Raw genomic sequence first — 72,089 nt, 5'->3', positions numbered from 1 at the left:
GACAGGAACCATCAACAAACAAAACAAGGTCAGAGTTTGGGATAGTAACATTCTTGAGGTCAGTTCGAGGGGTTAACAACTGAGTTGGAACAGACAGGCAATCATGAGGCTCACCATCAGAGGTGATTGGCAGAAGTGAAGCAGGATTCAGAATTGAACAGCGACTTAAGGTCACATTTGCAGACGACAATAAAAGTTTCTTATATTTGGTAAGGTGGGAATTGAAAATGTGCTGAGTTTTGCCTTTAAGGAGAAGGGCCATCACAGCATGTGGAACTGCAAAGGTCAAAGAGTGTCCTAAAACTAGAGTATCTGCCTTTTCAACCAATAAGGCAGCGGCTGCAACTGAACGGAGACAAGGAGGAAGCCCAGCAGCCACGGGATCAAGGGCAGAACTGTAGTACGCGATTGGGCTATGCTTTTCACCATGCAACTGAGTGAGTACCCCTAAAGCGATTCCTTCCCATTCATGACAAAACAAGGTAAAGGGTTTCTTATAATTGGGGAGTCCAAGAGCAGGAGCAACAGCGAGGGCTTGCTTGAGGGCTACAAACACTTGTTCAGCCTCAGGAGTCTAAGGGAGTGGTTCTGGGGTAGAATCATGAGTGAATGCTTGCAAGAGTTTTGCAAAAGCGGCGTAACCTAGGATCCACTGCCTACAATAACCCGTTGCACCCAAGAATCCCCTCATCTGTTTCCTAGTCATGGGTTTGGGAATGTTGAGGATAGCTTCAACTCTACTGGGGGAAAGATGTCGTTTTTCTGCTGAGATATCATGTCCTAAATAATGTACCTTAGACTTACAGAATTGCAGTTTGGATTTTGAGGCCTTGTGGCCTTTATGAGCTAAAGCTGTGAGGAGTGTCAAAGTATCCCATTTGCAGGCCTCCGAAGTAGGTGAGGCTAATAATAAATTATCAACATACTGAATAAGGGTGGATCCCCCTTTGAACATGATGGGATCTAAATCCTTTTTCAGGATCTGAGAAAACAAGGTGGGGGAATCTGTATATCTCTGAGGGAGTCTTGTCCAGGTATATTGGAGTCCCTGATAGGTGAATGCAAACAGGTACTGACTATCCTCATGAATGGGGATGGAGAAGAAAGCAGAGCACATGTCCACTACTGTAAAACAGGTGACATCTGGAGGGATACAGGAAAGAATAGTGGCAGGGTTAGGGACCACGGGAAAAGTAGGTAGAACAGCAGCATTTACAGCTCGAAGGTCTTGCACAAAATGATAAGCATCCTTACCAGGTTTCTTAATGGTCAGGATAGGTGTGTTGCAAGGGGAGCGTGCTGGGACAATGATCCCTTGCTTAAGGAGTGAGGAAATGACAGGCTTGATCCCTTCCTCAGCTTCTTTTGAGATGGGGTACTGCGGGACACAAGGAAGTGGCTTGGCAGGGTTCAAGGTGATGCGCACTGGTTCAGCACTCAACATGTGTTCCACTTCATTTGCATGGGTGGACCACAGTTGTGGAGGTACTCGTGCTAACAGTTCCTCTTGCAACTAGGAAGTGTCAGGATCAGAGTACTCCTGAGTTAGCAAAGCCACAAGCTCGGTTTCCCTATGTTCCAGTACCTCAAGGTAAACACCATCCGGGCTACAATAAATCACGCATCTCAGTTTACACAACAAATCCTTTCCAATAAGGTTGACAGGTGCACAAGGGCTAAGAAGGAAGGCATGATCCTCAGACAGAGGGCCAATAGAAATGGAGACAGGTTCAAAAACAGGATGTGAGATAGGTTGTCCACCTATGCTGACTGCATTTATATTTTCAGGAGAATGAGGCAGGAAAGGGAATTCAGTGGCTTTTAGTGTGGAGCAAGAAGCTCCGGTATCAACAAGACAGGAAACAGGTTTACCAGAAATAAAACACTTAACAAACGGACCAGATTGGTTGGTAGCAAGCAAAGGAGCGATGATGTCACTGTCCCTCAGGCTGTCCTATTCAACACTGGGAAAATTGATAAGAGGAGGTGGAGGCAGGGACTGGGGTCTGGGTCTTTGGTCGGGGCGGTTGGGGCATTCCGATTTCCAATGTCCTTCTTGTTTTCAATAATGACATTGGTTCCCATAGGCTTGGTTTTGTGGGCCCAGGGATCTACCTCTTCCCCTAAATCCACCCGGTCCTCCCCTTCCCCGTCCACGTCCCCTTCCCCTACCTGGGCCCTGCAACTGAGAAATCTATAAAGTCATGAACTTGATCTCGGCATTATCTTTAGACTGTTCCATTTTGTTATGAAAATGGCTGGCTGCGGCAAGAACTTCAGTCAAATTTTTAGTTTCCCAGCTAATAATTACCATTTGAATTTTCTCAGCAATTTTAGGGTTAAGTCCCCGGACAAATGCTGCTACTATTGCTTGTTTAGCATTTCCGACAGGGTCATCTATTCCTGAATACTGTTCAAATGCCTGTTTGAGGCATTCCAAATAGTCACTGGGGTGTTCATTTTTGTTTTGTTTACAGGTATTTATTTTGGTCCAGTCTGCTTTCTATGGGCAAATTGTTAGAACTGCCTGAACCAAAGCATTTGTCTTGTCGATAAAGTCTTGACCAGTCCTTGGGTTTTGATCTGGCTAAGTACAGGAAGTGTATAGACGCAGCATAGTTTCTTTGGGCAAAATGGATCGCATGAGCTGATTCATGTCAGCCCATGTTGGATTATAACAATTTATAACAGTCTGCAATTCTTCCTGAAATTTTTCTGGGTCTTCCCTGATTTTGGGGAATTTTTGAGTTAAATTGTAGAGATCACCTGGAGTCCAGGGTGCATGCACGGTTACTATATTTTGTCCATTGGTGCCAATGCCTGGCATTTGTCTTAGGGGGAGAATTTGTACATCCCAGGATCTAAGATTAATAGGAGATCTTTCCGTGCCCATTCCCATTCTTCTAAGTACCCCTGTAGCGGGTTGTGACCCAGGGGTAAATTGCCACACTGGTGATGATTGAGTGGCAGGTATGGTGGATGAGTCTGAACTATTAAGCTTCGTGGATGAGTTTACCAAAGGAGCTTCAGCTAATGGGTCCCCAGCTTGGGCTGCAGGCTGTTGCTGAACCGGTTGTTGTTGATGTGGGAGTCCCAAGAGAGGAGGGTTTGAACAGAAATCAAGAATGTCCTCTGCTGGCTCCGGCGGTGGGGGCACCCTGGGCAACGCTGGATATATCGGAGCGGTGGCCGGTGTGTAATATGGGGGAGCAGCCAATTTCTCCCGGACAGCTTTTAACTGCTGTTTTAATTTCTCTTGTGAGCCTTTGAGACTTCTAGTTTGAGATTCTGTCCATCTTTTGGACATTTCATCATACCAATAAAAGAACGTGTCCCACTGGTTTTGTGATGTTTTGGGTCCATGGGACTCTAAAGCCCCTTTTAAGTGCACTATTTTATCCTGATCGAATGTTCTTTCCTGTGGAAATTGTTTTACGGGATCATTCCTAGTATACCAGTTCCACTTATCCAGGTACTTGCAAGCTTTTGGAGAATAATGTATGTACATATAGTACGCCGGAGTTCCCTTAGAGGGAACTGGAACTTGTCTTGACTGACCTGTCCCCATTTTCACACACATGGGTAGGACAAGGGAAAGATCTCAAGGTATGTCCATACTAGTCTGTGTCAGGCCCTGCGGCTTGTCCGCCAAGACTTAACGACAATCAGATTCAGCTTTGGCTCATTCCAGAGGCAGATTGGGTGGAGTAAACACAAAAGGAATCTTTTCACTTCTGTTTTGACAGAAGCTACTGCAACAAGGGGTTGGGGAAGACAAAACCAGTCTTATAAATCTGTAAAATCACACCACCTGAGTCTTTAACTGCTAGAGTCAGACTCCGTCACGGCAGACAGCCTGGATGGCTGACGGGTGCCCCTGGGATGAGTCTTCGGAGACTCTCAATCCCTTACAGATTCAGTTCATTTACACATGGGGGACATTCAGTCGGCCAGACCCCCTCCCACATCACCTCAGTTAACTAACTACGAGCCCAATGTGCTGTTGGATGGAGGTGATTTCAGACAGATTCTCCCTGAACAGAACGTACGTTACCAGACAGAATTATCAGACAGAAAATTTTAGCCAGCAATAAGGTTCTAAACTGACCTGTTTTGACAAGGTTCAAGTCCAGTTACCATGGCTAAGTTGGGAGCTTATGGCCAGTCCTCCTCCGAAACCCCAATAGAGATTTTGAATTAGGTCTCTTACCTCTTAAGTTTGGCACCCGGGGTTCGGCGGGGAACGGTCCGCTGTCCTCCTTCCTTAACACGTGTTCTGGATCCGAGTCACAACACCAAGAACTGTCGTGGAAAAACATGTGTAGACTTTAGGGTCAGGTCAGTAGAAGCTTTTATTCAGAACCACAGATGTGGGAGAGATCTCAGAGTGACATGAATTCACCAGCACTCCAGGGAGGTCTCTTCTTTCAAACAGAATCATGAAGTTTATATAAACTTTTGAACAGCTGTTACACAGGACATGATTGCAAAAATAAAATTCTCTGAGTAAGAAGTCAAAGACAACTAACAAGCACTCTGCTATCTCAGGAAGAACAGGCACATACTTCCCTGCTATCTCAAGGCCACGGTGAGTGAAGCAGTTGCAGGGGAATTACAAAGAACAAACATTTTCCTTTGTCTGCTCTAACATGCAGAGCCAGCAATTCCCCACTCAGCTGTCATGGTCATCTTATGGCTCATAGTTTAGCTTGATCAAAGTTTAAGGCATTCATTTTGTTTGATTCCACAGGTTACAAAGGCTATGAATGTAAGATCTCCATGAAATCAGGTACAGGTTTCCCTCGATTTATGCAGGTTCTTTATATGTGAATTCGCTCTTATGCGATGAGCATATTTAGGCCCATAATTCATTATATGTGAAGTAAATTCACTCTTATGCAATCAGCATAGATGCCCCCCCTGCCCAAGCAGGTAAGTCTGTGGGGGGAGGGGAAAGGGCTGTGGCCCCACTCACCCCAGCCCTGGCTGCAGCGGCCCCAGGAGCAGCCAGCACCAGCTGCCTGCAGCTGGTGGGCTGCACTGTGCTCCACCTGGGCTCACCCCAGCTCCTGGGCTGCTCCATGCTGTGGTTCAGGCAGCTGGTGTTGGCTGGTCCCAGGGCTGCTCCAGCATGGACTAGGATGAGTGCAGACAAGTGGAGCTGGGGGCAGCATGGGACATAGCACTCACCCCAGCCCCGGCAGCAGCCAACACCAGCTGCCTGCTCCAGGGTACAGTGTAGCCCAAGAGCAGAGGTGAGGTGGGACAGGTGGAGCATGGTGTAGCCCAGTGGCTTCAGGCAGCTGACATTGGCTGCTCCCAGGGCTGCTTCAGCTGGGGCTGGGGTGAGTGCCTCTCTATTCCCTCTGCTTTGCTGCCTTGTGCAGCCCAGGGACTGGCACCTCTCCCCCCACCCCTTCCCTAGTCCCAATCTCACTCCCTCCCTCACCACCAAGGGAACCTATCCCTATTGGTTACATTGTAAAGTGGGTTTGCTTTATGCAAATTCGATTTATACGCTGTTCTCCAGGAACACTTGTACAACATAAATCGAGGGAAACCTGTATGGGAACCAGTACTCAGCCCAGTTTCAAGACTATAATTTTACTGTATTAATTATAACTTAAATGAACACTCTTACTCCAAGAACCACCTTTTGATGGAGCAGTTGGTTCTTGATACCACATATTCCCTGCCTAATACTGACTCCATTCAACTCTATAATGAGGCAGTGAGCAGATGAAGGTGCTGTCGCCATAAATATTTAATCTTTTTTCCTTCTTCTGATTCAGTTCTTTTCAGCAGGTCAGGCTATCTCATGTGTCCATCAAGACCTGGAAAACATGGAAAAAGTCTAATGATAGAAAACCCATTTGGATTAGTTTAGATGCCATCACAGCTATTACTGTCTGCTTTACCCAGCTCTCCTCCCCAAGCAGATTTTTGGCCAGTGTAACCAGTGTGAATGGTGACATGGGAAAATATGCCTCTGTACAGCTCATTCTCCCTCCTCCCCCCCCCGGCTGTGAGAGATGCAGGCAGGCTCTGCAAAAAACAAACCAAAAAAGCAAAACCAAAACAAAACCCTCCCAAAGGATTAAGCCCCTGACCATAACAGTGATGGAAGCCCCTACATTGAAATGGTGGCTTTTTAATCATCGCAATTAAAAACCCACCACTTCAATTTAGGGGACTAATCCCCCATTATGTGTGCAAGAGACCTAAGGTGTCACCCTGCCTTACTTGCTGTTTAGACTCAGGGAAACAAGTGAGAAAGTTTCTGCCTGAGTACGACACCAGGATAAGCTATACTGAGCCATATTTTGCTTACTCTTCATGAACCAGAAAGTTTTAGCAAACTGCATGCACCAGTAAGCTCTTCTGCGAGTAGAATGAGCAGGAGATTCAGGGTCCTGGACTCTCAGGCTTTTTCTTCTATAACATCCATTTGTTAATTACATAAGCCACATCTTTCTACTGAAGACTTAGAAGTTTAAGAAATTATAAGCTTTGACAGTTTTGTTACTTCCATCTTACTGGAAATAGATGAAACAGAAATAATGCATTTTTTTTTCTTTAATTCTGTCTTTATTTGCCTCTTGATGAAATAAGAAACAGGTTTTTTTAAAAAGCAAGCCCAAGCCCATCAAGCAGTTTGACACCTCAGTGACCAGGTAATATATTAACTATTTAGACTAAGAAATTACAATCCTCCATCTTGGATTACATGAGGGGACCAATATTTTTGGTGAAACTGGTATCAAATACCCAGAGAAGTTCCAGCTGAGACCAAATCATTTTTAAAAATTAAGTACCAAGCTATATATAAGACAGGATTTGAAGTGAGATGTTATGAGATGAGCTCTGAAGCTAACAGTCTTTTCCTTTCCCATTATTTCTTTCAGCTTTTTGTTAATTTCTGTTGGGACAGCTCATGAGGCAAACTGAGCAAGTGAAGTAAGAATGATAGCTGTGTGGAAGAGAACTGGATAAGAAGATTTGTTAAGGACAAAAGTGAGTGATGGAGCAGGGAGATGAAAGAACGATATTGGAACTATACAGCAAGGAGAGAAATGAACAGTGTTACCTACTCATGATTTATTCTGTTATTGCTGTTCAGTTTCTGGGCACAGGAAGGGACCAGGGAATGGTGATTTATTGTTATAGACAAATATTTAATGAAGTGGAATTTAGTCAGTGGGTAGGAGCCATTAGGAGCAGAATGTTCAGGAAGGGGCAGTCAGGGGCGTCCATGGCAACCCCAGGGTGGCTCTGATATAGGGATTGTTGGGATTTGAGGACAGGTTCCAGGAAAAGGAATGGGACCCCTGGTGCATCAATTAATGTCTTGTGTTTGGGGGCATCTAGGCTCTGTGAAGCTAGAATTGGGGAATTAATGACTGAAGCCAGCACTGGGACCCAGCTGTGAGGCCATGCTGGAGGCTGCTTTCCAGATGAGAAGCAGAAGGTGGAGTTTTAGTGTAGGAGATAATTCTGCCTGTGACATGGTTGGGTGGGTGGATGTTCTCACTCATTAGATGTGCCCTCCTGGGGTTCTGAGATGGATCTGCACCTTTCTCAATGGTGGAACCAAGAAAGGCAGTACACTGCTGTCCTGAGCAAAGTTGACTTTCAAGCAAGGTTTAGGTCACTAGGTGAAGCAGTAGAAACCTGTCCCTTTCCTTGTCTTCCTCTCAGCACATCAGGTTATTTTCAAGTCTTTTATAACCTAGAAAGCAAAAGAAGCGTTAAGTAGGGATGTGTGAAATTTCACCAGCTGTTTCATTTCGACTTGTTTCAAGCTTGAAACAGCAAAATCGAAATGAAACGGAGAGCTTCAAAACAGCCTCAAAAGGAAATGAGGGCAGTCAAAACATTTTGAAAGTTTTTAAATATTTCAAGTTTTGAAGCTGAAGCTGGGATTACCTGCAGGGAAAGAGAAAGTAAGGAGAGGGAGGGGGAAGAGTGAGGAAGGAATGCTCTCATATTGACTGTGTAGCTGGCCAGTGACTGTGATCCTTCCCTGAGGTCCCTTCCAATCCCAGTGCTCTGGGGGAGGGATGGAACAACAGCATAAATGGCAGCATTGTTTGAACTGTCCTGCTTTCTGCCTTGGGGTTTGACAGTTACTGAGCTATCTTCCAGCAGCTCAGGAGTGTTAGACATCGAAGGCTACTACTAGCATTGATCTGAATGATTTCCTACTTGCTAGCCTGGCCTAGCAAGAGGGATTCCAGAATACCTTTTTCTTCTTCCAGATGCTTTTATTTTATTATTATATTCATTGATTTATTCTTTTCAATTTTATAATTATATTGGATAGAATATTACACTATAGAATTTAATTTATATAGGAAGGGAGATACATTTATATTTAATTTTTATACATTTATACCTTGCAGCATATACATACATTATAGAATTTATATAGAAAGGAAGATGCATTTATATTTTATTTCTATACAGTTATACCTTGTGGCATAGAAGACTACACACCTTAGAGAATATATATAGGAATGCAGATACATTTACCTTGCAGCATACACTACACACCTTAGAGAATTTATATAGGAACATGGATACATTTATCTTACAGTATACACTACACAGAGAGACAGAGTGAATGCCACCCTCCTCACTCCGTCTGTATCTATATACTTTTTTCAGTTTTAAAAAGCCAGTTAATGCTCCACTCTCAGAGCTGGAGGGGGCACTCTCTGAATCACCAGCCAGCAGGGGAAAAACATGTCCCTGCTGAACTCCCATGCCAGGATGAACTTGGAGGTATGGGCGAGGGCTATGGGGAAGGAGGAGACCCCAGGTCCTGGGCATGACCACTAAATCTGCACTCTGCCAGGATCAGGGAAGCCTTGTGGGACTGCTGGTGGTGTGGCAGCCCCAGAAAATGCCAGGACCGAGGATCCCCCTGGTGAAAGGCGGGTAGGAGGCACCATAACCTCCAGCTATCACACACATGCACATAGTCCCGACTGGGGAAAGCCAGACCTGTCATGTCTTTGACAGGTCTGAGGCTTGCTGGTTGCAGTGCAGTTGTGAGGTGCTTTAGGTGAACTCAGCTTAGCTGCCTGGGAATCCAGCTTTTGGGTTGAAAAACTCTTTGTCAGGTTGAGGAAGCACCTGCAGTTGGTCTCTGTGTATGATGTTCCTGGATGGAAGGAATAGTAAAGAAGCCAGAGGGTGGCATACAATGCAGGCAAGGAAGCCAGTCAGTGAAAATGGAAATGGAGGCATCAGGGGGTGAAGGACAGGCTGGGGTGGTGGGGGGAAGAGGGATGTAGCAGCACAGGTAAAAGTGGATAGGTACCTGCCAGACATCTGACTCTCCAGGTACCTCTCCACTTTTGCCTGTGCTGCTACATCCCCCTTCCCCCCACTACCCCAGCCCGTCCCTCACCCCCTGATGCCTCCTATCCCTTCCTTCCATCCATCCAGGAACAGCACAAACACAGACCTACTATGTGTGCTTCCGCAGCCTGACAAAGGGTTTTTCAACCTGAAAGTTTGCTAAGATATATTTTTGTCACTAACTATCCAGTTGGTCTGTTAAAACATACCAAATTAGATTGAGCCAAAGGAAAGGACCTTGTCTGCCAGTGCCATGTCCTTAGACCAACAACCCTAGCACCTGACCAGAAAGATGCAGGGCCCTGGGGACATCTAAGCCCCAGGGATGGGGGTGTCAGGGAGAGTTCTCTGGCAGCTGCTGGAGAAGAAGCTCCTGCAGGAAAGGAAGGAAAGGCTCTGATACACTTTGCCTGTGACAGTTTGGCTGCCTGAGATGTTCCTGGTGCTACTGTGCTGCTTACTAAGTTATTACCTGTTGTCATTTAAAGTGGTGGACCAGGCTGAGGCTGTAGGGGAAGAGGAGGCTTAATTGGGGCACACTACCATGTCATATAGAGGCCCCAGCACCAGTGAGGGCACACCTTAACACACACACACAGTCACACAGTGAGGGTGTGCCTTTAGACAAATGCTGGAGAAGAAGCTCCAGCAGGAGAGGAAAGAAAGGCTCTGATACAGTTTGGCTGCCTGAGAAGCTAATGCTACTGTGCTGCAGTGCTTACTTATTGTTATTTAAAGTGGTGGACTGGACTGAGGCTGTAGGGAAGGAGGAGACCTCATTGGGGCACACTACCGTGTTGTGTAGAGGCTCCAGTGCCAGTGAGGGCATGCCTTAACACACACACAGTGTCATCCATGTCACAAGTTTTGCTTGTTAACACCTTGGGGTACAGTTTCCCAGAAACCCCTACACCTATTTCCTTGAAACTTGGCACGCTTTGTGGCTTTATCAGGGCCTAACATCCCTGCAGTTTTCACCCCCCTGTGCCTTCATACTTACAAGTGATATGAGTTTTGCTTTCAAGAATTTGAGGTGCAGTTTCCCAGAACCCCTAAACCTGTCTCCTTGAAATGTGGTAGGCTTTATGGCCTCAGAAGGGGCTACCATCCCTGTGAGTTTCATCTGAATCAGGCAAGAATTGACAAAGTTATAGACAGTTTTGTGCTTCCCCATTATAGCCTATGGGCCAAACATCAAAACAGCGGTGAAACAGCTAAATGGATTTGACAAAATGAAATGGAATAGCGACTTTGAAAAGAAACAAAACTCAAAATGAAACACTGTTCTGTCAAAACAGAAGTTGAAATGGAACGGTGCTGTTTCGTACAGCCCTAGTGTTCAGTAGTATAAAATCTTTCTTGAGACATAGTGAAGTACAGTCTTGATTGATGATTACTGCCTACTCTTCCCAGATGCCCTACCATCTTAATGGATTTCACTCACCACCTCCCTAGTCTCCAGGGCTGGAATTCTGAAAACCTTAAACACAAGCTTCAGTGCCTGTGGTAGTTTCCATTAGGAAAGTGATTACATCAGAAGAGAGAACAAGTCAGTTCTGCAGCTTCTCTCTCCCACCAACCCTAGAAGAACACAGCCAGACAGCCTATCCACCACCATTTTAAAGGGGGCAGGTAGCACTCCCTGACTTCTATGGTTAATACTTTCTTCTTCTCCTTCTGTCTGTCTCTGCCTTTCCACTTGGGGTTTAGCAAGACCCAATGCTCAGCTGCCATCAGAGGCAGGGAACACAGGCCATTTGTATGTCTTCTTTGAACTTGTAAGGAGGCACTGCTGTGAAAACAAACCCTGGATCCTGTTTTATGTGCACCAAATGCCAAAACATGCAATGTGGTCACTATGCTAGAGCAGTACAGTGTGTGTGACAATGACCACATGCAAGAGCAAGGCTGGGTGTGCAGGAAACAATGGCTAAGTCACATTTTTTTGGCTGTAGCATGTGTGGGACTGGCATGTCGAGCTGTATTGTGGTGCTCTGTAGCATCATTACAGGCATGTCAATAATGACTCTCAATTGTAGATATTCAGGACTAAGCCTTCATCTGGTAGAAGTCAATGTAGCCCCTTGATTTCCTGCAGTGCTGTCCAGTTTCCAATCCAACTGTCCCCAACTGCTACATTTTAGTCATTAAGAGAAATAATCATTGAAAGATGAAGTGGTGCTTTTGAAAAGGTTGACGTAGCTTTGCTGTAGGCTGAACAATAATGTTGGTAGGAGGAAATGAGGAAAAATATGTGACTCCAGGAAAGAGCAAAATTATTTTTAAAAAATGAACAAGCTCAATGAAAAGGCCACATGAGGGCAGTATAACATAAGACTGAGAAGGAGCTTTCTATACCTGACAAAGAGGTTTTTTTTATGTATAATATTTGGGGATTAGCAGAAAAGAAGCAATTAGGGAAAGTGCTTCTGTGATTTTGTTTTGGGTGGCAATTGCAGCCAGCGGCAGATGCACAAACTCGGGTGCTGACTTGTTGACCTGACTGAATCTGAATTCCTTTACTTGCATTATCTGCTGGAATCCTGTTCTATAAAGTCTATCAGAAATGTTATGAGTTACAGTAAAATACTTTCCTAAATGGCTGTTTCACCTTTGGTTAATCTACTGGTCATGACTTGCCTACAATTAGCAAGAAAGATGCTGGTAGCATCATTAATTCTGATTGTTTCCTCTTCATGACAGACTGTCTTTTATAACCACACTCTTCTCCAACCCTCACTGCAGTTCCTCATAGGTGTTCCTTGTGGTTCATGCCATCTTCCTTTCAAACCACTAGTTTTTCTTCCTGAACCAGAAACCATTAGAGTGGAACAAGCTGGCTTGCAATAGTGTGAATCCCTGGTGAAAAGTCTGGTCCCTAACATGTGACACAGTCAGCAGTGTTCTTGTGAGAACAGCCACAGGCATACTCCCTACTTGCAGAATGACAGAGCTTGCGATTCTTTCAGGATTTGTATGCAATCTGCACACCCCAATGTCCTGTAAGATTAAATAACCCTAGACAAAGGCAGAGGTGATGTCATAAAGGCATGGGATGGAGGTACTGCAGCAGGCCTCAGAAGAACAGGCCTAAAAATAGCCCAGGTTTGGAGATATCACTTAGTTGACTTTGCCCAAATAGGGCTGTGATGATATACCATTGCATATTATGATGTCATCATAGCTGGGTTGGCCAGCAGAGGCTTTACTATTGTGCCCATTTGTCTGAATGTGGGAAATGGGGATAAGAGATAGGGTTTTATGGGAGGAACCTACTCTCCATGCAAGAAAATAAAAATAAAAAGGATGGAGGGGGAAGGAAGAGGATGAAAGAGGCCATGATGAAGGATAATTTAACAAGGAGAGATGATTGTGGTAAACGGAAGAGAGGAAAGATTGGGTAAGTGAGGGATTGATAAGGGAGGGGAAAGAATGAGAACAAACCCCGAGTAAGTGAGGAAGGGAGTGCAGAGAAAAGATGATGGAAGAGAAGAAAACTGGAACCTTAAAGAGAAAGAGAGGAGAGAAGAGGTATCTTGTCAGTGTTTTCACTTATAAGAGAGTGGCCTAATCTACTTACTGAGCTTTAAGAAATACAGCTGGTCGTACATGCGTATTACTAAGCAATGCCTGAATTCATCGTACTTGAAAAAGGGAGGATTTGCACTCACTTTTGCCATGCAAACAAGAAACAAATCTAAGACGATAAAAACCTTAATCTGTCTGTTTGTCTGTCTGTCCAGGACTCCATCTCTCTCCCCTCCCCCTCCCTGGCCCCCATCATATTTGACAGGCAATTGGTTAGTGAATCATATGTGCTTATTTTGCATCAATTTTCTTAGGCAGCAAGTGTCTGGCAAACATTGCTCGTTATTGCAGATCATGCTTCCCCAGGCATTAAGAGGTCTGCAAATTGTAGCTTATAGGATGGATTGATTCCACCTGTTTCATTCATAGGAGGTAAGAAATAAACATGCCCATTTCCAAAGCTCCAAGCGAAGTCAGTGGACCTGGTCATTCTCTCCAGTGGAAGAAACACAGTGGATCTGAAATTCAATGACAGCAATACTTAATCATTCCCGTTGCATTCAATAGGACACGATGCTTCTCAAAAGAAGAAGAAAAGTCCACAATACATGTACCCTGGAGGGGCAGGGGACAGTGTCTGAAGCTGAGAGGTTCTCGTTTCTCTTGCCTTACCATATCCAGAGGTTAGAGCACTACAAATTGTACTTGTCCAGGATGAATTGTTGTTGCTTTCTTATTGTAGGCCACCTTTTCAAGAAGGAATATGAGGAAAAGGTCCTTTTCTGTAAAGATTAGTTATGTTCCTTCTCAGACCAGGTCAGGGCAACAATGAGCAAAGCCAGGGGTGGCTCTGAGGGGGCTGCCTGGGTTTGAGACTTAGTAGCAGACCTGGGTGGCTGGGCACAGCTGGAATCTCAGTCATTGCCTGGGTTTCTGAGCTAGGTGGGCTTTGCCTTCTGCTCACTGATGTTATAATAGGAACATCAAGCAATGAAGCTGGAGCCAGGTGTCAGTCCAGATAATTCACACTAGAAACAGCTTCTCAATCAGTGAAGCTGGTGCTGGGGCTTCCCTGCAGGAGAAATAAATAACTTCTGAGTGGATGCATCTGCACAAGACTGTTACTGCAGCAATGAGCAGAAAATCAATACATCCATTCTTGATTATAAATATTTCCAATGACAGCAGATTCATGCCACCCTTAAACAGTTGGTCAACTTATTTCCTTATTAACTGTCATGATTGTGTTAAGGTATTGGGGCAGACCTTAGAGCAGCTGGCCTAAAAAGGAACCACGGCAGAAGATATCACTTAGTTTACTTTGCCCAAATAGGGCTATGGCGGTGATGACAAGGCATTCTCTATTATGGTGTCATCATACCTGGGTTGGCCAACAGAGGCTCAGTATTGTGTCCATTTGTTTGAAGGTGGGAAGTGGTGATAAGAGTTAGGGTTTTGTGGGAGGAACCTGGTCCCCATGCAAAAAAACAGGAGTCTGGGGAGGTTGGGGGATGGGGGAGGAGGAAGGAGGAGAATGAAGAGGTTGAAGGAGTCTGATGAAGGAGTACTTAACACAAAGAGATTAAGAGAGGATGGATTTGGATAATTGAGGGATGGGTAAGGGAGAGTCTCGAGATGTGGACGGAATGAGTGAGATTAAAAGTCTAGGAAAGTAAGGAAGGGAGGAAAGAGGATGGAAGAGAAGAGGAAAAGCAGGAAGTTGAAAGAGGAAGACAGGAGGTGGCAGAAAAAAGGTCAGAAAACAAGAAGAGATGAGAGGGGAGGATAGGAGATGGAGGTGGAAAGAGTGAAGAAAGACTTGTGCAGCAGAAATGAAGAAAATGAAGAAGGAAAGGAGGAGGAAGGCTGAGAGGAAAGAGAATGATCAGCCCAGGAGATGAGCAGAAGAGGTGAACTGTGGCACAGCTGTGGAAAAGGTGTGATGAGAGCAGGGGAAGGAAAGACAAGTGAGAGAATGGAAGAAAGAAGGTGAGGAGGAGTGGGAAAGGGGACTTCATGGGAAGCAAAAGGAGAATTGTGGAAGGAGGAGGGAGCAGCAAGGGAATGTAGCCAGTACCCAGGTAAGAATATGACTCTCCCTTGCAAGAGGAAGCAGGTCTTTATAAAAGAATGGGCAGAACTGGCAGCTGCTGAGAGGGACCATCACCTACTGCCATCTTCAGGGGATAATTTCTTCAGATTTGGTCTTTTAGCTTGTTGTGTGTCTCAAGAAAAAATAATGCTGGTACCATTCAGGAGGAAGGGAGTGGACCATAGCTATCAAGTAGCAAAATAAATAAGGAAAACAGATCTCCCATTAAATAAGATAAGAATTTGCCTAGCAGTGGTATAGAAACAAATGGATTATACTCCACTTTCAGTGAGAGAAGTGAATCTGTTGTACTTTTCATGAAAGGAGAGCTACCAGCAGTTTTTGGGGTTTTTTGTGGGGGAGGTTAATAGTTAGTCCAAAAGGTGGCATGGCAGAAGGTAGGCATCTTGTCATAAGGGCATGGCCTGTTCAATGTACTAGCCTTTCAGCCAATTCAGCTGGTGGTTCATGTGTCTCATGCCCAAATTCATCACACAGAAGGAATGAAGATTTCATACTCAGGACTATCAAACAAAGAGCAAACTATCTCATCAGATTTGCCTATTGTGTCTCTGTTTTCTTAGGCAATAAGCATCTGCCAAACATTGCTCACTATTCCTTCCCCAGATATAAGAAAACCTGTAAGCTAGTTCACAGGGTGAATGAATGGCCTCCTTTCCTTTTAAGAGTGCAGGGAAAAACAGTCTCATTTCCAAAGCTCCAAGGGCAGTCACTGGACCTGGTCATTTTCTCCAGTGGAAGAAATGCAGCTGATCTGCAATTTGGTTATTAGTATACTTAAATCATTACCATTGCTCACAATGTGATGGATCTCAACAGAGGAAACAAAGTCACTGCTCTGTCTCCATGAACATAATAATACATGTATTTATATATCAGACTAATCAGGAGGGCAGCTAATTAAAGCCGAGAAGTTCAAATTTCTCCTGCTATTCCCCGTCCAGAGATGAAAGGGCTACAAACTGTGCTTGTGCAGAATTAATTGTTATTGTTTTTTTAATTATAGGTCATCCTTTTCAAAGAGAAATATGAGATAATGATCCCTGTATCCAAAGGTTAAGAAGGCTTCTTCGTAAGCTTGTCGAAATAAATGAATGTGTTTATCGTTTCTAGGGCAGCTTTTGCACTGTGAACAGGAAAAAGCTACTGCTCTCAGATTTGGTCGTGTGCCCTTCTTATTACCCAGCTGTATAAATAAATACCTGTAATCATTACCTCCTGGTAAGCAGTATCATAAGTAACTTCATTGCACTCCTTAGAAAGACTCACTAGATATTATGCAGCTAATTTTATATTTGTGCTCCTCTAATAAAATGACAGGCAGATTCTCTTCTGTCTCTGGAATAAAACAGACATGCATGACTTTCTTCTGAATAATTCCTAGATCTTGGGTCATGCCTATCCTGGTCTATCCTACTGGATTCATGTCCATCCTTGTACAGGAAACTAAAAAAGAGACTGATTTGTATGGCATGCTCCCAGCAGATACAATCCTTGCTTTGGGATGAAGTCTGATCCCATATTGTCTGCAAGAGCCCTCTCTCTTCCTCCTTGCTTTGCCAAATTACTTACTTTTCTGGACAAGTATCATTCCATGTTTGACTTGGTTCCCAGATCCAGCCATCCATTGTAATCTTCTTCCTTTCAATAAGGAAAGCTGAATGTTTCTCATCTGTATTTACAAGTTTCTTCTGGAAAAGAAAAGAATCTCATCTTGCACCTACAATAAAGAAAGAACAACAATCATTTCTGCATAAACACAGAGAGTCCTACAGTGATTGCTGGAAACATTTGAACAGGTTAAAGCTACACTTTTCAGCTTTGGTCAGCTCTCTTCATAATTATTAGGATGTATAAATGCTGTGATTATTATCTCCATGCAAACAACCCAGTGAATTTGTTCCATCTGTTGATAAATCTCCCTTGATGTACCTTAATATTACTTCCAGTTTTGAGGCATTCCTATTATGGAAGCTACTTTCCCTCCACCTGGAAGTTGAATCAAAATCAATTCATTCTATTGACTTCTAATGAAAGCTTGGATTTCTCAACTCCCAAAACTGATCTGTTGCCATAGTGAATGACTTCTGAAAACAAAACACCCCTCACCCCCACAGCCCTCTAAAAACCTGAGATAGTGATTCTCCTCATTGTCTACCTTGTCCACATTGTCTGTTGCCTTGGGGCTCCATGGAGATACGGCAACGTTCCAGAGACTAATTGATTGGGTCTTGGCCCCATACCAGCAATATGCCACAGATACATAGATGATATAATTTATGCTAATGAATGGGATCAACACTTATACGCTCTTCAGTCAGTCTTCCAAGAATTAAGACTAGCTGGCCTGACTGCAAATCCAAGAAAATGAGCACTAGGGAAAGCTGAAGCCAAATACCTAAGCTTTATGGTAGGCCAGGGATGTATTCGTCCTCTGTCAGACAAAATAGAGGCTACTCGAGACTACTCACCACCCCAGATGAGAAAACAAATGCAAGCCTTCCTCAGATTGGGCAGTTACTACTGCTGTTTCATTCCCCGTTTCACAGCAGTAACGGCCCCGTTAACTGACCTATTAAAGGAAAGAGGTAATGGGCCCATATGTAGCAGAAAGCCCCTTTTTCCTCTTGCCTGCATTTGCTCTCCCCTCTTTAAATATGTTTTTCCTCTTCTACCTTTTCTTCCTTCCTCTTTCTTTCACTTTAAGATAAAGAATTGTGTTTTAAAATTTTTGTGTGTGCATTTTGTATCTCCCTGTGTATTTTGGTATTTTTATCTATTAGTGTGCCATGGCATTTGTAGCTTATATTTTATACTCCTCACCTTTCAACTATAAATGTGTTTAGTAACCATTTTAACAAGGGCAGGAGTCAAACTGCCACTTCCCTGTATCAGGCTGGCCCCTGAAAGAGTGAGTGAATCAGTGATTGAATGTGTAACACAGTAGCAGCAGACAGCAATTAACACCTAAGGAAACTGCAGATCAACCAACGGAAGAAATCAATAAAAGACAGTGTAGCAACTGGGACATCTCTAAACGTCACTGATCAAGGGCTAGAAGCCCTGGCTTGAGTTAATCAATGCCAGGGACCAACTTCTGGGCTGAATAACTCCAGATCAACTGCTCCCAGAGCCCTATTCAAAATTCATCAACAGACTCCCAAACCTGCACGTACATGCAGACAACCCCTGGGGCTGACAGATGCCATCCAGTAGCCACCCAGGGGGGAGGTCCCACGAGGGTCAACGACCCCTGGATTGGGCAAACCTGAAAACTGGGGAGTCACCAAAGTCTGCCAAGGACAGATAAAAAGCAGTGAAAAGTGACCTTCAGTGGCGCCCTCTCGATCTCCAACTTGACCAGCACATGACCTGCCCAGCCAGAAGGACCAGCTGGCGACCCCCTTCTGGAGGAAAACACCATGCTGAAAGAAGCCTTGACTGGCCATCAACGACAGACTCCAGCGCTTGTAGGATAGGTATACCTGACTCTTGCAGCTTGCTTCTGCGTGTGCGTGTGCACGGGGACCAGCCCCAAGGTTTATGATTTAACTTCATTACAGTGCTTCAAATCCACCTAATAAACCAGAATTTTAAGGAACCCGAGTTGGACATTTGTAGCCAACAGATATGCTGGGATGAGGACCGTTTGGAAGCTTTTTGGAAACAAGCTTTGTTCAAGGACCTGGTCCTTCAAACACCTGAATTCACATGTCCTTTCATCTTATAGACAGATGCCACCAATCATGCCGTGGGAGCTGTTAGCACAAGAGACAGAGGGTGTGGAATGCCCAATCACTAGACCACCTGGAGCAAAGGTATGCCACAAATGAGTGGGAGTGCCTGGCCATCAGATGGGGGCAGGGGGGTAGAATACTTCTGTTTCTATGTCCTGGGTCACACATTTACATTAATTACTGATCATGCCCCTTTGAAGTGGCTAAAGGCCACACAAACTGACAATGCATGGACCACACGGTGGGCCCTCCCTTTACAACCATTTCATTTTAATATTGAGTTTAGGCCCGGTCATGCCAATGTAGTGGTGGACTTCCTCTCCCACTGTTGTCCAAACAACGACTCTCCACTGATACCTCTCACCTGTCTAAGGTGAGTCGCCCGCTATTCACAACAACACAGAGGGACTAGAAAGCAAGTCACCTAGCAACGTCTTAAGTGGGAGGATGTGTGAAGAAAAATGGGCAATAAATAAAACACTCACCACAGGAAAAGAGTCCGAGAGGGAGAGAGAGAGAGAAGAGAACAGAACAGGAGGAGAGCAATGCTTCCAGAACAGCTTCTCTGTAAAGATACAACAACCCTGAGAGGGGAGGGGCATGGGAGGAATGGGCATTAGAAGATGTCACTGGGCAGAAAGCTCTGGAAGAGAGCAGGGATGAGAAGAAACCTCAAGGACCAGGCTCGAGTGGAGAGAAGAGCTTGAGTGGATCCAGTTAAGCTGGGAAATGCCAGTGAAGAAAAGCCTTAAAAGGTAATACTCAGCCACCAAGAGGAAGGCAGCTGAGGAACGCAGCTATCAGCTACATTACAGTGACAGTGGGTCTTGTTTTTTTTCATTTGGTCTTTGTTTTGAGCCAGTCAGGCTCTATAGAAGATGAGGGGTAAAAGAGACTGGGAGATGGCTATTCCTTAAAGAGACAGTGACACATTGTGAGTTCTCAGGAAGGGAGAACACACCTAGGGACCAGGGAACCTGAAAAAAAAAAAAAAAAAAGTGTAAAACACAGGGTGTTATAAACCGGAATGTTATATTAGCATTATTGCTGTTAAATTAAGATTATACCCAAGTTGAATTCTGTCTAAGTTAATATTAAGACTTACCTGATGTGGAGAAAAGTAACAACCGCCTTTCAAACAGTGAGTTGATTATAGATGTAAAAATAAATCTTGACAAATAAAGAAAATTGTTAATCTAAACAAAGTAAGACTGCGATTTTAATTGATGATATATAAGCCTTGGGTGTCGTGTAGAAGAGTTACAGTAAAATGGGTAACCCAAGAGGATCCTCACATAGGTTGCTGGAGTCCTACTGCAGTAGAAAACAAATAAGACCTCCCAACTAATAACACCATACAATAATCAAGACATGGCAGATGAAAGTCAGACTATTATCAGTAAATGGTAAGGATGGTAAATCCAAAAAAGATGACAAAGCCGATAGGGAAATACAGAACGCCCGGGCGAGGGACTAACAATAGAAGGATGGGGGTGAGGTTGGGAACGCACCTAGGTTACATGCGATACAAAGTTAGCCAACTAAGCCCGGGGGTAAGGGGAGAGGGGAGTGGGGAGGGGGAGGGAGGGGGGGGTTTCGCGACGCTGAGAGAGAAAGAGGATAGAAACACACATACCCGTGACAATGGTCCGCAACGGAGGAAGGAGTGGTCCGAGGATGAGGCGTCTCAGTCTAGATACAGTCTATCGCGGGGGTCCTCTTCGGGTGGCGCTGGGTCGTCGTCCGTCGTTGATGAGTCCTCTTGAAGCGAAGGTCCGTCTGTTGCGGAGGGGGGCGGTTCAGGCGGTCCCCTCCGGGTCCGGTCCGGCGGCTGTTCTCCTGCTGGGGTCCGTGTACTGGCGGTGGCCCGTGATGTGTTCCACGTAGATGTCGCGGGACCACCGGATGGTGTCGGACACCATGAGGCAGCGCATCAGCTTGGCGTAGCGGCGGGAGACGCGGCAGGCGCGCAGGACGCTCTCGTTACTGGGGTCCCAGGCTCCGAGCGTCCCCACGATGAGCGCGTCGACCGTCACGTCGTAGCCGCGGCCCCTCAGGGTGTCGGCCAGCGGGGCGTACTTCTCCCGCTTGCGAGCCCGGGCGTCGGTGAAGGCTTGGCGCCGGTTCTCGAACGGGATGGTGACGTCCACGATGGTGATCTTCTTGGCCTCCTCGTCGGTGATCACGATGTCGGGGCGCATCTGGCTCTCGCAGCCCGGGACGGTGCGGTTGACGGAGACCTGCCCCGCGGCGGCCGGGATGGCCCTCACCAGCCGGTCCTGGACGGCGTTGTGGCGGAGCTGCCAGGCCCTGGCGTGCGGCTTGCAGCTGCACAGCACGTGGGGGAGGGTCTCGGCCGCGTAGCCGCACCGTCGGCACCTCTTGTCCCGGTGGCCGAAGCGGACGGCCCCGTTGAGAGGCAGGCAGTTGAGGCGGGCGCGGTGGAGGAAGCGCCAGTCCGCGAAGCGCGTGAAGCTCCCGCTGGGCATGAAGTGGTTGCTGGCGTCCCACTTCGAGGTGACGTCGAAGACCTTGCCCTGGTCGGGTTTGGCCCTCAGGTCGCCGGCGTATTTGTTGCGGACGGCGTCCTTCAGGAACCTCTCCAGGAAGGTCCTCGTGCGGGGCGTCACGGTCACGGGGTCGGCGTGCGGGGCTGGCTGCAGGGAGACTGCCAGCTCCCGGCGCTCCTCGGTCCAAGTCCAGGCGCAGCCGATGCGCTTCCCGAGGCGGCGCGTGGCGTTGCGGGCTCGGCTCCACAGCGAGGCAAAGTCCCCGCCGTCTCGGCTGAACTCGCCCTCCAGCGAGCCGCTCAGGAAGGTGGCCAAGTCACGTCCGGTGGGTTGCCTGCCGATCCTCTTGCGGGCGGTCTCCTCCAGGGCGCTGGCGGCGATGATACTTACCGTCGCGTCCGGGCAGGTCAGGAGGCGGAAGGCGTGGGTGACCACGGCGATGTCGCCGAGGTCTCCCATGCGGGGCACGTTGGCACCCCCCTGCCGGTAGGGGATGTGCAGGACCTCGTTGCTGGCCCGCAGCGGCAGGTGCAGCCACTTCTTGAGCAGCCGTCGGATCTCGGCGTCCGCCTTCTTGAGGGGGGTCTTGGGGACCGCCGAGCCTCTCAGGACGAACGCGACGCGGGGGATGAGGAAAGTGTTCACCGCGTCGATCTTCTGCCACGGGGCCAGCAGGGACGAGTCCAGTTTGTGCGCGTCCTGCACGATGCCGTTGATGGTTTCCTCCGGCGTCTGCCTGGCCCGGTGGCCGGTGGGCGTCCCCAGGTGGCAGTAGGCCTCCCCGTCGCGCAGGTGCCGCATCGCCTGGCCCTGGATCGTGACGGTGGAGTCCAGGACGCGGCTCTTCTGCTTCCCGTCGACGTGCAGGGAAGCGCACTTGGCGACGTTGAAACGCAGGCCCATCCACCTGGCCGCCTCCGACGTCACGTCCAGCATCTGCTGCAGCTGGGTGGCGTCGGGGGCGAGGAGCACGAGGTCGTCGGCGTAGGCCAGGACGCTCAGCTTCTCGCCGTAGAGGTCGAGCCCGCCGGGGCCGCCCGCCACGGCTCGAAGGAGCGGTTCCATGGCCAGGTTGAAGATGATGGGGCTGAGGGGGCAGCCCTGCCTCACTCCCGACCGGATGGGGATCTCCGCGGTCTCCCCGTCGGTGGCGCGGACGGTTGTGGTGCAGCCGTGGTAGAGCTCGCGCACCAGGTTGGTGACGCCGTCCGGCAGGCCCAGCTCGCGGAGGGTGTCGAAGATGTGGCGGTGGGGCACGGACCCGAAGGCGTTGGAAATGTCCAGCCACGCCACCGCGCACTGCTTCTTGGTCCTCCGGGCGTTGTCCAGGGCCATCTGGAGGGTGAAATTGTGCTCGTAGCAGCCCTCCGTGGACATGAAGCCCTTCTGGCTTCGGCTGACGGCTCCGCCGGTCACCGCCCAGTCGGCGATGCGGCCCGCCAGGCAGCCGGCGTAGAGTTTCGCGACGGTGGAGCACAGGGTGATGGGTCGCCAGTTGCCCGGGTCGTTCGGGTCTCCCTTCTTGTGGATGAGGACCGTCATGGCCCTCTTCCAGGCGGCGGGCGTGCGCCGGAACTCTCTGCACCTGTTGAAGAGAACAGAAAGAACAAGGCAGCCCGGGTCACGTTTTTTAAGGAGACCGTACCTGATCCCGTCCTTGCCGGGGGCGGTGTCCCTGGTCCTCTTCAGGCGGGCTTCCACCTCCTGCGGCGTGAAGGCGTCCTCGAACCCCTCCGCCGGGGGCACGGGGGTCAGCGCTTCGACGGTCGCGGGGCGTGGGGTGGCGGCATCCGTTGGAGGGTTGAAGACCCTGCTGAAATATCTGAAGAGAGCCTCCCGGGGGACCTGGCAGAAGGCCGAGGGTCCCTCCAGGATTTCTCTCACCGCCTTGGGACGGTTGGCCCGGTACAGCTTCTGGATCCGGGAGGCCGCCGCCGGGTCGTAGCGCTGGCGCCTGGGTCGCCTCTGCGGTTGGGGCCTGTGGTCTCGTCGCGTCGCCGGTCTGTTGTTGTTTCCTCGGGGTTGGCCGGGCCGGGCGGCCGCCGAGAGCTCCTCTGTGAGCCGGGCCACCGAGGCCTCAAAAGCCTCGAAGGTGGTGGCCTGGGAGAGCTCCTCCAGCCAGAGGGTCTGCCACGGAGAGGGCATCCTCTGCTGCGGGGAGGGCTCCGCACCGGGAGATTCCGGCACGCTCGGGGGCCGGAGGGCGCCCGGCGGCTCGGTTCCTCCCGGCGGCTCCGGAACCCTCGGCGGGGCGGGGGCCTCGGGTGGCCCCGGGGGTCCCGGTGGAGGGCTGTCCGGTCGGGGCGTCGCGTTCGGTCGGGGGACCCTGGGCGGAGGCCTGCACGGTGGCGTCGTCGGGGCAGGTCTCTCCGTAGGGCGGTCCTCGGAGGTCTGGTCCGGTGGGGTTGTCGGCGGGGTGGCCGGTCTGGCGGGTCTCCGCGCCGCGGCCTGGGTGCGCCGGGCCGGGGCGGCGGACCTCACCAGCGTGCCGGGTCTCCTCTCTGCTCCGTGGCCTTGACTATACTACAAGTAGTCCAAGGCCAAGCAATCTCAGAAAGGAGGGGCTAGAATAATACATTAGGCAATAAGCCACCCTAGTTTTATAGGTCTCTGAAATGTACTGAGCCTGCTCCAAGCACTAATTAAGCACATTCAGCTTCAAATATGATGGAATCTTTATAGAATCCAGCTGGCCATGAGGGAACCAGTTCCCTCACTAAATTTCATGGCCTTTTCCACTACCTTCACTACCTTTACCTTGGCTTTCCAGTTAGCGCTCTGATCATGTTTCTCAAAAACAAAATGATATTACTAACAGAAACATGCAAGCATCCAGAGTGGCATTTTGCTGAGGCTTTCATTTCCTGATCATGCTTATGAAAAAAGCATCTCAGTCTAACTCTACTGGCAAATGGATTTAAACATTTTGCTAGGAATGTCTTTTCAGAACACTAGATTATCAACATAAAATGTCTTTGACTGTTGAAATGATGAAAGAATGCAGCATGGAGTCAATTACCTGCCCCTCCAGAGGGGCCTGCTAAAATGACAGGTTCCTCCATCATAGTTCCAATTAGAATGTGAGATGCTTTCTGATACCTACTGGGAATTGAAAGCAACACCACAGAAATTCTCACTTTTCTTGAATACTCATGAGAAGAGGTACAATGTGGGTGTATGATTAACATGGAGCTGGAGATGGTTATAGGTCCACATCTGACACTGAAATGATCACCACTAACATTCTTAGCTGGCTGGAATGCTTATTGAGGCCAAGCTAAACTGGCTCATTAACCCTCATGTGAATACAACCACCTGAAGGTATTTAATCACTCAGTAACGGGCAGCTCAAAGGCCTCCTGTGCTGGGTTTGGAGCCCTGCATCCAGAGCTCTGTGGTGAGTGGCCATTGGTACATCACCTCCCAGTAAGTCTTTCTGTTTGCAAGCACTGCTGTCAGTTGTGTCTGGCTTTATTTTGGTATTTGCATTGTCCCTGGCATGAGATCGTTTACTCAGTTTTACCTGCTTCTCAGAGCTTTGTTTTCCATCATTCTAGCAAATGAAACATCTTCTAGGGCCAGGAACATTTGGATAGGAAGGTTGTGAGGAGAGATGAGATTACCACCATTGAAAGCAGTAAAGATTTTTTTAATTGACATAAACTGAGGATTTGACCCCAAAACTTCAACTGTATCATGAGTTTGAAAAAAAGTGGCGGGAGGGTTTTATGGGACTCCAGCCTTCCAGCCATGGTACTGAGCGTGGAAGATGTAGTTATTTGTTAAACAGGAGATGAAAAATTTCCAATCACTTTATATTTAGAGCTAGAATCCCATCTTACAGAGACAATGTGCTGTTGAAATTGTACCTCAAAGTGCCTCTGACACCAAACGTGATAGTGCCTGGGGCACAGACAGAGGCTGAGAAGAAAGTGTGGAATACATGGAAGAAACACAGGGTGCATCACTAAAAGGACATTCCTGTTTGTTTGTTAAAATCTACATTTGTCAATCTAGTTGCTATGTGGACATTTGATAGGTGGCTTAGAGCTCAGATGTGTGTGCTAATTACTTATTTTCATGGAGACAGATAAAAAACAGAAACATGATAGTTGGCACCTGAAATCCATCTTTGCTCTCCTTATGAAGAAAACATTTATTTAGCAGGTGAATGATACCAGGTTAAAGAACATGCTAGTTATAAACAAGTATGAATAAGTGTGTGTATGTGTGTGTGTGTGTGTGTGTGTGTGTACACACATATATATATGACCTGTATTCATTGAAAATTTGGTATGGAGGCTCCTAATATAAAAAGAAGCTGTAAACAAAATAAAGAAACCAAATCATTATTAGGGTTATGAATTGGAGATATAAAGTGAGTTGTCGTGAGACTTGTACCTGAGCCCCAGTAAGAATTCTATTTCATCACTCATTTCCCCCAGTTTTGACATCGATTTTGTCCTGGAAACAGAGGAAGTTATTAAAAATTAGAGATGGTTAGGAGAGAATTTGTGAAGAATGACTGTAACAAGGGAACATTACAACACACCCTGTTACTTGCATTTATTGCACATTGTGGTGGATTTAGACAAATGGGAAGCAGCTTGGGCCTTGAAATAAAAATCCTGCATAGCACAATTCATTTATCAATCAAATATATTTACTCAAGCAGAAGGCAGGGTAGAGATGTACTTTTATAGATTAACAAAATCTCTGAATTAGTTATTAGTAATTTGTCTCTGATTTAGTTTGTCTATAATGTGGTGCATCTCTAACTTGCCTTCTGCCTGATTTAAGAATAACATGGCTAACTATCTCTCCCTATTCACATTTTACTCAAGGAAGTTTCTGTCATTCCCTCCCTTTTACAGATGGGGAAACCTAGATAAGTGACATATCCTCGTCACCTAGCATAAACTGAGGATCTGACCCCAAAACTTCAACTGTATCATGAGTTTGAAAAAAAGTGGCAGGAGGGTTTAATAGGAATTCAGCCTTCCAGTCAGGGTATTGAGCATGGAAGATGAAGTTATTTGTTAAAAAAGACATGAACAATTTCCAGTCACTTTATATTTAGAGCTAGTGTCCCATCTTACAGACACAATGTGCTATTGCAGATGCACCTCAAAGTGTCTCTGACACCAAAAGCAGTGGTACCTGGGACACAAACAAAAGCTGAGAAGAAAGTGTGGAGTACATGGAAGAAACACAGAGTGTATCACTGAAAAGGCATTTCTGATTCTTTGTTAAAATCTACACTTGTCAATCTAGTTGCTACATGGATATTTGATGAGTGGCTTAGAGCTCAGATGTGTGTGCTAATTACTTATTTTCATGGAGACAGATAAAACACAGAAACATCATAGTTGGTACCTGAAATCTATCTTTGCTCTCCCTGTGAAGAAAACATTTCCCAGGAATTTAGCAGGCAGATGTTATCTGGTTAAAGAACATGCTAGTTATAAACAAGTATTAATAAAGCAGACCAATGTATATAAAATGGACCAGTATTCATTGAAAAATTGATGTGGAGGCTCTTAATATTAAAAGAACTTTTAAACAAAATAAAGAAACAAAATAAAGAAACAAAATAATTATTAGGGTTATGAATCAGAGAAGATTCAAAGTGAGTTGTCATTAGACTTGTATCAGAGCCCCAGTAAGAATTCTGTTTTCTCTCTTATTTCCCCCCAGCTAATGTCAGTTTTGACATCCATTTTGTACTGGAAACAGAGCAAATTATTAACAGTTAGAGATGCTTAGGAGAGAATTTTTGAAGAATGTTTGTAACAAGGGACTATTACAATACACCCTGTTTTTACTGAGTATTGCATTTTGTGGTGGATTTGGATAAATGAGGGTCACATGCACAAAAGTGTGGGTGTATGATTAACATGGAGCTGGAGATGCTTATTGGTCCACACCTGGCATGGTGTTTTTATTGTCCTTGCACAAAGCTTGTTTTGTCTTCCGAAAAGCTTCCAAACGGTCCTCATCCCAGCGTATGGACCCATTACCTCTTTCCTTTAATAGGTCAGTTAATGGAGCTGTTACTCCCGTGAAACAGGGAATGAACCAGTGCTAGTAACTGCCCAATCTGAGGAAGGCTTGCATTTGTTTTCTCGTTTGGGGTGATGAGTAGTCTTGATGAATAGCCTCTGTTTTGTCTGTCAGAGGACGAATACATCCCTGGCCTACCATAATGCCTAGGTATTTGGCTTCAGCTTTCCCTAGTGCTCATTTTCTTGGATTTGCAGTCAGGCCAGCTAGTCTTAATTCTTGGAGGACCTCTTGAAGAGCGTCTAAGTGTTGATCCCATTCGTTAGCATAAATTATAATATTGTTTATGTAAGTTGCGGCATATTGCTGGTATGGGGCCAAGACCCAATCAGTTAGTCTCTGGAACGTTGCCATAGCTCCATGGAGGCCAAATGGCTTGAACTCATACATTCTCCAAGGACTGCCAAAAGTATTTTTTGCCAGGTCTTCTTTTTGAACAGGTATTTGCCAATAACCCTTAGTCAAATCCAAGGTGGATATGAATTTTGCCCGTCCAACTCTTTCTAATAATTCGCTTATTTGTGGTGTGGGAATAGCATCAAATTTTGAGATTGCATTCTGTGCATTTCTGAAGTCCACACACAATTGTAACAAACCGTCTTGTTTGAGCACGGCTACTAATGGACTCTGCCAAGAACTATGGGATTCTGTTATGACTCCCTGTGGCAACATCTTATCTATCTCCACCTTGATCAAATCATACCAATGATAGGGGATCCTCCTCCATTTTTCCCTTACCTCTTTTCCTTCAGGGGTGATAATATTGTGACTTATCCCTTTAGCACATCCTGGGTTCTCATTAAACACATCTCCAAATTCATTTATTACAAGCTTTAACCGCTCCTTTTGTCTTACAGTCAATTGAGCTCCAAAGGTTACTTCCTTGTTAGCCCTCAGTTTCCCTTGTAACTTAGTTGGTTCTTTCCCTAACTCTGACTGTTCCCCTATTTGGGTTGCCAGTAGGCTTTCTGATTCGTTCCAGAGTTTCAATAAATTGACATGAAAAATTTGCTTTTCTTTTTTGAATTTGGGGTGTGAGATTTAATAATCGATGGGCCAACTCGCCTAATTATTTCAAACGGTCTCTGCCAACAAGTTAAAAATGTACTTGTGGCACTAAGTAGGAGTACTAAAACTTTTTGCCCTTCATGTAATTACCTTTGTTGGGTCCCCTTTCATAATTGATATTTTGTTTCTCTTGGGCTTGTTTCAGGTGATCTCGGGCTACCTCCCCAGCTCTCTGTAACTGTCTCTTCAGTTTCCATATGTATTCTGTTGGTTGTGTCCCTGTAGGTTCCCCTTTTTCCCATCACTCCCATACCGCTTCTAACAGGCTCTGCAGTTGGTGTCCATATACCAGTTCGAATGGGGAAAACCCAAGTGAAGACTGTGGAGCTTCCCTTATGGTGAACAACAATGGTGGTGCTAACAAGTCCCACTTTCGGGGTTCTTGGGCGCATTGTCACAGCATGTTTTTAAGAGTCCCATTAAACCTTTCTACCACCCCTTTTGTTTGTGGATGGAATACGGCCGTTCGTAAGTGTCTTATTCTTAGTGCTTGGCACAGGCTGCGGATGACATGAGACATGAAGTTCGTCCCTTGGTCTGTGATTATTTCTTTGGGGATGCCCACTCTCAATACCCGCTCAAACAGTTCCTCGACTATTCGAGGTCCTGTAACCATATGTAGAGGGATTGCTTCAGGAAACCCAGTGGCACAATCATTCGAGACTAATATGAATTGGTGATCCATAGAACTTTTTGGTAACAGTCCTATTCTATCTAGTGCTATTCGGGAAAATGGATCTTCCACTACTGGCATTGAATGAAAGGGAGCCCGAGGAGGTTTTCGGACACTGACCCACTGGCAATTAGGGCAAGCTCAACAGAAATCTTCTACTTGCTCACATAGTTGGGGCCCGAAACACCATTTAGTGCAGGGGTATCCAACCTTTTTGAATGTGGGGCCGGATTATGAACTTTATATCACTCAGTGGGCTGGCGAGCCATATTCAAAGACCTCACAGGAAGCGGTATCACATCACCCCTCCCCGAAACAAAAGTATAGTGTTTACTTTCGTTTCCTGTTGCAGCACCTCGGGCCTCAGAAAACAGCTTGGAGGGCCGCATGGCGGCCCACAGGCCATATGTTGGAAAAGCCTGATTTAGTCAGTTTAGCCTCTGTTTTGGCCTTTCCCACGTGCCCTCCTAAAGGATTCATATGAGCCAGTTTCAATAGTGGGCTTCTGTACACCTGAGGAAGTTGTAGTATCTCTACTCCAACAGGTTGGCCTGATTTTAACTCTATACAGCAGGCCCTTCCTGAGTTCATAAATGGCTAATGCACGACACCAATCGGGGCATACTACCTGTTCATCTTGTTTGGCTAATTCAGACTGAATGATGGATCAGAACAGATCATCTCCCTGTTGGGCTTCCCAGAAGTGGGTGCTGCTTGATAAACTCTCTAGATCAAATCTGTCTGACTCTGGTGGAGCTTCCAACTCTTCTCCCACCAGACCTATCCATTTTTCCTTCTGTATTCTTACCGTATCCAACACACAATAAGTTTCTGTCCAGTCTCAACCTAATATTATTGGATAGGGCAGATCTTTGGTTAGCCCCATGGGCATCTCCCTCATGATGTCTAATACTTCCACCAAATACTTCTGTGGATACACTGATGGTTGCCCATGCATACAAATGATCTGTACCTCATCCGCTCTTGGAGCCCAATCTCAAGGAGTCAGGTCTGCCCTAATCAGGGTCTGTGCACAACCTGTGCCAACGATGGCTTGTATCTTCTTTCTTACAACACGAGCCCAAATTGTGGGCTTATCCTTTGGCCTTTCCCAGCCTGTTTTCCCAATGCTACAGTCCATCATCCCTTGTCCATTGTCCCTCTGATCATTAACGCTGTATCTGTGCATCAAACGGAGACTCTCATCCACAGTGAGTTGGGCGAGGAGCACTTGTACATTCCCTTGCCATGTGTTCTATCCATCCACACTGGAAACACACCATTGTTGACCAACTCCCTTGCCATGTTTCCTTATGAACTGTCTTGTGTGGTTTGGGATTCAGCACTCCTTTTTTACCACATTCCTGGTTGCTTTCTCCTTGTGCGCTGACAAAATCTTTGGCTAGTTGCAGAGCCTCTGCTGATGATACCGGATGATGGCAATGCACCCAATGCTGAGTGTCATCATCCAAATCCATTAAAAACTGTTCTAGAAAAATCTTGTCTCAGAGATCAACTTTGGACACCTCTTGTGGCCTCAACCACTTCTATAGTAGGTCGGCCAAGTGTTGGAGTAAGATCTTGGGAGATTTTTCTTTTTTTCTTTTTTTCATTTGAAAGGCTTGATGATATCTCTCTGGATTGATATCCAAATGATACATAATTTCTTTTTTTTTACTTTGTCATAGTCTACTGTTTCTCCCCGTGGCATAGCTCCATACGCAGCCTGGCCTCTTCCTATCAATAGCACACCCAGCTGGCTGGCCCATCTGCTCTGATCCAAACCGGAAGCCAATGCTGCTCATTCAAAACTCTCTAGGAAGGCTTCCAGATCATCCTGTAGAGTCATCTTGGGAACCTTCAATTCAGCTTGGTTCCACTGAATCCATGCTTGTTGCTGAAGCCACTTTTCCTCGAGAGCAATTAGTCAGGCTGCTTGCTGTTGTTGTTGCTGAAGCAGCTGACTCACCAAACGTAATTTTTCCTGGGCAGGTTCAGGACTCCCCATTGTGCCTGTTTGCATCTCCATGTGATCCATATTCTGACTCTCACCTGCCTCTTCTTGATTATTGTATGATATTATTAGTCGGGAGGTGTTATTTGTTTTCTACTACAGTAGGACTCCAACAACCTATCTGGGGATCCTCTTGGGTTACCCCTTTTGCTGTAACTCTTCTACACGACACCCAAGGCTTATATAATCAATTAAAATCACAGTCTTACTTTGTTTAGGTTAACAATTTTCTTTGTCAAGATTTATTTTTACAGCCATAATCAACTCGTTGTTTGAAAGGCTGTCGATACTTTTCTCCACATCATGGAAGTCTTAATATTAACTTAGACAGAGTTCAACTTGGGTATAATCTTACTTTAACAGCTATAATGCCAATGTAGCATTCTTATTCAGTCCTGTTTATGACACCCTGTGTTTTACTTTTTTTTTCAGGTTCCCTGGTCCCTAAGTGTGTTCTCCTTTCCTGAGAACTCACAATGTGTCACTGTCTCTTTAAGGAATAGCCATCTCCCAGTCTCTTTTACCCCTCATCTTCTATAGAGCCCGACTGGCTCAAAACACAGTCCAAATGGAAAAAAAACAAGACTCGCTGTCACTGTAACGCGGCTGATAAGAGGAGAGTGACGCTTCTGGAGCAGCAGCTCTGTAGAGATGAAACAACCCCAAGAGGGGAGGGGTAGGGCATGGGAGGAATGGACGTCAGAAGACGTCACCAGGCAGAAAGCTTGGAAGAGTTCCTCAGCATCCTTCCTCTTGCTGCTCAATTATTCCCTTTTAAGGTTTTTCTTCATTGGCAATTCCAAGCTTAACCAGATCTACTCAAGCTCTTCTCTCTGCTCGAGCCTGGTCCTTGGGGTTTCTTCTCGTCCCTGCTCTCTTCCAGAGCTTTCTGCCCAGTGACGTCTTCTGACGCCCGTTCCTCCTGTGCCCCGCCCCTCCCCTCTCAGAATTGTTGTATCTTTACAGAGCAGGTGCTCTGGAAGAGTCGCTCTCCTCCTGTTCTCTTCTCTCTCTTCTTCACGGACTCATTCCCTGTGGTGAGTGTTTTATTTATTACCTGTCTTTCTTCACAGAGACAAACAGAAAAAAGGGAGTAAGGGGGAGAGAAGGGGAATCTGTAGGGAAAGACAATATAGAAAGAGAGTGGAAGGAAGGAAATAAGGGAGTGGAAGTAGATAGAGGGTAACACGAGAGAGCGCAGAGAAGTGGAGGTTAGTTTAAAAGGGAGAGAGAAAGAGAAGAGAACATCTATGTTAACAGAGGAGACAAAATGGAAGATCTTGAGTGAGTGCAGTGGAAGATAGAAGAAGCCATCTGAAATGAGGTCCCAGTGAGAGACTTTGGGAAGGGTGTCTGCACACGGCAGACTGCACATGTAAGTGATGAAAGGAGAAAAATTCTATGTTTCATGATTTTTATTGTCCATTTCCAAATGGCTCTAAGAGATGATCCCTGCTCAATGCCCAGAGAAAAGCAAAAAGCCTCCAAGGTCTCTGGCCAAACTGCCCTGGAGGAAAATTCCTTCCTGACCCCAAATGTGGTGATTGGTTGGACCCTGGGCATGGCAGCAAGGACCATTGTGTTCAAACACCCTCTAGAGGCAGGGTTTTACATTCTGAAATTACAACTATTATAATCTGAAATATGCACCATGTCTAAGCATCAATCCCCAAAACTTCCGTCTGGATGGCAACAACACAATTCTACTGGGCAGACACAACCAGCTGCTCTCCTTACCCTAAGAAAGCAACCCAGTATGATGAATTGTTGGAGGATACACTTCAAGATGAATGTTTTTCCTTTGTTCCTGCAGAAAAACTAGAGATTTTTAACCTGCATAAGGTTCCTATGACGAATGTTGTCTCTTCTTGAATATTGTCACCAGCCATATCATTTTCCTACACGCCATTTACCACCGAGTGAAAAGTTTCCTTCTATGTTTCTTCTTGAAATAGGGAACAATCTCCTTTCTGCACCTACTATCCAAATGGAAGAACAGTCATTTTTTCACAAAGATAGTTGATTGTGCTGTGACGTCCAAAAACATCAGACCAGGAGAAATGTTCACCTCTTAGCTTGGTCATATGTCCTTTTTATTACCCAGCTGTATGAAGACAGACTGTTACCATCCTGTTATGCAGTTTGTCCAGGCATCCAATTAATCCAAGTTGTAGAAATTCTCAAACATGAGTTCTTTTGCCAATGCAGCTTAGAAGCTTGGCTTTCAGTTAAGGAGAGACATACAGCAGCCATGCTGATACTTGCTATGAATGGTGCTTTCCTATTTTCCTAAGCTTGTTGTAGAATCATCATTAATTCATTTTAAATTTCTGAATAAGTGTCATTGCAGAGAGGACAGTATTCCTTGATTCTGTCACACATTGTTTCTCTTCTTGAAAAGCTGAATCTGTATTTCCTTTACCTCCTTATTTGTTTTCCTTTTCTTCTTCCTTCCCTTCCATGTGAAGATGCAGTCTTCGACACTGTCTCTTACCCCATTCTCATTAAAAAATTAGGCGACTGTGGCATTGATACCTACACAGTCAGATGGGTCGCAAATTGGCAAGAGGGCCGCACCCAGAGAGCGGTGGTGGATGGGTCATTTTCGACCTGGAGGGATGTGGACAGGTTCCCCAGGCTGTGGTCCTCAGGCCCGCACTGTTCGACATCTTCATCAGCGACCTGGACAAGGGGGTGAAAAGCACCTTGTTCAAATTCATGGATGACACTAAGATGTGGGGAGAGGTGGGCATGATAGAAGGGAGGGACAGGCTACAACTAGATCTGGACAGGTTACAGAAGTGGGCGGATGAGAATAGGATGGGATTCAATACTGACAAGTTCAGGGTACTACACCTAGGGAGGAAGAACCAGCAGCATACCTATAGGCTGGGGAACTCTCTTCTTGTCAGCACAGAGGCAGAAAGGGATCTTGGAGTCATTATTGATTCCAAGATGAACATGGGCTGCCAATGTGGGGATGCAATCAGTAAGGCTAACTGCACCTTGTCATGCAACCACAGATGCATCACGAGCAGGTCCAAGGAGGTGATCCTCACCTCTATGTGACCTTGGTCAGGCCGCAGTTGGAGTACTGTGTCCAGTTCTGGGCGCCGCACTTCAGGAGGGATGTGGACAGCATCGAGAGGGTCCAGAGGAGGGCCACTCACAAGGTCAGGGGGCAGCAGGGCAGGTCTTATGAAGAGAGGCTATGGGACCAGAACCTGTTCAGCCTCCACAAGAGAAGGCTGAGAGTAGATCTGGTGATTGTCTATAAACTTACCAGAGAGGACCTGCTGGGAATGGGAGAGTCCTTGTTCCCCTGGGCACTACCCAGAGTAACTAGGAATAACAGCCACAAGTTGATTGAGAGTAGGTTCAGGCTAGACATCAGGAAGCACTACTTCACAGTCAGGGCGGCTAGGATCTGGAACCAACTTCCAAGGGAAGTGGTGCTTGCTCCTACCCTGGCGGGTCTTCAAAAGGAGGGTAGATAATCAGCTAGCTGGGGTCATTTGACCCCAGCATCCTTTCCTGCCCATGGCAGGGGGTTGGATTTGATGATCTGCTCAGGTCCCTTCCGACCATACCAACTATGAACTATAAACTCTTTTACCAGATTAATAGGAGAATTCTCCTTTTCTCAGCAATGATGTGGGTATACATGGCTTTATTATAGATTCATAGATTCATAGATGTTAGGGTCGGAAGGGACCTCAATAGATCATCAAATCCGACCCCCTGCATAAGCAGGAAAGGAGTGCTGGGTCTAGATGACCCCAGCTAGATGCCTATCCAACCTCCTCTTGAAGACCCCCAGGGTAGGGGAGAGCACCACCTCCCTTGGGAGCCCGTTCCAGACCTTGGCCACTCGAACTGTGAAGAAGTTCTTCCTTATGTCCAGTCTAAATCTGCTCTCTACTAGCTTGTGGCCATTGTTTCTTGTAACCCCCGGGGGCACCTTGGTGAATAAATCCTCACCAATTCCCTTCTGTGCCCCCGTGATGAACTTATAGGCAGCTACAAGGTCGCCTCTCAACCTTCTCTTGCGGAGGCTGAACAGGTCCAGTTTCTCTAGTCTCTCCTCGTAGGGCTTGGTCTGCAGGCCCTTGAGGAAATCTATTATCATAGATTTCATAGATTTTATTGACATTAGGGCTGGAAGGGACCTCAAAAGATCATTGAGTCCAGCCCCCTGCCCCAGGGGCAGGAAGTCAGCTAGGGTCAAAGGATCCCAGCAAGATTAGCATCCAAACATTTCTTAAAAGAATCCAGAGTAGGTGATTGCACCACCTCTGGAGGGAGTCTATTCAAGGCCTTGGGAGCTTGAACAGTAAAGACGGTTGTCCTTATGTCCAGCCTAAAATGGTCTTGGAGGAGTTTGTGACCATTGGACCTTGTCATCCCTTGGGGCACTCTGGTGAACAGGTGTTCCCCCAGATCCTGATGCACACCCCTTATGTACTCATAGGCTGCCACCAGGTCACCCCTAAGCCTGTGCTTTTCCAGGCTGAAGAGTCCCATTGCTCTCAGCTTCTCTTCATACAATCTCTTCTCTTGCCCCCGAACATGCGCGTGGCTCTCCTCTGGACTCTCTCAAGCTTCTCCACATCCTTCCTGAATTGTGGAGTCCAGAATTGGATGCAGTACTCCAGCTGCAGCCTCACCAAGGCCGAGTACAGTGGGAGGATGACATCCTGAGATTTACTTGAGAAGCATTTATGGATGCAAGCCAGAGTTTTGTTTGCTCTACCAGTTGCGACTCCGCATTGGTGGCTCATGTTAATCTTGTGGTCAGTCATAACCCCCAAGTCTTTTTTGGCTGTGGTGCTAGTGAGCATAGCACTGCCGAGCCTAGGACTGCCCGCGTAGTACTGCCGAGAGTAGCACTGCCCGTGTGCTGCGGGTTTTTTTCCCCCAACGTGGAACACCTTGCATTTGTTGGTATGGAATGTCATCAACTTTATATCTGCCCACTTTCTAACCTATCCAGGTCAGTCTGGATCACCAGCCTATCCTCAGGTATGGATGCTCTACCCCAAAGTTTAGTGTCATCAGTGAACTTGGCGAGTCCACTTCTGACACCAGTATCCACATCGTTATTCAAGATGTGAAAGAGTACAGATCGAAGGATGAAGCCTTGAGGGGCACCACTGGTCATGGAGCACCATGAGGATTCACTTCCATTGACTACCGCTCTCTGGGTCCGGCTTTGGAGCCAATTCCCCAGCCATCAGACTGTGATGTAGCCGAGACCACAGTTGGTCAATTTTTCCAAGAGGAGATCATGGGACACCAGATCAAAGGCTTTTTTAAAGTCCAGATATATGATGTCAATCGCTTCTCCCTTGTCCAGCTGATATGTCACCTGGTCATAGAAGGAGATGAGATCGGTCAGGCCAATCCGCAACAGAGCCATGCTGGCTGTCCCTCAGGATGTTGCCATCAGCCAGCTTGTCAAGAATGGTTTCCTTGATGATTTTTTCCAGAATCTTTCCAGGGATTGAGGTCAAGCTGATTGGCCTGTAGTTCCCCAGATCTACTTTCCTCCCTTACCTCCCGCCCTTGTTCTTGGTTAGGAGGTCTGTAGTAGACTCCTACCATTGTGTGCCCTGTACCATATTCCCCATATATTTTAACCCAGAGGGTCTCCAGTCATCCTCCCTGGGTGCCAATGCCATCTTGCAGGGACATGTAGCTTTCCTTGACATAAACAGCTACACCCCCACCACTTTTTTCCTTATGATCACTCCTGTACTGGGTATAGTTGTCTATACCTGTGGTCCAGTTATAGGTGGAGTCCCACCAGGTCTCCATTATCTCTATGAGATCATAGTCATTCTTGATTAATAGGAGGACCAGTTCCTCCTGTTTGTTCCCTAAGCTCCTGGCATTGGTGTATAGACATGTAAGTGTCCCATTGGAAGCCCTAGGTTTCCTTGCACTCCCAGGAGGACACCGTTCCAGGGATGGGGTAAGAGTGAATTCCCTTGGGTGCCCTAACCTGTTGGTGTTGTAGTACTTGCCTAGTGGGCTTGCGTTGGTGGTTGTCCACCCATCCCCCAGTAGGCTTAATTTAAAGCCCAGTCAAGCAGGTCAGCCATTCTGGCTGAGAAGAGCTTCCTCCCCAGTGAAGTGAGATGGAGGCTGTCTCTTCCCAGCAGACCACTGCCTCTCTCATGAAAGAGTAGACTGTGATCATGGAAGCCGAAGCCTTCACGATGACACCAGCATCGCAGTTTTTGGTTGGCCTTCCGCCCATGCATCTCTCAATGGAGCCAGGGGCCAAATGCAGCTTCTGCCATTGGCAGGCCCTTTTTAAACTGCATATGCACAGAAGGGCCCACCGGTGCTGTGCCATGCCACTCTCGGGGGGACTAAGGGGTCCCTCCCCCACTGAAGGAGGGAACAAGTGAGTGCCTCCCCCTTTCCGTGACTCATGCCCCAGGTGGCTCCAGTTGTGTAGCTACCTGGGGGGCTGGGCCAAGTAGGAGCCAGGTGGGGGGATGTGACCCTCCTTGGTTCCTCTCAGCTGCCTTCCCACGGCTGGGCTAAGTCCCACAGGCCCTTGCTTACCACCACAGGCTCCTGCTTACCTCTGGGCAGGCTGGGGCTCATCAAGGGTCCTGGGGGTCCTCTTGGGGGGTCCTGGGGTCCCAGAGCTCAGAGGGGCACAATGGGCTTCCGCCCATGCATCTCTCGCCAGAGCCGGGGGCCAAGAATTACTCCAAGAGAATTACTTCTGAATTACACCAAGAGAGTTCCTCATTCTTCTCCTGGTCTATCCCACTGCATACATTTCTGTCTTTACAAGAAAAAACAAAGAGAATGATTTCTGCGGCATGCTCCAAACAAGGTACAATCCTTACCTCATGATAAAAAGCAGTACACCTGTAATTGTTACCATCCTTTAGGCAATATCAGTGACTTTGTTCCACTCCTTAAGAAGACTTGCCTGCCATTATGAGCCTTACAACATCCTTAATATTCCTATTATCTAAGGTCAGATGAGCTGCACTCCTTCCACCTAAAAATATAAACTCATCAGTTAAATTTGAGTTAATTCAATGGAAGCATGCATTTCTTACCTTCTGAGACTCACCTAACAGGAGCCTTGATTAGTTTTGACAGTGTTTCAATCCATTTCAAGATTGAAACAGAAAAATAAAAAAGGAACAGATATAGTCAAAACAGCTTTAAAACAAAACGAGGCAAGTCGAAATGTTTCGCAGTTTCAATGCTGTTTTGACATTTCACCCATAGGCTATAATGGGAAAGACAAAACAGCCTATAACTTTATCATTTCTGGCCTGGTTCTGATGAAACTTACAGGAATGGTAGCCCCTTCTAAGGACATGAATCCTGCCAAGTTTCAAGGAGATACATGCAGGGGGTTCAGGGAAACTGCACCCCAAATTCTTGAAAGCAAAACTTATGTCACGTGTATGTGTTAAGCCACAGCAGGGTCAAAACTGCAGACATGCTAGCCCCTGAAGAGGCCTCAAAGCCTGCCAAGTTTCAAGGAGATAAGTATAGGGGCTTCTGGGTTCTTGGGCCCTGCACCTCTAGCTGCTGACAGGCAAAACTCGTGCCATGGGTGCTTGTGCAACTGTCTGTCTTGAGGCACGGGGGGGAGGGAATGGGGAAACTACTGCAGGCCTGGCTGCTAGGCCCTGCTGCAGCCACAAAGCCTGCCAGCTGTTAAGGAGATAGGTGCAGGGGGGTTCTGGGGCACCTGCACCCCTAGCTGCTGACAGGCAAAACTCGTGACATGGGTGCTTGTGCAACTGACTGTCTGTCTTGGGGCAGAAGCAGTTCCTGGCTCTGTATTGATTCTTTTCTCTCCTTAGTCTCTGGTTTTGTAGGTGTTAATCCTTGCTCATTAACTCATTATTCTCACTAGCTACTGTGTATTGAGCCAGTCCCTGAGTGAATCATGATTGATTGCATAAACAGTAGCTAGCTAGTGCAAGCACCCATGTCATGAGTTTTGCCTGTCAGCAGCTAGGGGTGCAGGGCCCCAGAACCCCCCTGCACCTATTTCCTTAACACAGGGGTGGGCAAAATACAGCCTGCGGACCAGATCCGGCCCACTAGGCCATTCTATCCAGCCTGCGGGGCCCCTAAAAAATTTAGAAAATTAATATTTCTGTCTTTGGTTCCTGTAAAAAATGACAGGAGCCAGGGGCAGTAGGACCCAGGGGAAGCCCGGCAGGCTCCCGCAACTTCAGGGCCTGCCTGGCCCCCACCCCCAGCTGGAAGCCCCAGCAGGGGCTTCTGCTCTGGGACCATGTGGCTGCCCTGTGCTGGAACCTCAGATAAGGGGTGGGGGGGAGGGCAGGGAAGGAGCCAGAGGAAAAGCAGCCCGGGGAAAAGTGGCCCCTTGCCTGCCCTGTGCCCAGTGCTCCTTGCTGCAGCTGCTGGCAGCCCGCACAGGGCTGTCCGGAGCAGGCACAGGCAGCCCCACACGGGCTGTGAGCAGCTGCAGCATGGGATGCCGGGCACGGGGCAGGGGAAGGGCCGCTTTCCCCATGCTCAGCACCCCTGCAGCCAGCCTGGGCCCTGCACTGGCTCTGGGCTCGCCAGTCAGGGCTGTGCATGGTGGCAGCAGCTGCAGCCCCCCTGCTTACCACACTAGGCAGTGTTTGCTGTTGCTGCCCACCACAGAGCTCACACGCTGGGCAGCCCAGAGGTGATGGTGGCAAACGCTGCCCGTCGTGGCAAGTGGGGGGGCCACCGTGCACAGCCCCGATGCGCGAGCCTAGAGCTGGCACGAGGCTCCAGGCTAGCAGCAGGGGAGGGTTACAAGCTGGTGCTGAGCATGGTGAAAACTGGCCCCTCACCCTCCCTGTGCCTGGCACCCCATGTTGGAGCCACTTGCAGCCCGCATGGGGCTGCCTGTGCCTGCTCAAAACAAAATGAGGGCAGGGGGTACATGGCAGGATGCGCTGCTTGTGCCCCTTGCCCCCCAGCCCTGTTGCCCCTGCCCCCAGCCCTGCTGCCTCCCACCCCTGCTGCCCCTTGCCCCCTACCCAAAGCCCCTGCCCCCCAGCCCAGGCTCTAGCTGTCAGCAGCTACCCAGAACCTGGGCCAGCTGCAAACATCTGCTGCCTCTTGGCCCTAGCCCCTGCCTGTGCCTGCTCAGGACAGCCCCACACGGGCTGCAAGTGGCTGCAGCAGGACACACCAGCTACAGGGCAGGTGAGGGGCTGCTTTTCCCTGCGCTCAGCACTAGCTCATTCCCTGCTGTGGAGCAGGGTGTCGGGGCTGCATGCTGCCCCCTGCCTGTATCATGGGGCTGGGGGGCCACTGGGAGTGAGTGTATGCACGGGGCCCACACCAGTGTCCCAGGGCCAGTGCTGGTGGGGCCCAGAGCAGGGTGGCAGGAGCGTGGGGTCCCAGCTGACAGGGGCTCTATGGAACCGGGCCAGCTCCCCCCTCTCCCTGCTGCTGCAGCCCAGCCTGGCTCCACAGACCCCTGCTAGCCTGCACCCTGCTTTGGGTCCCATTGGTGCTGGCCCCAAGACATTGGTCCCAAGATGGTGACCAGGGGGCGGGGCACCTGTCAAGGAGTGGGGCTACCCATGTGGCCCTCAACAGCTTGACAAAACTGGATAACCGGCCCTCTGCCTGAAATAATTGCCTGCCCCTGCCTTGACAGCTGGCAGGCTTCGTGGCTGCAGCAGGGCCTAGCAGCCAGGCCTGCAGTAGTTTCCCCCCTCCCTCCCTCTGTCCTCCAAGACTGACACAGTTGCACAAGCACCCATGACATGAGTTTTGCCTGTCAGCAGCTAGAGGTGCAGGACCCCAGAACCCAGAAGCCCCTCCACCTATCTCCTTGAAAGCTGGCAAGCATTGTGACCTCTTCAGGGGCTAGCATGCCTGCAGTTTTCACCCTGCTGCACCTTAACACACACAGTGTCACCCATGTCATGAGTTTTGCTTGTCCGCAGCTTGAGGTACAGTTTCCCCAAACCCCTGCATCTATCTCCTTGAAACTTGGCAGGCTTTGTGGCCTCAGCAGGGGCTAGCATGAATGTAGTTTTGACCCCACATACGTGTGACACAAGTTTTGTTTTCAAGATTTTGGGGTGCAGTTTCCCTGAACCCCCTGCATCTATGTCCTTGAAACTTGGCAGTCTTCATGCCATCAGAAGGGGCTACCCATCCTGCAAGTTTCATCCAAATCAGGCCAGAACTGACAAAGTTATAGGCTGTTTTGTCCTTCCCCATTATAACCTATGGGCAAAACGTCGAAACAGTTTCGCCGTTTCGACTCTGTTTCGACGGAACAAAACAGAACAGCTGTTTAGAATTGAAACAAAATTTGAAATGAAATGCTGTTCCATCGAAACATCAAAACACTGGTCGGAATGGAACACTGCTGTTTCACACAGCTCTATTGCTTAATTCTTGAAAGGTTCACCTCTTTTCTCTACTTACAGCTCATAAAATCTGATCTCTAATACCAAAGAGTGACAGTTTTTTGTTGGGTTTTTTTTTTTGCGTATGGTGCCTGTGATACTCTTTATCAAAATAATCTCCTTTGCATCCAAATAAACTCTCCAAAACAGACTTTTAGATGGTGACTTGCTCCCTAGAGATAGCCAGGTTTTGCCTTTGGCTGTATAGTTACAGCTGACTATGGGAATTAAAACCTATTTGGGAATCTATACCTGCACTCCTTCAATAGTCTGAAAGGGGGGTCTTCCTCTGTCTCAGCAATAATAATAATAATGTACAAGGATGGCTCTGTTTAGCATTACTTCAAAAACTTGCATCATGATTTTCCTGTCTGTTCCATTAGATACAGGGCCACTCTCATGATCAGGAGGCAGCAAGGCAGCCCCTACGAGGAGAGGCTAAGGGACTTGAACCTGTTCAGCCTCCACAAGAGAAAGCTGAGGGGGGATCTAGTGGCCATTTACAAACCAATCAGAAGGGACCAGCAGGCATTGGGGGAGTCCCTGTTCCCCCGAGCACTCCCAGGAATGACAAGAAATAACGGTCACAAGCTGGCAGAAGGTAGATTCAGACTAGACATCAGGAGGCACTACTTCACTGTCAAGGTGGCTAGGATCTGGAACCAACTTCCAAGAGAAGTGGTGCTGGCTCCTACCCTGGGGGTCTTTAAGAGGAGGCTAGATGAACACCTTGCTGGGGTCATTTGACCCCAGTACTCTTTCCTGCCATGGCAGAGTCGGACTTGATGATCTGCTCAGGTCCCTTCCAACCCTACAAACTATGAAACTATAAATTTATTTTTCTGCAAGGGAAATCCAGAAGACTGATTTGTGTAGCATGCACCAGGTGGATATAGTTCTTACCTTGGGATGAAAATGAATTCCCTGCTGCTTTCCAGGGCCGCCCTTCTAGTCCTCCTTTCCAATCCCATAGCTTTGCCAAATTAGCTAGTTTTCTGGACACACATCATTCCAGGTCAGACTTGGTTTTCTGGTCCAGCTATCCATTGTAATATTCTTCCTTTCAAGGGGAAGAGATGCATTTTGTTCAGCTGAAAGGATAAACAAATGCATTTATTTCCACTTGTTTGCCATAGGAATGTCTGTGCTTGTTCCCTACCACTCAGTGACAAAGATTGTTTCTACAACTTTCTTCTGGAAAAGAGGAAGAATCTCCCCCTGCACCTTCAATAAAAAAGCAAAAGTGATCATTTGTGCACAACAACACAGAGTTGTACTGTAACTGCTGGAAACATTTGAGCAGGTTAAAACTGCACTTTTGAGCTCTGGTCAGCTCTCCTTAATTTTTACCCTCAGCTTTGTGGCATTTCTATTATGGAAGCTGCTTTCCTTCCTGAAAGTTGAATCAAACCAATTAATTACATTGATTTCAAATGAAGGCTTGGATTTATCCTATCCCAACACTGATCTATTGTCTTTAGTGATGACTTCTAACAAATAACCCCCAATAACCCTCTAAAAGACTGAGATAGTGATTCTTGTCATTCTTCTCTATTTCTGAGTTACTCCTGACAAGTACTATTCCATGTCTGCCTTTCTTTCCATGTTCAACCACATACATCGTCTTCCTTGCTTGAAGGGCAAAAGCTGCCCTGGAAATGATAAACTCATTCTTTTGTTTCTACAGCTTTGCTCTGTAAAGGAGCATTCCTAGCATGTCGAGAAAAGGATTGTTTCCTCATATGTCTCCTTGAAAAGGGGTCACAATAAAAAAGCAACAACAATTGATTCTGCACAAGCACAATTTGTAGCCCTTTCACCTCTGGACACAGAGATGTGTGAACTAGGGCTATGTGAAATTTTGGCAGCCATTTCATTTTGGAGGTGTTTCGGCCTATTTTGGCGACTGAAACACCAAATCCAAAATGAAACAAAAGGCTCCAAAACACCTCTGAAACTACACGAAACCATCTGAAATGCTTCGGAAATGTTTCTGATGTTTTGGAGCCAGGGTTGCAGGGAAACAGAAACTAAGAAGAGGGAGAAGGAAGAGGAGTGGAAGGACTGCTCTGATGTTGACATCTGTAGCTGGCCAGTGTTTGCGATCTGTCCCTGAGATTCCTTCCAATCCCAGTGCTCTGGGGGAGGGATGGCAGCCTGTTTTCATCCCACATGCAGATCCGGGGGCTACTCCCCCCAGGAAGAGTCTGGCACAGCCCCGCAACCCTCCCAGATCTGCGTGCAGGATGACAGCATGCTGCAGCTGCCAGCTGGGGCCAGTGCCAGCACCCGAGTCTGCTTGGCACAGCCCGCACCGAGCACAACTGGAGAAGCCCCCATGGCTGCCCTGCCCAGCCCCATCCCCCGTCTGGCCCAGCCTCCCGGCACTTTGAAAAAAATCCCTGCACTCACTGGCTGTAGCAGGGGCTGTGGGGGCTCTGAGGCCTCCTGTCAGAGCCCTCTCATGCAGCCCCCACTCCCCAATCGCCCCCTCCCCCCTGAGCCCTAGCAGTCTGGGAATAAAAAAACCCAAAACCAGCACTCACCAGCTCTGGCAGCGGCTGTGGGGGCTCTGGGGCCACATGGCAGAGCCCCCCCGCGCAGCCCCCAATTCCCGATCTTTCCTCCTGCCCAGTCCTACCTCATGCCTCCCCACACCTGGCCCCAGCATCCCAGCAATTAAAAAAAAATCTTAAAAAATCCCTGCAGTCACCGGTTTTGGCAGTGGTGATCAGGGCCTCTGGGAGCTTGTGGCAGAGCCCCCCTGTGCAGCATGGGGCAGTGGGGATTCCCCCCCCACTTGGCACCCATGTGGCAGCTGTTGCATCATGCAGGTGCAGTGCTGTTTGGCAGGGTACTGTGCACTGTCTGGGAGCTGGGGCAGCTCTACCTGTCAGCTGGAGTCTGGCACCACTCAGCACAACTCAGCCCCAGCGAGCCACAGCTCCCAGACAGTGCACAATGCCCTGCTGAGCTATGCTGCCATGGGACAGCTGCCACACAGGTGCCAGATCGGGGGTAGGGTGATCCCTGCGACCCCCCCACTGCCCCATGCTGCATGGGGGGGGGGGGGAATCTGTCACAAGCCCTCAGAGGCCCTGATCACTGCTGCTGCAGCCAGTAAGTGTGGGGCTTTTTTTTTTTAAGTGCAGGGCAGGGTATATGGCCAGGCGGGGCAGCCATGGGGGCTTCTCCCACAGCTCCCCCCCACCTGGGGAGAGGCAGGCACAGCTGGAGGAGCCTCAGGAGAACCTGCAGGTGCCTGGCTGTGCCTGCCTCTTCCCGGCTGATCCGAATCTCCAAAACAGCATTGAAAATCCAAATCAGATTCGGCTGAATCAAACTGGAACAGTGTTCTGAAACACCAAAACGTATCACTGTCGTCCAAAATGACTGAATCTGAAATAAAAAATGAGACATAGCCATTTCACGCAGCCCTAATGTGAACCACTCAGCTTCAGTCAGTTGCCTTCCTGATTTGTCTAATATATAAATACCTGTATTGTATTCAAATTGTATCATCTCAAAAAAGTGAAACTATCTATTTCTCCACCTGTAATTCAGAAGGAAGAATGATCAGTTCTCCTCAATGACCATTTGTTGCACTGTGATCTCTAGAAACACATGAGTAGGAGAAACATGCACCTCTCCGCTCAGTCACTTGTCCTTTTCTTACCTGGAGTGGCCATCCAAATCCTTAGAATGTTACCATCCTGTTCTGCAGATTCATCCATGGACCTGGGCTTTTTGCATCTGATTCATCTGATGTTCAGAAACTCAAAAAATGTGCACTCCTTTGCAGATTAGAGGCTTGGCTTTCACTTAAAGAGACAGAAGCAGCAACCACATTGATACCTGTATGTCAGGATAGCATTTCCTCTGTCCCTGAACTCAGTACAGAATTATCATCATTGTTTATACATTTTTGGACAGGTATTGTAATATGTGGGACTGTATTCTTAGATTCAGTCACACATTATCATTTCCTTCACCTGAATGGTAGATATACTTATTTTCTATTCCTTTTCAAGTGTAGGTACATTCCATACCCTTAATGAACAACATAATTTGTACTTCATCATTATTTTTAAAGGCGGTAACCCTCTCACCCTGTCTCTACAATCATAAAGGAAAAAATGATCAGTGAAGCAACAGCACAACTGGCTGCAATGTGAATAGGAGAAAGCTACTGCTCTCAGACTTGGTCATGTGCCCTCTTTATTACCCAGCTCTATAAATATCTGTAATTTTTACCTCCCTGTAGGCAGTATCAGTGACTTTGCTGCACTCCTTAGGAAGACTCACTTGATATTAAGCACCAAATTTATGTCTGTGCTCATCTAGTAAACTGCTAAGCAGATTCTCTTCTGTCTCAATAATAAAACACACATGGCATGGCTTTCTTCTGAATAATTCCTAGATCTTGGGTCATGCCTTTCCTGGTCTATCTTACTGGATTCATTTCCATCCTTTTAAGGGAAACCAAAGAGACTGATTTGTAAGGCGTGCTCCAAACAGATGCAATCCTTGCTTTGGGATGAAGTTGGATCCCCTATTATCTGCAAGGGCCCTCTGTTTCTCCTTGCCAATCCCCTTGCTTTGCCAAATTATTTACTTTTATGAACAAATATCATTCAATGTTTGACTTGGTTCTCAGATCCAGCCATCCACTGTAATCTTCTTCCTTTCGAGAAGGAAAGCTGACTTTTTCTCACCTGAAAGGAGAAACAGATTGGATTATTTCTACTTGTTTGTCAAAACAAGAAAGATGCATTCCCTACAACTCAGTGACAAAGATTGTTTTACAAGTTTCTTCTGGAAAAGGAGAGAATTCCTTCTTGCACCTACAATTAAAAAAGAACAATAATCTTTTCTGCATAAAGACAAAGAGTTCTAGAGAGATCGATGGAAACATTTTAGCAGGTTAAAGCTGCACTTTTCAGCTTTGGTCAGCTCTTCTCATAATTAATGTATAAATGCTGGATTCTGGGATTATCATCTCTTTGTAAGCAGCCCAGTGACTTTGTTCCATCTGTCAGGCTCTGGGAGCACCGAGACATGTGGGTGAAAGCCCGCTGCGCCCCCACTCCCCCAAAGCCCCCCAGCACTTCCCAGCAGCCACGCAACTGTAGCCTCGCGAACAGGCAGCGCAAACAGGCACGCTTGTCTGCCCAATGTGTGAGTTAGTGTGGAGTTTGTGCAGGAGGGCGAGCGGGAGGGCCCATGGCCCTGCCTGTGTGCCCCCCTGGGTAGGCATTCCCAGCCATAGCCGGCCTACCAGCAACATGCTATGGATATGGACACACTGAACCCCAAGGATCCCCTTGGGGCCTATGGCCCCCCCCCCCGCTCTGGCTCCTCAAAGGCCTCTACCCAGACAGAGCCCATGGCTCTGGGCTCCATGCAGACGGAGCCCCTGGCTCTCAGCTGCGGGGGATGCCTGTCACTTTTTCAGGCTCTGGGGCCCAGAAGCATAGCCACCTCCCCTTGTGAGGTCTGCTCCCTTTTGGGGTCTCTGGCACACCAGCTGGAGGAGCTCCAGGCCGCAGTCCAGAGACTGGATGCCATCAGGGAGTGCAAGGAGAAAATCAGCTCTTACTGCCAGGCCCTTCTGCCCCAGGAGATGGAGGGTAGATCACAGTCTCCCTCCAGGACAAGGGAGGACTAGGGGACCTCCCATTCTGTCTAGCCAAGGGGATGGACCAAGGTTGCCAAGGGCCCTAAGGTTTGCTGCACCAAGGTCCCCCCACTGCTGGAGCTTTGCAACAGGTACGAACCTCTTGCAGCTCCAGCAGAGCCTGCCAAGCTGCCAGCTCCGGCAGACAACACGGGCTGTACTGTAGCTACCGCCCCCGCTCTCCCTAAGACAAAACGCAAAGTGTTTGTCATGGGAGACTCCATCCTGAGGGGGACTGAGGGGGCAATCTGCCACCCCGACCCCTTAGGCCAGGAAGTCTGCTGCTTCCCAGGAACCTGTATCCAAGACATTGCAGAGAAGATCCCTAAGCTCCTCCAGCCCACTGACCGCTATCCTATGCTCCTTATTCATGTGGGCACCAATGACATGGCTTGGAGCGCTCCCAGCTGGGTCATGAGGTGCTACAGGGATTTGGGAGCAAGGCTAAAGGGTCTGGGAGTGCAGGTGGTGTTTTCTTCGATCCTCCCAGTCTCGGGCTACAGGCTGAGGAGGGAGAGGAGGATCCAGGTAGTAAACCAAAGACTGTGGCACTGGTGTCCACTCTTTGGTGAGAGAGGCAGTGAGTTGCTGGGAAGGGATGGCCTCCACCTCTCTCTGCTGGGTGGGAAGCTCTTCTCAGCCAGACTGGCTGACCATGTTCCACCAGGCTTTAAACTAAACCCGCTGGGGGATGGGGGGACTACCGCCACTGCTAGCCTGCTGAGCAACTCTTGCAAAGCCAACAGGCCAAGGCACTTACGGGAGCCCACCCCTGCCCCAGCCCACCCCTGCCCCAGCCCTGGAACAATCTGTAGGCAAGGCAAGGGCCCCAAGAGGACACTTGTCTGCCTGTACACGAATGCCAGGAGCTTGGGGAATAAACAGGAGGAACTTGTCCTCCTGCTTAACACAAATAATTACAATGTCATAGGGATAATGGAGACCTGGTGGGACTCCACCCATGACTGGGCCATGTCGCAAAGCTTCCTCTTGTGCATGGATGAGCTCTATCTGACACAAGAAGTCTACGGGCCAATGAGAGGTAAAGCACTGCTCGACCTGGTACTGGCAACTGGGGACAACCTAATTAGTGATCTAACGATCGATGGGAAGCTGTGTGACAGCAACCACGAGCTGATCACCTTCACCATCTGCCATAAAGCTGGCAAATCAGTCAGCAATACAGAAGTCCTCGACTTCAGGAAAGCTGTTTTTGACAAGCTCAGGAGGCTTGTCAGTGAGGCCCTAAGGGACAACGACCCCAAGGGGAGGGGAGTTCAGGAAGAGTGGTTGCTCCTCAAGGGACTGATCCTCGATGCAGAAGCTAATGCTATTTCATCTCAGAGGAAAGGCAGCAAGAAGGCACAGCAGCCCCCTTGGCTCTCCAGGGAACTAGCATACCTCCTGCAACTAAAAAAAAAGACCTACAAAGGAGGGAGGATGGGATGCACGTCCAAGGAGGAATACTCTGCGCTGGTCCAGATCTGCAGGGAGCGAACCAGGAAAGCCAAGGCTGTGACTGAACTCCAACTAACTACAAGTATCAAGGATAATAAAAAGTCCTTTTTTAGATATGTGGGTAACCAGAGGAAAAGCAAGGGCAACATTGGACCCGTGCTAAACCAGATGGGACAACTGATGACCGATGCCCAGGAAAAAGCCAGCCTACTAAATGGGTACTTTGCGTTGGTCTTTCATCAGTCCCATGGGATGCCCCTGCCCATTATGGGACAGGGAGGCCTGGGTGAGGGAGATTCCTTGCCTTCCATCAAGGCTGACCTCGTGAAGGAACACCTTGAGAGGCTGGACACCTTCAAGTCACCTAGCCCTGACAATCCACACCACAGAGTACTCAAGGAGCTGGCTAACACCATAGCTCAGCCCCTGGCATGGATCTTTGAGAACTCCTGGTGCTCTGGTGTAGTGCCCGATGATTGGAAGAAGGCCAATGTGGTGCCTATCTTCAAGGAAAGTGGATCCAGCAAACTATAGGCCCATCAGCCTGAACTCTATCCCAGGGAAGGTCTTAGAAAAGATTATTGAAGAGGCTATTCTTAACAGACTGGCCGATGGCAACATCCTGAGGGATAGCCAGCACGGGTTTGTTGCGGGTAGGTCTTGCTTAACCAATCCCATTTCCTTCTATGACCAGGTGACCTATCACCTGGACAAGGGAGAGGAGATTGATGTCATATATCTTGACTTCAAAAAAGTCTTCGATCTTGTATCCCATGATCACCTCTTCGCAAAACTGGCAAACTGTGGCCTCAGGTCCACCACGATCCTCTGGCTGGGGAACTGGCTCCGTGGTCAGACCCAAAGGGTGGTGGTTGATGGAAGTCACTCATCATGGTGTGCTGTGACCAGTGGGGTCCCTCAAGGCTCTGTCGTTGGGCCTATACTGTTCAACATCATTAATGATGTGGACATTAGAGTCAGAAGCAAACTGGCCAAGTTCGCTGATGATACCAAACTTTGGGATAAAGCATCCACACCTGAGGACAGGAGGGCGATTCAGACTGACCGTGACAAGCTCAGGGAATGGGCGGATGAGATCCTGATGGTGTTTAACACCGAAAAGCGCAAGGTTCTCCACCTTGGGAGGAAAAACCTGCAGCATCCTTATAGGCTCGGCAGTGCTACACTGGCTAGCACTATGGATGAAAGGGGCTTGGGGTTCGTGATTGACCACAAGATGAACATGAGCCTTCAATGTGATGTTGCAGCTAGTAAAGTGAGCAAAATGTTGGCTTGCATCCATAGATGCTTCACAAGCAAATCCCAGGACGTCATTCTCCCATTGTGCTCAGCCTTAGTGAGGCCGCAGCTGGAGTACTGTGTCCAGGTTTGGGCTCCACAATTCAAAAAGGATGTGGAGAAGCTTGAGAGAGTCCAGAGAAGAGCCACATGCATGTTCAGAGGTCAGGAAAACAGACCTTACAAGAACAGGCTAAGAGCTATGGGACTCTTCAGCCTGGAAAAGCGCAGGCTCAGCGGCGATCTGATGGCCACCTATAAGTTTATCAGGGGTGTTCACTAGGATCTGGGGGAATGATTGTTCACCAGAGCCCCCCAAGGGATGAAATGGTCGAATGGTTATAAACTCCTGCAAGACCGTTTCAGGCTGGACATAAGGAAGAATTTCAGCTAGAAGCTAGTCTCCTGTTAAAAATCATGCTGCATTAGTAAACGGTCAGCAAAGCAATAAAAATGGTTGCTTTTGGCACAGGATTGAGTGAAATAATTTATAAAAGGAATTTTGTGTTCTCTTTTAAATAAAATGGAGTCAATTGTGACTTATGGGAATGCGTTAATGCTAGGCCCACAGTAAACAATTAATGAACCATTCTGTCACTACAGAGTCTCCCCATGCCCCTGGATGAGCTGTTCAGGGCCCTACCCCACCCTGGCTGTGCAGCGCCTGCCCCAACCCCACTACCTCCCTTACCGTGGTGGCCTTGATCTGCCCAACCCCCACACCACTTCACTCTCCCATGCACCTTCCCCCACAACAGAATTAGCAGCCGAATGCTTCTCTCCACACTGCTGGGTTGCACTCTTGGCTGCCTGTGGGCTGCTCTGCAGCTGTGCGCATGCACTGGGCATTTATTAGCAGCATTATTGACCACATCAGCCAAAAACAGACAATTGCCAATAATGTCAATTTTCGTTATATCAGAGTCAATACGATATGGGACCAATGTATTGGTGCACCCATAATATTGATAACAGAGCATTATACTACATATGCAGCATGAAAAACCTGCAATTTTCCAGGAATAGTGAGCAATGCCAGTACTGATGCAGTTCTTTTCCTTCAGTGATGGGACCACCACTGGTTTTCTACCCAAAAGGATTCTGGGGTGTATATGTGTCCATGCATTTAGGGTGAGAGAATGTATTTTAAAGGAAAATTAGAGGAGCAAGCTATGTTGTTTAGCTGTCAAGGGAAAAGCAGTGAAAGGTGTATTCCATTCCAACTCTTTGGGTGCGTCCACACATGCAACCACGTGCGCTTGCAGCAGCTCAAATAGAAGCAGTGCAAATTTGAGCTGGGGCTTTTTGCTTCAGCGCACGTGCTCGGACATGCACTTTGTTGTGGAGCAAACTGTGCCACTTGGGGCAAAATAACCCTGCCTGGCTCCTCCTGGATCTGCAGCCAGGGGGAGCTAGAGCCCAGGGCCAGCACCTGTGCTGTCCCTCACAATATAAAAAGCTTCCCTGTCCTGGCACCAGCAATACAAAAAGCTGCCCTGGCAAGTAGCTATGGGGCTATTTGCTCTCAGGAGCTTCTGGAGCCCAGCCAATTGGTACCTGGGAACATTACCCCTTGTGCCAGCTGGACTGTTGCAACAGCCCTGAGAGTTCCTTGCACCCTCCACTCACTGCAGCAGTCTGGCAGTAGCGGCTGCTGCCTGGCTGTGACCTGCTGCACACCTGCCAGACCCAGGTGGGGATTGCACAGCCAGTAGAGGCATCTGCCCCTCTGGGCCAGCTGCCAGTGCCAGTGGACTGTGGCAGCAGGATTGGCCTTTGTGTAGCAGTACTGCCATGTGTGCCCCTGCCTGGCCATCTGGGTAGCTATCTCCTGGAAGATGGTGGCCTGCTTTGAACTGTCAAAGCATGTCCTCCTGGCCCCATTTGGCCAGGATGTCAGCCACAACCAGCTGGGTCCAAGGTGCCAGCTCTGAGCAGGCAGGGTCCTGCCACTGGCCTCCCTAGCAAGAATTCTGGTGTTCCCTATTGGAAAACCGAAAAGTCCTCAATTAAAAAAAAAAATTCCAAAGTCACTCTGTAAAATAGTCCCAAATCCAAGTTCCTCCACAGTTAAAACAAAAAGACCACTATATATATATATATAGAGAGAGAGAGAGAGAGAGTGAGCGAGACAGAGACAGTGATCAGTTGGGCAATGTTTTATTTATATATGTACAGTGTTAAGGCAATTTGGAAGCCTAACAGTGTCTATATCATCATAATAAAATGAATTCTAAATACCTATATGTTTTTCTGCCCCCTACCAGGGGTTACAGCTCCACCACCAGGGGTTACAGCCTCCCACAGGGGCTACAGCCCCCCCACAGGGGTTATAGTCCCCCCAACAGGGGCCAAATGGCCCCCACAGGGGTACCACCCCTCCCCCTTGCAGGGCCCACATGCTCCACCCCCGCTTGCTCTCCAGCCCCCTGGATTGCTGCCCCACCCAGCCCCAACCCTCCCACTCCCCCAGAACCCCAATGGCTGCCCTGCCCGGCCCCACCCCTGCTGGCACCCCCAGCCCCCTGCTGGCTGCCTCCCACAGCCTTCAGCACTAAAAAAAAATAAAAATAAAAGCCTCTACTCACCGCAGTAGCAGGGGCTCTGGGGCCTCTGGGGTCTCGTGGCAGAGTCCCCTCTGGGCAGCAGGGGACAGTGGGGCCCAGGCTGGGGTCGCTGGGGCTGTCACCCAGCCCTGCACGGTGTGGGGGTGGGGCAGTGACCCCAATTGGGCAGCTGTACTGCTGGGAAGTGCTGGGGTTTTTCATTTTTTTAAATTGTGGGGTGGCTGGGGTGGGGAGGGCAGCGATCGGGGAGTTGGGTAGTGATGGGGCCGGGCAGGACAGTGATGGGGGGACTCGGGGGACAGTCAGGGGATGGGGAGGGATTGGAGGCCTCGGGAACAGGCGGGGAAGGAATATGGGGGACTGGGGGAGTGGGTGGGGCCCCAAAAGTCCCCTTCCCCCTCCTCCAGCTCCCCCAACCCTGTACTTACCTGCATTGGAGCCCAGGTCCAGCTCCCTGCGGGCAGGCAGTGTGATTTAGCACCAGGGCGAGGGCCAGCCACAGAGACTGACTGCTACCAGAGCATCTCTGGGGAGGACCCAGCCTGCGGTTGCCTCAGGCCATGGTCTGGGACCGTGCCCTGTCCCCCTTTCTTGTGCTCTGTTTTTTTTTGCCCCCTGGATATCCAAGGGTTTAATTTTGCTCCCATGCTGCAAACTTGCAGTGGAGGGAACCTTTTCCCATTCCCACACATGCCTCTTGCAGTGTCTCAAAGGAGTTTGAGACACTGCAAGAGGCACATGTGGGGTCATTTTGACGGGCCCCTTGGGGTAGGCCTTACGAAATGGGGAGTTTTCACAGTACATTCTGCAAGTAAATATGCTGAAGCAGACACCTGAGATCAGTTTAGTAAAGCAGTTTATTTTGCTGTCAAGGGGAATGGCTGAATGTATTGCTGCACATACTTGGTGTTCTTTGATCTATTGGATTTTTAAGATAGACTCTCCATTTTTTTGTAATGTGCACCATCAATATTCTTTTTTCTTTTTCTAGGGTTGTGTTCTAGCTCAGGGCAATGTGTGCTGTCTTTATTAACCCCAGAAGGCTGTATAATGGTACAGCTGCCTGCTCAGTTTCCCTGCCCCTTCCATTACCTCAAAAACATAAGTGTTTACTCTGCATCTGTAGCAAAGGCCACTGCATTGTGGTGGAATTTCCACTATAATTTATTTTTATACTTTAGAGTGTTCAATACAATTTTGACTTAGTCAGCGTGGAGGGGAGAGAGTGAAACTGAGATCTGCATAGAGGAGAAGATGTCTTTAAAAGTGACTGAAAGTATGATAGCTCTGAGATGCATTTATGCCTTGTGGGGTTTCTTTTAGTTGAATTCTGTATGTGCCTTTTTTGCAATATACAAAAATTAATGGATCTAAAACTATGTGGAAATTAGTCAGTAAGGTCAGAGATTGGAGTGAACATCTGCATTTAAAGGAAATAATGTGTATTTTTCTTCAGATATATTTTAAGAACCACCCTTAAACAGTAAGGTACACAGTTCTGTGTTTGCATCACAGCACATGAGCACTTTCATGGTTATTGCTTAAGTACTGTATTGGTAAAAGTGTTTTTAATGGTACTTTACTGGATATAGGATGTGGGTAACTAAGCATCGGAGCAGGGATCTAGCTGACAGCTGCTTTTATAGCAGTATGAAATGCTTGGTCTGGAGCAGGCCTTAAAAGCTGTATGGGCCACTTCAGACTTAGAAGAAAAAAGTTTAATGTTTTGAAAATATTTAAACAACCTGCCTTAAAACATAATCACTGTTGCACTGCTTTTTTCCTCTCCAAGTCACTTCCATTAACTAGAATTGCTTTTCTTTTGATCCAAACTGCCACCTGGAAACTACACAAGTTTGTAGTTCTCTAGAATGAGTTCTCTACTTGGCAGTTGGTGGCTACCGCTGATTTCCTAGTTTCCCCAACCCTTTGATACCTTGTAATGACCATAGTTCTACTGACATACCATATTTTGTTTTATTGTTCCTCTTTTTACTAACAAGATGGTGTGCCAGGAATCTTTTTATATATGAATTACTATAAAAAAGGATTATGGGATGATGGAACATGGGCAGCGCAGACAGAAGTTACAGAAGATGCTTTATTTTGAAAAGTCTTCGATTTACCCCTCATGGAATGAGGGGTCAGATTTTCACTAATCAGACATTTTTGAAGCTGTCTCCAGCTATGCACTTGCATTTGGTCACAGCTATAAACTGTTTTCTGTGGCCAGATCGGGAGAAAATAGTCACTTCTCTCTGCACCCAGAATGTCTATTCAGTTCACAGACTGTGTGTGTGTTTCTGTTATTTATGCTGTTTGCAAAAAAAAGGGCTTTTATGTATTTCAGGGAATTCTTACACTCTCAGACAATTAAATAAAATTGTAAAGGAAACAAATAAATGTAATGAGCTCCCACTGACAGACACTTGGAGGCATTCACTAACACATTTCCTGTCTTTGAACTTTTTTCCCAGAATCTCTTCGGTGGCTGATGGCCACACAACAGTTTGAGGCATCCAAGAAACTTATCCTGCATTTCACTCACAAGAAAAGAATGAACACTGAAAGTGATATCAAAGGAGTGCTGCCTGGCAAGTCAAGCAGTGGAAATCCAGACAGATGAAACAGTTTTCCTTTTTTTTTTTTTTAAAAACAAAAATCCACAAGGCACAGAATGAAATAATCATGTTACTATATGTAAAATTACCGTATTCATTCAATTGTTTTGTATTTTTTGAAGGTTGCCAAATTTATGGGTGCCAACCTATTCCCTCATTTGCTTTTACAATCCCAAAACCATTCTTGTAATCATTTTCCTAGCCAAGATATCAGGCATATCTGCTCATAACCTATGATCTGGATAGGCTGTAGGAAAAAAATATTATTGGGAGTGGGCGCTGTGAGAGAGCAGTAAGTGGAAACCCTAAACTGCCCAGTCTCCCTAGTAATGGGGTGGGGTTTATAGGGATGACCCCATCTGCCCAATGTAGTCAACAGAGGGGCAGTGTAAGCAGATTATGGTGTTTGTTCAGTGAGGATGTGGTTTGCTTTGATGTTGGGGCACAGAAAGCATATGGGTCCATTACAAGGCTTGGTGCCTTGGTGAGCCAGGGAGTTAGGTAGTGGGGGAGGCTGCTGTAAACCAGAGAGTCTGTTGTCCTTCTCCTGGGGTTGCTGTTGTACCTGGTACAATGGGGTCCGTGTCTCACTTTTTTGAGCAGCTACTGTTTTGGGGTTGCATTGTAATTGTAGGAATCCCTGCTCCAGATGCTTAAGATGCGTGTCCCAGTTGGTGGGATCAGAGCAGATCTAGATGTGATGTAGAGCTTGGCTGTAGACAGTGGATCTAGTGCTGTACTTATGATGACAACTGGTGGTGTGAAGATAGCTGTGTGGTGGTCTGGTGGTTTCTGATACAGTGTGGGGGCAGTGTAGCCTTTGCAAACCTGCTTTTAGCATCTAAGAAATGGAATCTGCTGGTTGGTATACTCTGGAGTTAGCTTGATGGTGGAAGGATTGTCAGGTGAAGTATTCTCAGAGTGCACTTGGTGGTAAGGTGCATGCACCAGTCCTGTGTTGAAGGGTGCACATCAAGGTAGCAAGAGGTGTGGCACTAAGTCTGGTGACACCTGAGTGAAGAAGAGTTAATTAGGTAACTAAGTAATCTATATAATTTGGGTAAGGGCAGGATAAATAGGAAAACTTAGCCATAGAGAGCTGTGACCCAAGGGAAAGTGTGAATGGCCTCTAGCAGTAAAGGAATTGACCTGTAAAAGCAAGCAACCTGTGTACAGGCAACCCCCCTTAACACTGATACATTAGTGTTATTTCACTATAACACTCATTTTACATTCATACCCGATTCCACTTTGTGCTCAGTGAGTTTCATTGTACAGCGGCGGCAGTGGGCAGGAAAGTGGATAAATGGTGGTGGCAGGCAGCCAGTGCATGGGTGGGCATGAGTGTGGGCCTGCATCAGTACCCCAGGCCAAGGATGGGGTGGTAGCCCAGGGCAGGGTGGCAGGAGTGCAGGGCCCAGGTTAGCAGGAGCTCTATGGAGCCAGGCTGAACTACACCAGCAGGGAGAAGGGGGAGCTGGCCTGGAGTGACCCCAACTGTGGCTGTGGCTGCCCTCCCACGCCCTGCCTGCCACCAGCCGTGGAGAGGACCAACAGCACTGCCTCCATGGCCCAGGCAGGCAGCAACAGCATGGTGCCAGCTGAGCTGGCCCTGAACTTCCAAGTGCTCACATCACTGCTTTTGGGTGCCCTAGTAACGAATTATATTTATTTACATTAATTCCTATGGGAAACTGGGTTTCACTTAATGCTGTTCAGCTTAACACTCAGTTTTTCCAGACCCAATTAAGAGCACTAAATGAGGGTTGCCTGTATAGTCTTGCGGCATAGGAAACCCAACCTGGAGTTTGTGATTGAAGACGTATATGGTGTATGCAAGCAAAGGAATCTCAGAGTGAGAGCAGAACAGAGAATAGAAGGGTCATGTTTTAGCATAGAATAGGTTCATAGTGGGTAAATCATGTCCTATCTGCAGGATGTTGGTAGCAGAGGTGATGCGGAGGCAAAAGTGGAAAAGTAAAGTAAGTGTTTGTGCTTTTGGGGTAATGGGGTAATTTGTTTTTTGTTTTTTTTTAGAGAAAGCTGTGTAGCTGTTTGGTGACCTGGTTGGGGAATGTTTTGTGCGATGGGGTAAATGGAGGTAAATGTGGCAGACAATTGTAGAGCTGTTGAATAAGCTAATAGAGTAATGTGGTAATGGGCCGTGACTGTCCCCCTAGGAGTCTGGAATCCTTGATCCTTGTTAAAGAGTGTTGTACCACAGTGGCAAGGGCACAAAACTGTGGTTTATCACTTACATGTGAAAAGTGAGCTAAGGTGGTATGTAGAGGGAAAAATAGACAATGCCCCACTGTAATGTGGCTCTCACATCAGTGCGTGGGGTAAGTGTCGTGGAACCCTGCAGTAAGGTGGGGGCAAAAATAAAGTAGGGAGGGGAATATAGGCTGTAAAATGGAACTAGCACGGTTGCCATAGTAAGGGTCACCTAAATATGGGTGAGAGCATAATCCTCAGACAAGGAGGGTTCCCCAAGGAGAAGGTGAAGTGCAGTTCAGTAAGGAGCTCTGGGCAAAAGGCAAAATGATAAAACAATAAGTCTTGTAGGAAGAATGTGGAGTTGAGTGGTGGTTGGCCTTTACTACCCAGGATATCTTTATGAGGTAGCAAGCAGGGGTCTGAATAGTAGGGCTGTGTGAAGCTTTGGCCCCGATTTGATTCATCAGAGATTCAGCCCAATTCGGTGGCTGAATCTCCGAATCTGAATTGAATCAGGAGACCCTTTAATCTCTCCGAATCTCTTCAAATCAATTTGAAGAGATTCGGAAAGATTCGGTGATTTGGACGTAGACACAGTTTTAAATGTTTTTTCTACAGACCTCAAGGTACCAGGTGTCTCATGAAAGCTGCGATGGTGGGGTGGATGGAGTGTCCCACAGAAGCGTGGGCCCCCCACCCCTTCATGCTCAGCAGCAGACCCAGAAGTGGACCAGAAGCACTTCTGGTCCACTTCTGGGTCCAACGGGGAGCGCACCAGGGCTCCACCAGCACCCTCCTGGCTCAGTGACTCTTGCCTCCTATGTCTGGGGGGACACCTGGGGTCCCCCTGCAGCTGATTGCTGTAGGATTTCCGGTCCACTTTTGGATTTGTTGCTGAGCATGGGGCCCCCTGCACTCCTATGGGATGCTCCATCTGCTCAAGCATTGCAGCATTCATGAACCATGCCTGGTATCTCGAGGTATGTAGAAAAAACATTTTAAGCTGTGTCTATGGCCGCAGCATTGAATCTTCAGATGGATTTGGCCGCGTCAAATTGGGGGCAGTGATCCGAATCAATAAGTTGAATTGCAGTCCCCAATTCAGGCTGAATATGAATCCGAGTAGAATATGGCCCATTTTTCTCACCCCTACTGGATAGCTACGGTGAAATCTTGGTGCGCTAAAGTGAGTGTTGGTCTGTGGCTGGAGGGCCTGCCCCATGAGGGGAAGGAGTCTAAAGTGGGTAAGAGGTGGCCTCAAAGTGAAAGAAAAAGACACCAAAAGAAAGGTAGGTATTGGCTTGTAGTACTGACATGTGCCAAGGAAATGGGGAAAAGGAGCAGCACCTAATGTTTTTTCCATCTAAGATGGTCAAACTGTACAGGACCTGCAACACTTCTGAATTGTAGGTGAGGTGACCACAGTGAATTGTCTACAGGGCAGCAATGGCGAGAGTTGGGCATGATGCCACTCAAGCAAAGGTCCTGCAGTTTTTTAATGAGTGTAGGACTCGGGGACCCAGGCCAGTATAGCAGAGGAAAGTGTAATGTGAAATGTAGAACCCAGAGATAGGCCTGTTGAAAATCTATGGGTTCAAGTCAGAAGAGAGAGCAACTAGGGTGATGTTGAGGTGCATGTCTGCTATAGACCAGGTGGATGAGGCTTTCTTCAGACAGCTAGCACAAGTTTCCCAGTCACAGGTCCTGGTGGTCATGGAGGACTTCAAGCATCCTGACATCTGCTGGGAGGGCAATACAACAATGCTCAGGCAATTCCGGAAGCTTCCTGGTGCTGATTTTGGAAAGGCCAACTCAGGGCTCTTGACCTGCTGATCACAAATGGAAGAACTGGTGGGGGATGCAGACGTGGATGGCAACTTGGGCAGCAGCCACCATGAGATAATTGAGCTCAGGATCCTGAGAAAAGGTAGGAAGAAAGGAGAGTAGCAGAGTATGGACCCTGGACTTCCGAAAAGCAGACTTTGACTCTGTCGCAGGGCACTAAGGTGGTTGCTCCTTCAAGGGCAGAAACTGCCTAGAGAAAGGGCCGAAGCAGTCAGGTAGGAACCCCACAGGTGCAGGTTACTGTGGCAGCAGGCCTAAGGAGGGAATTAGCCTGCACCTGCAGCTGGTCAGGTGACCAGAAGAGCCAGGGCCCTGGGCACATATAAACGGTAGGGCTGGGACTAGAGACTCAGCTCCCTGCCAGCAGCCAAAGGGGAAGGAGCCTCCAGGGAGGAATTGCCCAGCGATGCTGCAGCTGCCCAGTATGTTACACTTAGGGCTAATGGAGCTCTAGGAGCTCACCAGGTACCCTTGCCTATGAGGCATTTAGTGCTGGAGTAGAAGTTTGACTCTTTTAAAGGGACAGAGCACACCCTGAACTTTTTGTGCTATGTTATAGCCTAGGGGCTCATATTTTTGGTTGCTGTTTTATAATACTGGAGGATCAGGCTGAGGCTATTGGGGAAGGAGGAGGCCTCATTGGAGGTCCACTACAGTATAGGGACCCCAGAGCCAGGGTGGGCATGGTATTTGGGGGCAAACGGACCCCAGCGCCAGGGTGGGTGCGGTATTTGGGGTCAAATGGACCCCAGCACCAGGGTGGGCACCAAGAGAGAGACAGGGTGGTGGACAGTCCAGTGATGACCAGAGACCAAGCTAAACTAAGGCCTTGGAGGGACAATGTGTGAATGCCATCTGCAAGGCTTGGGGCGTGGTAAAGGGACGGGTTGGAGCCACGCATCTAGCCCATATGCTGAGGGTGTCCCGAGAGGCATCCATTTAGAGTGGAACCCAAAAGGGGTCCAAGAACCCACAGGGTTTAGTGGGGTCCATCAGGACCATGCCTAAAATACAAACTTGAGGGCAGCCTCCCTATTTATTATAGTACAACAAGACGTGGCAGGAAAGAAAGAGGGTGCTCGTTGAGCAGGATTGGCATGGTCAAGGAGCCCTAGGGGTATCACGGCCATCCTGTGACAGACTCCCTCAGGGAACTGATGGGCAGGATCTCCTGGGAGGCAAGTCTGAGAGGGAAAGGAGTCCAGGGGAGCTGGTTGATTTTAAAGAAACCTTATTGAGGGTAAAGAAAGAAACCATCCTGATGTGCAGGAAGACTAGCAAGTATGGCAGAAGACTAGATTGGCTTAGCAGGGAACTCTTCAGTGAGCTTAAGCACACAAAAGGAAGCTTTCAAGAAGTGGAAGCATGGGCAGATGACTAGGGAGGAGTATAAGAATATGGCTCGGGCATGCAGAGATGAAATCAGGAAGCCCGAAGTGCAATTGGAGTTGCAGCTAGCAAGGGATGTGAAAGGTAACAAGAAGGGTTTCTATAAGTATGTCAGTAATAAGAGGAGGATCAGGGAAAGTCTGGTTCCCTTACTGAATGAAGGAGGCAACCTAGTGACAGAGGATGTGGAAAAGGCTGAAGTACTCAATGCCTTTTTCACAAGGTCAGCTCCCAGACTGCTACACTTGGCAGTGCAGTTTGGGGAAGAAGTGAGCAGCCAGCTGTGGCTAAAGAACAGGTTAGGAACTATTTAGAAAAGGTGGACATGTATAAGTCCATGGGGCTGGATGGGATATACCTGACGGTACTGAGGGAGTTGGCTGATGTGATTGCAGAGCCACAGGTCATTATCTTTGAAAACTTGTGGCAATTGGGAGATGTCCCGGACAACTGGAAGAAGGCAAATATAGTTTCCATCTTTAAGAACGGGAAGGAGGAGGATCCAGAGAACTACAGAGCAGTCATCCTCATCTCCAGTCTCTGGAAAATTCATGGAGCAGGTCCTCAAGAAATCCATTTCTAAGTGCTTGGAGGAGAAGGAGGTGATTAAGAGCAGTCAGCATGGTTTCACTATGGGCAAGTCATGCCTGATCAACCTGATTGCTTTCTATGTTGAGGGATCTGGCTCTGTGAATGCAGGGAGACCAGTGGATGTGGTATACCTTGACTTTAGTTAGTAAGGCTTCTGATATGGTTTCCCACAACATTCATGCAGGTAAACTAAGGAAGTATGGGTTGGATGGGACTTCAATCTGCCCTTCTTCTGTCCCCAACTTTATCACAGAAGATGTATAGTGTGCTTTAACATAGAGCAATGCACCCCCCACCCTTTTTCCCCAATCTATCCTGCCTATATAGCCTGTAGCCCTTAATGCCCACTGCCCAATTGTGGGTAGGGTCCCACCAGGTTTCTGTTAGCTGAACCAGGTTGAAATCTTTGTCTGCAAGCAGGAGTGCAAGTTCCTCCTGCTTATTCCCCATACTCCTAGCATTAGAGACACCTACACCCCCCAATAGGTGCCCTTAGTACTCCCCTATCCTGAAGCTTAATGGGCCCCTTAGTACTTACCTGGTCTATTCCAGCGTGCGGTTCATGGCTTGCAATTCCTGGTTTCACCCTGTCTTTGACTTCCCCATCCCCTGACAAACCTAGTTTAAAGCTCTACGTAGGAGGTCCACCAACCTGTAAGAAAAAAGACTCTTACCTTTTGGAGAGGGAAGTAGACCATCATGTCCCAGCAAGTATCTGGAAGTATGGATCATGGTCTAGGAAGCCGAACCCCGCACACTGGCACCAACTCCAAAGCCATGAGTTGACCTTGCCAGTGCAGTTGCTGTCATGCTGGCCATGACTGCTGACTAGGAAGATAGACAAGAAGACCACTTGTGCGCCCGAATCTCTAAGCCTGGCCCCCAGAGGCATGTAGTCACTCATGACCCAACCTGGACTACTCCGGACCATATCATTAGTTCCCACATGGATAAGGACCATGGAATAGTAGTCGGTGGGCCTGATTAGATCTGGAATTCTCACTGTGACAACCCAAATCTAAGCTCCACGCAGGCAGCATACCTCCCGTAGTGTGGGATCCAGGCAACAGATGGCTTCCTTTGCCTCGCAGGAGGGAGTTGCCCACCATGATGACTCAACGTCTTCTCCTCTAGCTGCCTGGTTGTCCCACAGCTACCACCAGGCAGGCTGAGGATGCAGCCTCTGTTGCTGCACTCTCTCCCAGTGAAGCCAGGGCCTCATACCTGTTCCTCAGCTGCACTGGGGGAGTTGCAATGTAACATCTAGTTCTGGAGGTGACTGTCTTCCATCCTTCTGCATCGGGTCCCTCCTGTGTTGCCATCCCGCCACATATGCGGTCCTGAAGTTATTTTGACCTGCCATCATTTACAGCGGTGGACCAGACCAAGGCTGTAGGGAAGGAGTCCTCATGGGGGCACACTGCCATGTTGTGCAGAGGCCCCAGTTCCAGGAAGGGTACACCTGAACGCGCACACAGTCCCACAAGCACCCATGTCATGAGTTTTGCAGCCTATGGCCAGAGGTACAGGGCCCCAGAACCCAGACTCCCCCTGCACCTATCTCCTTGACAGCTGGCAGGCTTTGTGGCCACAGCAGGGCCTAGCAGGCCTGCAATTTTCACCTCCCTGTGCCTAACACACACACACTTACCTATGTCATGAGTTTTGCTTGACAGCAGTTTGAAGTGCAGTTTCCCAGAAACCCCTGCAACTATCTCCTTGAACCTTGGCAAGCTTTATGGCATCAGCAAGAGCTACCACCTCTGCAGGTTTCACCCCACTGTGGCTTAACACACACATGACATGAGTTTTGCTTCAGGAATTTGAGGTGTAGTTTCCCAGAAACCCCTGCATCTATCACCTTGAAGTGTGGCATGCTTCATGGCATCAGCAGAGGCTACCATCCCTGCAAGTTTTATCTGAACCAGCCAAAAGACAACAAAATTATAGATATTTCATTCATTCCCCATTATATCCTAGGGCCGAATCTTTTCTGAAAGTTTTCCGAATCAATTCAGAAGCTCCAAATTGATTCAGAAAGCCTAAAGCTTCCAGAAATTTGGTTCAGATTTGTAGATTCAGCCTCCATATCACCTCTGAATCTGAATCCAAATCGCGATCTGAATTTTTGCACAGCCCTACCATCTACGTTTCCCAAGATTGCTTCTATGGCCCCCCTCTACAATGAATCCCTCCCTCACAGGTCCGGGTGGCTTTCCCAGGTGCTGTAGACTCCCAAGTTACATTATTCTTGACCAGTCTTTATCCTTTCTGTGAGAGAAAAAGGCACTGATGCCTCAGGTGGCTGTCAAAACTCCCATTGTCATTTCCCCACAGCCAGGGCTCTCTGGGAAGAGCGGTAGCTTAAGAGTCTTACATAGAACCCCCAGGGTTAGTCCTGGACTTGCAGTAGGGAATGTATAGTTTCTTCTAGACTTGTTTCAGCTGGCAGAAGGCAGCGTTGAGTTGCAACCTATAGACCAACAGGCTTTGTTAGAGTGGGTAAGTATGGGAAGATCCCTATACTTCCCTACATATGTTTAGGTAGCTCAGGAACAGAGCTGTCATTTAGCAGCCTTTGAGGAGGCAAGCTCAGGAAAACTCTGTTGGAAACAATGGTTCTTTTGTTTAAAAATAATATTTTTTAATGAAACATTTAATAGCAGCTAAATATTTGGAAGCCAGAAGTTGTTGTCTTAGCTGGCTCAGTTGTCAGCTGGCAGACTGAGATGCTGTAGAGCAACAGGCCTAGAACTAGCGAAATAGGTGTGGGGAAACATTGGGCTTTGGTGCCCTCAGCTGGAGCTGCGAGTCCTGGGGGAATCCCTCTGGCTGTGCTGGGACATGCTCACATGAGCCAGGGCCTCCCTAGCACATATTCAGGCCTGGAATGTGCCAGTGGGAGGGGGTGGGTGGTTTATGCTAGCCAGCACCCCTGCCAGGACCTACTGCCTCTGCAATGTCACCTTGCCCTCACTTCTTTAGCCCTCAAAGACTGTTTTAAATGGGATGATGCACTGTGAGAGAAGGGAAGTTAAAACAAATCTAATCTGTCTTCCCCTGTTCTGGTGGCATTTTTGTGCAGCACCTTAGCTTAAACATTTTTTGAGTACTATCCCATTAACTAATACTAGGTTTTCTATATTCTCCCTGGTCCTCTGTTTGGGATTCAGTGTTCTTCTCTGTTACAGCACCTGCCCCATATTATGAAGATTTCTGTTTTAGGCATTTCTGAAAACAGCACTAGGGACTCGTCTGCAGGAGAAGGCACCCAATGATATTTATAAAATCTTTGCTGTTGGCTTCTCTATGCCTCAGTTCCCTTTTCTGGAACCTCTGCCTCTAGCTAGAGACAGTAAAGCCTGTGAGGTGTTCAAACACTATTGTAATGGAGGCCTTCCAGGTCTACCAGAGACACCAGACCCCATTGTCTGCATCTAACTTGAGAGTGTCTCCTGAATTCTGCCCTGGCCTCTGCAACTCTGCTTGCCCTTGCATTTCAGACTATGACCCAAGCAGGTCATTTCCTAGGCAGTAGGTATGCTGGACATTTTTCCTCCCTAGGTGCAGCACTTTGCATTTCTCCTTGTTGAATTGCAATCTGTTGTTTTCTGCCCATTTGTCCAACCTGTCCAGGTCTGCTTGCAGCTGTTCCCTGCCCTCCGACGTGTCCACTTCTCCCCACAGTTTTGTGTCATCCGCAAACTTGGACAGAGTACACTTCACTCCCTCGTCCAAGTTGCTGATGAAGACATTGAAGAGTATCGGTCCAAGGACCGAGCCCTGCGGGACCCCACTGCCCACACCCTTCCAGGTCGATCCCGACCCATCCACTACGACTCTCTGGGTGCGACCCTCTAGCCAATTCGCCACCCACCAGACTGTGTAGTCATCCAAGTCACAGCCTCTTATCTTGTTCACCAGTATGGGGTGGGATACCGTATCGAAGGCCTTCCTGAAGTCTACGTAAACGACGTCTACCCCTACTCCTGCGTCCAGGTGTTTTGTAACCTGGTCATAAAAAGAGACTAGATTAGTCAGGCATGATCTGCCTGCTATGAACCCGTGCTGGTTTCCCCTCAGCATAATTTTTCCTGCCGGGCTATCACAATGTGAGCCTTGATAATTTTTTCAAAGACTTTGCCAAAGATGGAGGTGAGACTGACTGGCCTATAGTTGCCTGGGTCCTCCTTCCTCCCCTTCTTGAAAATGGGGACCACATTGGCCCTTTTCCAGTCCTTCGGGACCTTACCCATGCACCACGAATGTTCAAATATTCCCACCAGTGGCTGTGCAATGATGTCAGCCAGTGCCTTCAGTACCATCGGATGGTGCTCATCTGGGCCTGCTGACTTAAACGCATCCAGTTCCTCCAAGTGTCTCTGCACCATCTCAGGGTCTATGCTTGGTAGTCTGGTGCCCTGCTGCTGCCTCTCTACAATCCCAGTGAGAGCCTTGTCCTGCCCCTCGCTTAGGAACACTGAGGCAAAGAACTCGTTGAGGAGTTCAGCCTTGTCCCCCCTGTCCGTCACCAATTGCTTATGCCCATCTAGTAGGGGTCCTATTCCTCCCTGGGCCTTCCTTTTACTCCCTATATATCTAAAAAACAATTTTTTGTTATCCTTAACTTGGGATGCCATCCTCAGCTCCATGGTAGCTTTGGCCTGTCTAACTGCCTCCCTACAAGCGCGAGCAGAGGAGGTATACTCCTCTTTAGTAATCTCTCCCTGTTTCCACTTTTTATATGCTCCCCTTTTAGCCCTTAGGCTGCTCTGGATTTCTCTGGTCAGCCAAGGAAGCCTCTTGTCCCCTTTCCCCCTTTTTCCCCGCATCGGGATCGTCTCCCTCTGTGCCCGAAGGATCGTTTCCTTAAAGCACAGCCACCCTTCCTGGGCTCCCATCTCTTCAAAACTCTTACTCTGCAGTACGTCCTTGACTAAACGCCTGAGTTCATTGAAATCAGCTTTCCTAAAGTCTAGCACTTTCACCCCACTAGTTACCTTACCCAGTCGACATCTTATGGTGAATTATATTATTTGGTGATCACTGTCCCCCAGGTGACCAACGATCTATAGGTCTCCTACCATGTCATCCCCTGTTGCCAATACCAGGTCCAGTAAGGCATTCCCCCTAGTGGGACCATGTACCTCCTGCGTCAGATGGAGGTCCTGTACACAGGATAGGAACCTGTGTGAACGGTGGGACTTTGCTGTCTGCGTCTCCCAGCAGATGTCTGGGTAGTTTAGGTCCCCCATGACTACCGCCTCACTAGTTTTTATGGTTTCCAAGAGCTGCCTCAGGAGCCCCAAATCTAGTTCTTCCCCTTGGTGTCGGGGTCTGTAGCAGACCCCTACCACCAAATCCCTTTCTCCTTGACCTCCATGTAACCTAACCCACAATCCTTTTACTTTCTCCTCCTCCGATTCTGTTTTGATAAGGGTCGATGTATATTGCTCATTGACATAGAACGCAACCCCTCCCCCTCTCTTCCCCACTCTATCCTTTCTGTACAGCTTATAACCCTCAATGTGTACCGTCCAGTCGTGGGAAGAATCCCACCAGGTTTCTGTTAGCCCTACTAAGTTGTAGGTGTTTTCTGCAAGCAGGAGTGCTAGTTCATCTTGCTTGCTCCCCATGCTCCTAGCATTAGTGTATAGGCACTTGAGCCCTGTGATTGGCGCCTTTGTTGCCCCCCAGCTCCGATGCCCAAAGGGCCCCTTATTGCTTACCTGTTTATTGCTTACCTGTGGTGTACTGCTGGCTGCCCCATGGATTGCAGGTTCCCAATGTTCTCCTTCTTCAGGCTGGGCTGTCCTTGTGGGTGCCACATGGTTTGGTGGTCCACAGCTTCCCCCGCCCTCATCTTCCCCTCCCCCCGATGAGCCTAGTTTAAAGCCCGCTGGAGGAGATCCGCCAACCTAGAAGAGAACACACGCTTACCTTAGGGGGACAGGTGAAGCCCATCCCAATTGAGCATGTCTCTCATCGTGATGTGCAGGTCATTGTCAAGGAAGCCGAAGCCTGCCTCGAGACACCACTGCCAAAGCCGACAGTTGGTCTCTCTAATGCAGTTCTCATGTCGTCTTCCACATCCACTCACTGGTAGGACAGAAGAGAATACCACCTGTGCACCTATCTCCCTCAGCACGCTACTCTTTAAAAAAACAGGTGGATATATACTCTGGACTCTTTAAAAAAACAGATGGATATATTTCTTGCTGGGGTCACATGATCCCAGCTGACTTCCCACCTATGGCAGGGGGGCTGGAACTGATGATCTCATGAGGTCCCTTCCAGCCCCTAATGTCTATGGAATCTATAAAATCTAGGGTCTCCTGCCCTTGGCAACACAGGCACTCTGCTCCAGGGATGAGTCTAAGGGGAGGCTTCAGTGCATGGTTCACTCAGAGCCCTGGGAAACCAGGTACTCACATCCCCACAGCAAAAGCTAAACATTAAACACTGCACTGTCTCACTGCTCCTGACCCCACAGGGACCCACCATAACACCCCTCACTGCATTTCCCCTCACAATAGCATCACCACGACACTCCTCACAACCTCTCACTCCATATGGATACCTCCACATCACCCTCACTGCCTTTATCTCTACACTGATACCACACTGACCACCCCTCACTGCACATTGCCCCCACCATGACATCACCCTGATGCTCCCTCACTTCCCCCCAACTGGGATCACATCATAACCATCACTGAGCAGTTCACCTACCCAAACCTCTATGACTGCACATTCCCAGCCACCCACACACCCAGTAGTCTTTTCCTCTACTACCTCTAATTCACCAGGTCCTGTGTATTACCCAGGATTACCCAAAAATTGTTCCCCCCATGGGTTTCAGGACTATCTGCTCTGCAAAGCAGCCCTTTATTGTAGCCAGACATTTCATCTTTGTAGGTCATCCCAGTAAGATGTTTATCCCACCTGTGTGGAGAGGTGTCACATCTCCCCTTACTTTTGAAGGTTCCCTGTGTCCCTTAGGTTTCACATCAGCACTTTTACATAGGAGCATAAGAAAGCTGGGCTGGAATGACCTCACAAGGACACTCTTATCAAGTCCCTGCTCAGCCTTCTCTTCTCCAGACTATGCCACCCAAGCTCTTTCCCCACTTCCTCTGAAGTCTTGTCTCCCAGGTAAAATAGGGGTTATATTAAATCCCAACCACATGTTCGTCTGCAACTCTCAGGTTTCCCCTAGTTATGAGTCTTAAAATCACCTCCATGGCCTTTGTCATGTTCTGCACTACCTCTTCATTCTGTCTGCCGTCAGCTGGTGTCTGTCTTTCCTGTCCAGCCTCCTCCCACCCTTGGAGCACTCAGTCATCTATGACCCACACTCCCATCTCTACTTTTTCTCTAGTCATCTCCTGAAGCAGCTGCTTCAGTCTCCCTGGCCTGGCCTCCCTGATTAAGGGAGACTGATTCTTTCCTCACTGGCCTCATCCCACATTTCCCTGGGTGCAGGCACCTACAGCCCCCAATGGCTCCTCTCACCTCTCACCTCTGCGAAAGTCTCTCATCCACAGCAGGGGACTCTGCAGCTCTCCCCAGCTCAGTCATCCTTACTATGGCATTGACAGTGCTCAGAGGATGGGCACAATGCTCAGTCTCCTCAGGGTCAGACTGATTGCCATGCTTGGTGTCAGGATGCAGTTTTACACCCCCAGGAAGTCACATGTGGACTGTGGGGACTGTTGCATTCCTCTAATGAGGTGTGTGGTACTCTTCCTGGAGCTTGACATTGGCTGCCATGGTCCCCCTGCATTACCACTGGTAGATTAGGGTCAAATCAGTCAGCACAGCCAAGAAAGCCATTCTACATACAATCAGGCCTCAACCAACAAACTGAAGCCCTCTACCTGTTGCAAGGCCAAGGCAGCACCCAAACACCTCTGGCCCATGCTGCCCAAGGTCCCCAAACAAAATTGGGACCTGCAATGTGTGCCAAACCACGAGTGAACATAGAAGGTAGCCAGCCATCACTACAGACTCCAACCACTGAACTGCAACCAATCCAGCAAAGACAACTCTTCCTACCACAACACCAGAGTAAAACCAATCTAGAGAACTTCCCCTAATTCAAAAGGTGTATTCAATAACATCTAGAAACACATACTTATGCTCAGCCCACAGCATACACAAGACAATTAGTTTTATGCATGCCACCACACCCTCCTCTCCCTCCCAACCCACCCATAGCACTAAGCTGAACACACACCTGAGCTCCTTGGCAAAGTCCAAGGCTACACCAAACAGAAACAGGGCTCTGCCTGGTGCTGTGGAGCCTCCTGCCACCAGGCTGTGCTCACCAGGGCTGCACTCAGAATGCCTCCGCCACTGGGTCTCCTGCTGCCTCCTGCCTTTGGGCTGAGCTCCATGGGGCTGGTGGAGCCACTTGGAGTGAAGCCCTGGTGAGCACAGCCCAGCAGCTGGAGGCTCCACAGCCCCATGGAGCTGAGCCTGGCAGAAGAAGGCAGGAGAGAGCCACGGCCAGGGCTGCACTCGGAGCCAGGGCTGTGCGCCGAGCGGCTTAGCCACTAGCTCTCCATCGTCTCCCACCGCCACGATCAGCTCCATGGGGCTGCGGAGCCTCCAGCTGCTGGGCTGTGCTCCATTAGCCCCATGGAGTTCATCCCGGCAGTGGGAGGAGGCAGGAGAGCCAGTGGCAGAGCCACTCTGAGCACCATCCTAGCCAGTGGCTCTCCCCTGCCTTCCACCACCAGGCTCAGCTCCATGGGGCTAGCAGAGCCACTTGGCATGCAGCCCAGCAGTGGGAGGTGGGGAGACCCAGGGCTGAACTCCGACTGGCTCTGCCAGGCCCATGGAGCTCTACTTGCCCTCCCAGTGCTGTTGGACTCCTCCCAGGGGTGTGGGCCCCGGATATGTGCTCAAGATGACAGGAGGCTGTCACTGCTGCCTGAGACCAGCAGCAGCACCAGTATTCCCAGTGCTTGGAGCAGGCTGTGCCTAGCACCCATCCCAGGCAGCAGTTGCAGCCTCCTGTCACCCCAAGCACAGATCTGGGGGCCCATACCCCCGAGAGGAGTGTAGCACAGCCCCACAGCCCTCCTGGGGGTGTGGGCCCCCAGTTCTGTGCATGGGATGACAGGAGGCTGCCACTGCTGGCAAATGTCATGAGTTTTGCTTTCAAGACTTTGAGGTTCAATTTCCCAGAAACCCCTGCACCTATCTCCTTGAAACATGGCAGGTTTCATGCCTTCTCCATCCCTGCAATTTTAACTCAAATCAAGCAAGAAATGACAAAGTTATAGGCATTTTCATGATTCCCCATTATAGCCTATGGGTGAAACGTCAAAACAGCATTGAAGCAGTGGAACAGTGCTTTGAAACAAAACGAAATGATGAAAAGAAACACTGTCCCTTTGAAACGGCAAAACAGAAGTCGAAACAAAATAGTGCTGTTTTGCACAGCCCTACATCTGACTCCCCAGGTAGCCCTCTACTATTTCCAGCTATACTCATTCCCTTTCCTCCCCCACACCTGTCTCTCACCCATTGACTACCTCAATTTACATTTCCACTGACTGGCTTTCTCACATGCATACTGGCCTCTGGCTTCTTTACTTTTCCATCCTGGAAGAACACAGACCAACTGCAGATGCTTCTTCAGCCTGACGAAGAGTATTTGTACCCGAAAGCTTGGAAAGAAGAATTTTTCCAACTATTTGAGTCAGTCTGGTAAAAGATATCGGATTTATCCAAAGAACCTTGTCTGCCTATGTCCTTAGACCAACACAGCTACAACCTATACCCCTAAAGCCTTTGAGTGGCATGTCTTGTGAGCCTAATGTAGTTAGATGCCCAATGCCTTCTGGATTTCACTGGAATTTGAGTGCCTAAATCCCTTCCCAGCTCTTATTCAAATACCAAGAAAAAGGAAAGACTTATTTATTAAATGTTGAACTGCTAGTTTCTATGGGCTCTCTCTCTAAACTTGGAGATAAGCTGGTATCCAAAAAGATTCAGCTAAAAAAGTAACGTTTGATTGATTTTGCTAAAGTAGATGAAAAGATAGCCTGCTTGATCTTGCTTTCCCTCTTTTTCACTGTCACTCTGACACTTATTTCACACTGAAGCAGTGCGGGGGGGATGGGGGACGGGAAGTGGGGGCGTTGTCGGTGTTTTTTGTTTGGTTGGTTTTTTTGCTGGGGAGGATCCATCTTTTACTAAGAGCAAAAAAAAAAATAAAAAAAAATTGATCAACAAGCACATTCCCACTAATAACCAAAAGTGTCTGCTTCCAATCCTACTAGATTACAGGCACCCTCAGCTGCTCTTATCTGGAAGGTGTGATAAAAATTATGCAATATATTCTATACTTATGGCCTAAAACACTATTGCAGTATCTTTGCTGTATATTACTATGCGTAGGTTAGTCACTCAAGGTACTGTCACAGTCTTCAGGTTAGTAAGTACAAACCTAGAATGATTTGAGCTGGAAAGTGTTTTTGGCTGTAGCCGTGTTGATCTAAGGACATAGGCAGGCAAGGTTCTTTGGGTAAATGTGATATCTTTTATTAGATCAACTGAGTAGTTGGGGAAAAGTTCTTTGCAAGCTTTTGGGCACAATCATCCTTCTTCAGGCAGAGTCTCCCTTTGCCTGAAGAAGGAAGCTTGTGCCTGGAAGCTTGCAAATAACTTTTTTCCAACTACTCAGTTGGTCTAATTAAAGATATCACATCTACCCAAAGAACCTTGAGCTGGACATGAATTTGGTCCCTTTCCCAATGTATGTGTTTATCACGGTGGGCAGGATTTAGGAGACCAGCATCTACTCTTATTCTTCAAGAAATGTCTTCAAGTTGTTTTTGTTTATTCCTCATGCTTCTGCCATTAGCATGTAGACATGTCAAGTGATCAGCAGTTTGTTTTATTATGCTTCTTCTC

The 72,089-nt window shown here is 48.2% G+C and overlaps 1 long non-coding RNA gene across 1 annotated transcript; it reads left to right on the top strand.

Moving 5' to 3' along the window:
- Positions 1-31,813: 31,813 nt before the first annotated feature.
- Positions 31,814-55,220, top strand: LOC109285066 (uncharacterized). The gene is made up of 2 exons (XR_002092735.2): positions 31,814-32,109; positions 54,975-55,220. It is a non-coding gene; the product is annotated as an uncharacterized LOC109285066 (long non-coding RNA).
- The last annotated feature ends 16,869 nt before the right edge of the window (positions 55,221-72,089 follow it).

Source organism: Alligator mississippiensis, chromosome 10, assembly GCF_030867095.1.
Source record: "Alligator mississippiensis isolate rAllMis1 chromosome 10, rAllMis1, whole genome shotgun sequence".
In the NCBI taxonomy this organism is placed as follows: domain Eukaryota; kingdom Metazoa; phylum Chordata; order Crocodylia; family Alligatoridae; genus Alligator; species Alligator mississippiensis.
The sequence above is the reverse complement of the archived record's forward strand: the minus strand, read 5'-3'. Positions and strand labels throughout refer to the sequence as shown.